This window comes from Lepus europaeus, chromosome 2 (assembly GCF_033115175.1).
Source record: "Lepus europaeus isolate LE1 chromosome 2, mLepTim1.pri, whole genome shotgun sequence".
In the NCBI taxonomy this organism is placed as follows: Eukaryota; Metazoa; Chordata; class Mammalia; order Lagomorpha; family Leporidae; genus Lepus; species Lepus europaeus.
Window position 1 is genome coordinate 2,221,561 of NC_084828.1, and position 64,029 is coordinate 2,285,589.

The 64,029-nt window shown below is 62.3% G+C and overlaps 4 protein-coding genes and 1 long non-coding RNA gene across 5 annotated transcripts; 4 read left to right on the top strand and 1 right to left on the bottom strand.

Moving 5' to 3' along the window:
* Positions 1-11,720: 11,720 nt before the first annotated feature.
* AIRE (autoimmune regulator) lies at positions 11,721-20,436 on the bottom strand. Its single transcript, XM_062216931.1, has 14 exons — positions 20,287-20,436; positions 19,925-20,099; positions 19,660-19,815; positions 19,229-19,303; positions 18,081-18,173; positions 16,867-17,009; positions 16,668-16,748; positions 15,878-15,993; positions 14,765-14,864; positions 13,931-14,110; positions 13,475-13,596; positions 13,252-13,354; positions 12,545-12,613; positions 11,721-11,905 (listed from the first exon to the last, which is right to left on the bottom strand). The coding sequence occupies exons 1-14, from the start codon at positions 20,434-20,436 to the stop codon at positions 11,825-11,827; spliced, it is 1,644 nt and encodes a 547-aa protein (XP_062072915.1). The 3' UTR covers positions 11,721-11,824.
* Positions 20,437-21,675: 1,239 nt separating this feature from the next.
* On the top strand, positions 21,676-23,127 carry LOC133777386 (uncharacterized). The gene has a single exon (XM_062216944.1). It carries the CDS (start codon positions 21,676-21,678, stop codon positions 23,125-23,127), a length of 1,452 nt encoding a protein of 483 aa, XP_062072928.1.
* Positions 23,128-34,210: 11,083 nt separating this feature from the next.
* Positions 34,211-47,222, top strand: DNMT3L (DNA methyltransferase 3 like). Its single transcript, XM_062216958.1, has 12 exons — positions 34,211-34,316; positions 34,694-34,807; positions 35,417-35,461; positions 36,265-36,344; positions 36,428-36,540; positions 37,010-37,181; positions 37,697-37,784; positions 38,640-38,728; positions 39,718-39,793; positions 40,176-40,315; positions 44,974-45,059; positions 47,054-47,222. Exons 1-12 carry the CDS (start codon positions 34,211-34,213, stop codon positions 47,220-47,222), a joined length of 1,278 nt encoding a protein of 425 aa, XP_062072942.1.
* A 3,304-nt stretch (positions 47,223-50,526) lies between these two features.
* On the top strand, positions 50,527-55,562 carry ICOSLG (inducible T cell costimulator ligand). Its single transcript, XM_062174747.1, is given in 6 exon segments — positions 50,527-50,646; positions 53,264-53,304; positions 53,884-54,231; positions 54,705-54,916; positions 54,918-54,998; positions 55,449-55,562. Coding segments are annotated over 6 exon segments (810 nt in total). The 5' UTR covers positions 50,527-50,632.
* Positions 55,563-56,137: 575 nt separating this feature from the next.
* On the top strand, positions 56,138-58,520 carry LOC133769372 (uncharacterized). The gene is made up of 3 exons (XR_009867201.1): positions 56,138-56,293; positions 56,875-56,910; positions 57,307-58,520. It is a non-coding gene; the product is annotated as an uncharacterized LOC133769372 (long non-coding RNA).
* Positions 58,521-64,029: the final 5,509 nt, after the last annotated feature.

Consider the following 64,029-nt stretch of genomic DNA (forward strand, 5'->3'; position numbering starts at 1 on the left):
CTTACCAAGCACACACTTCTATACTTGATGTTTTCCATAGAGCCTGGTTGGCTCTTCTTACCTTACCAGAAGACTGAGGTCTCCATGCAGAGTGAAGATGCCTTACAAATCCCTTGTGTGATCTAGAGCTCTGGTTTAAGGCAATTAGTTCTGCTAGCTGAGCAAAAGTTCCTGGGGGCAGAGCACGTTTCAATAACGTGCCATGCTGTAACTGTTGCATACCCTGAGAAGCAGGTCCTGTCTGACAAAACTGTTTCTGTCTGTGAACCAAACCTCATCTGCATTAGTCAGGGGGCTTTTAGGTCCCTTCTGCTGGCATAGATCAAGACTATAGACTTGATCTATAGTCTCAGTACAGGAGTGGAGGGGACCACTTTCCCCCGGAACTGGCATTAAAGTAGCTGGGTTTAGAGTAGAGCAATGCCTTATTTTTACCTGAGGGTTTTCTAGAAGGAGGACCTGATATTTTAGTATTCTACTATCTGTGAGCCAGTGAGAGCCCTTTTGCTCTAATAGAGAATTTATTTGATGTGAGGTATAAAGGGCGATATCTTGCCCCAGTGTAATTCTAGATACCTCCTGTCAGCAAGGCAGCTGCTGCCATTGTCTTTAGGCAGTGAGGCCATCCTTGTGCAGCCATGTCTAGGTTTTAGAAAAGTAGCCCACAGGTCGCATAACAGGTCCCAGATCCTGAGTTAACCCTCCTAAGGTGACTCCCTGCCTCCCAGTGATGTACAGATGGGAGGGTTTCTCTGGGCTTGGCAGTCCTAGCACAGGGGCTTTATCATAGCATCCTTTAGCTGAGCAAAGGCTGTGGTTTGCTCTTTCTCCCAGAGGAGGGGGCTCTGCTTTGGCTGCCTGTCGAGAGCCTGGTTTAGGAACTGTGCCATTTCCCTGTATCAGGAACCTGTAACCTGATAGAGAAAAGCTGGGACTACCTGAAGTTTGCAGAATTTGCTGCATGGCCCATATCCTCTCTGGGGCTGGTTTTCTCTCCCCAGGGGAGAGGATAAGGGTTAAATAATTAACACTCTAATGGACTAGCAATGCTTTGTTTTCCTCCAGATACCTAGTAGCTAGTTTTGCTAGGAAGTTAAGCCAATGTACAAGACTAGAGTCTCAGGCTGGGAAAGGAGACAGACTAACAAATCATTTACATTTAATCATCTACATTATGGATTATTGTGCACCCCCCTCAAGAGATAGGCCCTTCAAGTCCTCAGTGAGGACCTGTCCAAATAGGTGCAGGACTACCTGAGTTAGCTGTTACTGAAAGCCCTGTTTTTAGGAACAGGCAGGGAGGGCTTTCTCTAAGCTTAATACTATTGGATAGATGTCTAAGGCCTGGCTGGGTCTCCTTGATAGCGGATCACCGTGCAGAAAGCCATAGATTGGCCTGTTGCCTATCCTCTGCTAGCTTGCTCCTTGTTCTCCTGGTCTCTAATAAAGTAGACCAAGGAGGCAGCCTCTATGATGTCAGTCAAGGGGGTGCTCAACCCAACCCTGATTTCTTTAATATCAGGGTGAGCTAAAAAAACTATGGTCATGGGCAAATTCTGACACTTAATATTTTCTTGTTAAGACCGTGCCCATGAGGAGAACTATGACCTTTTAGGTACGATCAACTGTGGTGACCTGCTTGCATACTTTGAGGTTATCAGTACAACTTCCTATCTATCCCTCAATTTGGTTTAAAAGGGGAGTTAAAAGGTGCAGGACTATCTGAGTTAGCTGTTACTGAAAGCCCTGTTTTTAGAACAGGCAGGGAGGGCTTTCTCTAAGCTTAATACTATTGGATAGACGTTTAAGGCCTGGCTGGGTGTGTGAGGCCCAGACCTATCCAGGGGGTGCTGGAAGAGAATTGCAAGAGATGTGAATCTCCTTTAAGGGAGGCACCCTGTAGCTGTCACATTATTTCATAGTTTAACCTCTTATTCTGGCTATGCTGTTTGGCCAGGCATTATTACAGAAAAGGTCAACCATTCCTTACATAAGGTCTGGGGATCAAACCGTACATCACAGTGGAGAGTCCTGCAGAACTGTAGTGACTTCCCTTCTGGAAGAGAAAAGAGGAGAAGTGAGACATCGAGTCGGGTCTCTAGACTGACTTCCTGGGCTTTCAGATTTAACTGGCGGTTTAACCAGTGCTTACTGCGTAGCCTGACTTAGAGGAGAAATTGTGGCAGACGTCTCTGCCATCCTTTGGCTTCCGGATTATTTACCGTGTAGCCAGTGGGTTATGGGCCTGGGTTTCCGGGTTTAACTAGTCTTACCATGTAACCCATAAGTTTAAGTTTTTTTGGCTTCCGGGCTTTCACCGTGTAGCCTGTGGACACTAGAGTTTTCTTGGGCTCCTGGAACCCAGTTCTCTAGCATCTGCCGCATAACCATCTCCCGTTGTCTCTAAGTCTCTTCTGGAGCACTTTCTCCCTTTTGGCTAGACCTCCTGTTTGATCCACATTTGAACTAGCAATGCCTGGTTGTTCAGCGTTAGCTGGACGGAGACTTCGTCGGTCCCTCTTTAAAGGATCTGGCTTCTGAGCCAGAGACTGGAGCAGCTAGAAAGAAACACGTTTATAGCTGAAGTTTAGCATCATTTCACATCTCGGCACCACTTTTAATCTAAACAGCCGATTGATTATTATCTCTGCAAGATGAGAGAGATCTCTTTTGACATCTCCAGGGGCCCTCTGGGGATGTCAAAAGTCCGGATAATTTAGAACTTTGATTTTCAGAAAGTCTGTTAAAGGTGCCAAGAGAACTTAGAGTATCTGGTCAAAATAGAATTCCTTAACATCCTGAAATGACAGCCATTCATTTAGGGTGATTTTAACACTTTTAAACCAGATCTAATCATAATATTTAACAATGCTTTTCATCAATCTGAACTTAACAGAGACAGTAGAGCACACAATAGATTACTTGGGCAGAACATGAATTCTATATCTCTTGTTGTCGAATAAACCAGAAATAAAAAACCTTGCACATAAGAGTTCACATAATTCAGAACTATTTAACAGAGTCAAAAAGAGCTTACACGACCTAACTCTAGAAATGGCAGAGCAACCGATTAAGCAGACACTGTTGATTTACGACTTAGACCATTTCCAGATATTTACTAACATTAGTGCACATTTTTTAAAAACCTCATTGTTGTAACAGAAGATCAGACTTCAACTTTAGGCCAATGTAATTTTGGCATTAGCACTCAACTTAAAGAAAACTCTGTAGACAATTTAAAGTTGTAAACCTTTTAAAACTTTTCATGACTTGCTCACACCTTCTGAAACTTTATACCCGTAGTTACTTTTACATAGTCTTGAATTGTCATGTATGGACAATCTATGAGAATACATGCTAACAAACTCAAACAGTCTCTCTTATCGAATTTAAGATGTGAAAAGTACACAATACATTTTCCCACATTTTGCTTAGCATTGATGCCTAGATGGCTTAAGACACTGAGTTATTACTGAATACCACACCATTATCTGAATAGAAAGTCAAAATTACATTGCCATGCTTTTAAGTAACATAAGAATAACTCCTCCTGGACAGCAAACATGGACACTAGTACATGTTTACAACTTTGAAAAGCTCTTCATGGTTAAGAGAAACAAGTTGAAAGCATATCAAAGACATGTAAAACCGAGCAAGTGAGCTACCAAGCAAACCGAAGGGCTTTGGCATTAACTTAATTCTCTGAACCAATCTGCATTGGCTTACTTTAGTTAACAACATAAAGGCTTGTATACACAGAATTTACTCATTTTCGTAAGGCCACTCTAGCTGGAAAGCAAGAACATGAATACAACATAGGTCTGACACCATTTACATATTAATACATTTCACATAACCTGAATTGACTCAAACAGCTGTTACTTTAACAAATTTTAGAGTCTCATCCTTTGAGAGTTCCAGGGATCCGACTGGAAGCCCAAAGTTGGAAGACTCGGTTTAGAATTTAAGCTGTCAGAGTCAAGCGGTTTAGCCAACAATTAGTACATTCCTGATCAGTTGGGTAATCACTCAAACACTGAAAACAGATAAACAACATAAATAACTTTGCGTTGCAGTTTTCCCAATCAAGACTCATAATGGCAACAGAAAAACGCGAAACCTTCAAGGCACGTGAAGGAACACTCTCATCAGATAAGTCAGGGACAGCAGCACAGAAAAGAACTAGACATCAGCATATGACCCATTGCTTAGGCTTCCATTAACTGCAAAGAGAAAAACCCATCAGGTTGGAAAGGGTTAATGGCTTAAGGTTCTGGCTCCCTTAGGTAAGGCCCGCAGTAGTAAGTATTGAATTGGAAATTCGTCCAGGGGAGGGAAAAAAAGCAGCCCTGGAGGGGGGGCGTGCTCTTCCTAGATATCTGGCTATGCCTGCCTGGGTGCGGCAGGCCACGTGGACTGGAATGGAGTGCAGAGAAAGGCTGTGGTCCCCCATTTACAGGGAGGACTGCGCACACCGGGGCCTGGAGGACTGGCCGTGGGGTTGGGTAGGTGCGCCATTTCACCAAGAGTGCTGGGAACCTCCTATAATTCAGCCAAAGCCAGATCAATCAGGACTACTGCAAACAGTCAATTAACACAGATAGTTAACTTGAGCTCCTTTCCAGATTCAGTCCTCAGACAATCAAAGCTTAGCAACAGTAATAGCTCACAAAAACTTCAAGACTCACCAAAGCTACCATAAGCTGCAAAGACGGAAAGCCTTCTGCCAGGTTGGAAAGGGTTAACTGGTAACAGCTTTTCCCTAGGTGGAATTCCCTCTTACTTTCTCCTGGCCAGCGTATAGGAATGGAGATGAAGAGAGCAAAGAGTGGGGGAGGGAGCCCCGGGAGAAGGGCGGAAAGTGACAGAGGACAAGATGTGAGCGACTGCCCTCACCTTCCACTACGAATCTCAGCTGGAGGAGAGCAAAGGGAAAAGGCCCTGGTGTCTGGGGGCTGAGTGGGGTTCGAAATCTCCTATCGCTCAAGAGTGCCCACTACCTAGTTGTCTGAGTTTACCTGGAGGGCCAATATTAGCCTCGACCGAAGCTAAGCCCTGCTCGCGTAGCAGTAGGCAGCGTGACCAGGCGTCCCTCCAAGAGAGAGACCTGGTCCTCGGGTCGCAGTCCGGCCGCCGGGAAGCCAAAGCGAGCTCAGGGGGTCTCCAGGCTCTCAGGCAACTGCCCTTCCTAATCGCCCTCCCGTTCCTTATAATCCCTCTGGAGTTTCGGCCGTAGCTAAGCCGTGGCTGGGGGGACTCCGCGTTCTCGGAGAGCTGTGGGGTGCCGAACACTCAACGGTCACTTCCACAGATCCGGTCCCGCTTGAGGGAAGGAATACTGACCTCCGATGTCTTCTCAAAGTCCCTTCGTGGTTGCCAAAAATGTTACCGGAGAAATTGCAGGGTTCTTGTCTCCACGCAAGAAAGAATTCAGGCGTGAGACAGAGAGTAGTGGGAGGTAAAACAGCAAGGTTTATTAAGAAGGAACATCTGTAAGGACGGATGGGCACCTCTCCAGACAGAGCCTGAGAGACTGGGGAGGAGGAAGGAGTGGAGAGGTTACACCTGACCAGGCCAGGCGGGCGGCTCAGCAAAGATGCAGAGAGCTGAGCGCGCAGTCCAGTTGAGGCTGGGGGTTTTTAAGGAGATGGGTCTTGCTTCCCCACCTCTGCTCCTCTTGGAACAAAGGGCTTTTTGGATGTAAATAGAAAAACTTCTCTTGAAGGTCTGAAACAAAGGACTTTATGGATGCAAATGTTATCAGACAGGAGGAAGGGAGCAGGGTGTTTGAGATGCAGATACTGGGCTGCACCTGGGAGATTGTGGAAGATTGTCAGGCAGAAGGGGGCAGGGCAGGGCAGGATGCAAGGGCCAGGCTGCCCCTGAAACATTATCGGGATGACTTTGAGATGCAGATGCAGATGCTGGACATGGATGTCTTCTCTTTAGGCCTGTCACACACACATAAGCTCATAACTGACTTCCTACCTAACAGTCACAGTGGACGAAAGGCTGGACCCCAGGTCCCGGTGCTGGGTGCCTGCGGGCCAGGAACCTGGCTGCAGGGGAAGCAGGTCCCCATGTCCTGCCCGACTCAGGGAGTGGAAGGAGCCCCAGCTTAAAGCCACGGGTATCCGGGCATCTGGGTGGGGCAGGAGTGGGCTGTGTACTTCCCACTTCCAGTGGCCTGGACACCGTCAGAGCAGGGTGGGGGGAGGAGTCCCGGCCGTCCCTGGCTGGGACAAATCAGGCTAAGACTGGGGCCATGGCAACCTCGTGGCCTCAGGTTAGAGCTGGAGGACAGGAGGGACCCGGAGCACGGCGGCCCTCACCCCACCTGTGTGTCCGTGCCTCCGTGTGGGATGTGGCCCCACCACCAGGTGCACGGCTCCTCTGGAGACCGCCAGTCATCCGTGGATCTCACTGCCACCTGCTCCCTAACTTCCTCCTCGTGTCCTCCACCTGCCTCTGGTGGGGCAGACGTGTGGACGTTGCTCAGGACGCCTGCAGTCCCAGGGGCAGTGCCTGGGCTCAAGTCCCAGCTCCGCCTCCAGTTCCCACTGGTGCGCACTCTGGGAAGCAGGGTGATGGCCGCAGTGCTGGGGTTCCTGCCACAGCAGGAGGGCCACGTGCAGTTCCCACGTCCCAGCTCCAGCCTGGCTCAGCCCCTGTGGGCATGTGGGAAGCGGACAGTGGACGCCAGACCTTTCCATGTCTCTGCCTCTCAAATACGATGAAAATAAATCATTTTTTAAGAAAAAGAAAGTACTTGTGGAAGGGCACTTTTCGAAAGATTTAATTAATCAATTAATTGAAAGGCAGAGAGAGATCTTCTACCCACTGGTTCACGTCCCAACTGGCTGTAAGAACCAGGGCTGCGTCAGGCTGAAGCCAGGAGCCTGGAGCTCCATCCGGGGTTCCCACTTGGGTGACAGGGACCAAGGCACTGGGGCCGTCTTCTGCTGCTTTCCCAGGTGCATTAGCAGGGAGCTGGATCAGAAGTGGAGCAGCCGGGATTTGGAACTGGCGCTCTGATACGGAATGTCGGTGCTACAATAGGTGGCTTAACCCACTGTGCCCCAGCGCAGGCCCCGAGAGCCCGCACTCCCCCACCCTGGTCCTTGATTGACAGGGGGCTGTGCAGACTGTGAGGGTCTAGTCCTTGTTCTCTTGCTCCCAGCACTGCACGGAGAAGCCAGAATGATTCCACGTCTCCGTGGCCGGGTGTTTTCTTCCAGAAGCTGTGGGACCACGTCCTCCCAGGCGGGCTGAAGCCCCTCACAGAAGTGCACTTTGGGAGGGTCTGCCACCACGGCACCAGGCACATGGGTCCCCCACCCCCACGGCTCCTGTCTCTGGGGTCCTGAGCCCCTTCATTCATGGCCCCCTCCCTCCTGGGCCAACACTGTTCACGTCCCAGCCCGCCCAGCCCGGCTGCTCCTGTGTCTCCTGAGGCCCCAGCCTGGGGAGGGGCTTCGTCTCTGCCGCTGTTCTCTGAGCCCCTCGTGGCGTCCCGTCGTGTCCCCCCCCCCCCCCCGTCACAGGAACACGGGGTTTCTCCTCCTGTAGATGGCGCTGGTTTTATCTCCTTTCTTCCAAGTCCACTATGTTCCTTTTTGACTGGTCTCTTCCATGTTAGTGACTCTTTTTTTTTTTTTTTTTTTTTAAGGATTTTTAAATTTATTTGAAAGAGTTACACAGAGAGAGAGGGAGGGAGGGATGGACAGGGACAGAGAGAGAGATCTTCCATCTCTGGTTCACTCCCCAGAGGGGCCAAGCTGGAGCCAGGAGCCAGAAGCTTCTTCCAGGTTTCGCTGCAGGTGCAGGGGCCCAAGCACTTGGCCCATCCTCCTCCGCTTTCCCAGGCCATAGCAGAGAGCTGGGTCAGAAGTGGAGCAGCCAGGACTCGAACCAGCACCCGTATGGGATGCCAGCCCTGCAGGCGGCCGCTTCACCCTGTTAGGGGCTCTTTCAGTCCTCAGGCCGTGGGCAGCAGCAGACCATCTGCATGGACGGGGCCCTCGTGGTGACCTTGCTGGGGACCCCAGGACTGGGGCCCTTCTCCAGGGTCCGGCTCAGGACATCTTCCCGCCTCTTGCTGGCGCGATCAGGACCCTGTGACCTGAGCTGTGTGAGTGGCTGCCCACGCCCAGCACTGTGCTCCCGGTAGCCCTCAGCCTCATGAATTCCTCAGGGGGCCCAGCCCACCCCTTGTAGCCCCTCCCCTGCCTCGGGTGCCTCAGGGTGAGGGCCCCTCCAGGCCCCTGTGCCGAGGCCTGCGGCTATCCAGTGGTGGCCCCAGGCGGCCTAGGTTTCTGTCTGGGCTCCTTCCGGGAGCCCGGAGCAGGCAGGACAGCTGTGGGCCGTCTCTGCTGCCCGGCCCTGACCTGACCCTCTGGGGCCCGGGTGCCTGCGAATCAACACCAACCCCTTGCAGGCTCCCACAAGTCGTGTCCACCACTCCTGGCTTGTGGCCTGGCGGGGGTCACCTCGAGGCACAGGGGCCACGGAACAGAGGGAGGACCCAGGGAAGGGCAGGGCGAGGCTGGCAGGGCGGGGCCGGAGGTTTTGGTTTCTGCTCATGGGCCTGTTCATTTTGTTCAGAGAATTTTACATAGATTATACATTTACGTATATTATATATATACGCGTTTTCTCATTTGTATCTGTGGGGACTTCAGCAGGTTCGTGGAAAGTGAAACGAAAAGGGCAAAATAAAAAACGTGCACTGTTTTTCTGGACACAAACGTCGACTTGGTGAGACCCTTGGCCGGCCCCCGCCCGCCGCCGGGCCCCAGAGGGCGGCCGCACCTGCGCTGTTCTTGTTCCCCTGCTCAGTGTGGAGGAACACGAAAGTGAAGCCCAGGAGACAAGGGGCGAAGGAGCCCACCCGCCGCGGGCGAGGGGGTGCCTAGCGACGCCCCCAGGACCCCCCAGAGAACTGCCAGGCCTGGGGGCGGTGTCGGGGAGGGGCTCTCTGGGAGTCACTCCGGGGGCGGGGGTTCCCTCGTGGGGTGGGGTCCCCCCAGCGGCACAGATACCCTCCAAGGGGCGGGGTCCCGCTGAACCTTTGGCCCTCTGCCTCGGAGCCCCGTCCTGGGAGCAGGTCGTCTTCCGTGTCTGTCCCCCAAGGAAGTCCCCACGGAAACGCCGTGGGCGTCCCCCAACACCTGCTGCGCGACCCTGGCTCTGCCCACCTGCTTGTGCTGCGCGGTGCTGGCGGCACCTTTGCCAGTCTGGGTGGCGGCTGTTGCTTCTGCCGCCAGTCGTCTTTCCTTGTCAACCAGGGGTCGGACAGGTGCACCCAGCCTCCGGGCTGGACGGGGGTGTCTGCCCGGTGCGCGGCGTCCTCGGCCCGGCTCATGGTCTCCTGGACACGGCGTCCGTCGGCGGGACGCTGACCCCTCGGGGGACCCCGTCGTCCGCGTCAGGCCTCCGTGAGTCCCCATTCTCCTGCCCAAGCTCCCCCACAAATCTGAGGTCTGCGCTTGCCTCACGTCCATGAACCCACGTTGCTCTGACGCGGGCTCCCTTCAAATGGTCACTTACCCTCCCGTTGCCCCACGCTGCTTCCTGTCCTGACACGGCCATGAGAGTTTACTTTGGGCAAAAACATTTTAAAATCCATTTCATAATGTGCACTTTCTGAAGAGCCCGTGTGTGCATGTCTGTGTTTGTGTGTTTGTGTGCGTTTTATTTTTTTGAAGATTTACATGAAACACAGAGCGGGGGGGGGGGGGGCGGAGACACGGAGTGGAGAGAGATCTCCCATCCACTGTCCACTGGTTCACTACTCAAATGGCCACCATGGCCAGGGCTGGGCCAGGCTGAAGCCAGGAGCCAGGAGCTTCATCTGGGTCTCCCCTGTTGGTAGCAGGGGCCCCAGCACTTGGTCCATCTTCTACTGCTTTCCCAGGCCATTAGCAGGGAGCTGGATCAGAAGTGGAGCAGCTGTCAAACCAGTGCTCATATGGGATGCTGGTGTTAGAGGCAGTGGCTTAACCTGCTGAGCCACAGCGCCAGCCCCTGGATACCTTTGGGGTTTTTGTTTTGTTTTTTAAGATGTATTTATTTATTTGAAAGGCAGAGTTACGGGGGTGGGTCCTCCCACTTGTCCACTCCCCAGATGGTCACAATGGCTAGAACTGAGCCGATCCGAAGCCAGAACCAGGAGCTTCTTCCAGGTCTCCCATGTGGGTGCAGGGGCCCAAGTACTGGGGCCATCTTCCACTGCTTTCCCAGGCCACAGCAGAGAGCTGGACTGGAAGTGGAGCAGCCGGGACTAGAACCGGCACCCATGTGGGATGCCGGCACCGCAGGCAACGGCTTTACTATGCTACAGCACCAGCCCCTGGATACCTTTTCAAAAATTTAATGCTTTTTGTTTGCCCACCATGCTCATTCTTGTTTTGTTTTTATTGTCTATATAACAAATTATTTGTAACTATAACATGATTTCTCAAAACATTCTCTTAATGCCAAGCATTTAGCTTTTCTTTTAAAAGAATTGTTTGTTTGTTTGTTTGTTTGAAAGGCAGAGTTACAGAGAGAGAAGGAGAGAAAGAGAGAGGTCTTCCATCTGCTGGTTCACTCCCCTCAAATGACCACAATGGCCACGGCTGGGCCGGGCCAAAGCCAGGAGCTTCCTCTGGGTCTCCCACACGGGTGCAGGGACCCAGGCACTTGGGCCATCTTCCTCTGCTTTCCCAGCTGCATTAGCAGGGAGCTGGATCAGAAGTGGAGCAGCCGGGACTCGAACCAGCGCCCATTTGGAATGCCAGCATCGCAGGCCTGGGCCCCTTAGCTTCTTGTCAAAGTGTCATTCCCTACTCAGCAAAGCTTTGCCGACAGCCCCGGTGCCTGCCCTGGAGGCCCTGGGCTCCCATGTTGAGCAGGACAGGCCCGGGCTGTCCTGTGGGGCGTGGGGGCCTGGAGGGGAGACCACAGGCAGCAAGGGGACAGACAAGCAGAAGGGGCTGGCGAGGGCCGGGCCAGAGCCCGTGTGGAGCTGAGACCCCCGTCCTCTGCGAGTGCTTCCCCTGCTGCTGGAACAGAGCCCAGGCTGGTGTGTAAGGGGGTTTCCTGGGCTCAGCGAAGGCCCACGCCGGGCACCTGCCCCTGCAAACTCACCCTCCAGGCCTGGGGGAAGAGTTCACTCACCCCGCCCCCACCCCTGGTGCCAGCAGGACCATCCCGGGGGACTCCTGCAAAGTCCTGAGACCCCCTGCGAAGCCTGCAGCACGGGGGCTGGGAGACAGCCACCCCCTGCCGCCTGCCCTCACCTCTCCCACACAGCAGCCATGCCTCCGTGCTGGGACCACAAGTCTGTCCTGAGACTAGCACATACCACACCCTCTGCTCAGACCCTCCCCACAGCGCCTTCCTCCTCCCAGTGGCCTCAGCCCTGACCCCACCCCACCCCGCACACTTGGGGTCGTCACCTTGCTCCTCCGCGCAGTGAGCCTGTAACAGGCTCAGCAAGCGGAAGATGCGCAGTGCAAGCTCCCGAGTGAATGAACGGAAGAACGAGCGAGTGAGCGAGCGAGCGACGCGGGCCTGAGAGCCGGGCACAAGAAGCAGACCCGACCTGGCAGGCTCCAGCGGAGGGACGGTGGTGCCAGGCCCTGGGGCGGCACCCAGCTCGCTGTCCTCGGCCTAGGGCGTGGGGGGGCACAGGTGCATCGGGCAGACCCCAAAGCACAGCGACGCGAAGCCCACGGTGGGGGCAGGGGATTTTATTTCACAGCACTGGGGACTTCCCGGTCCCCATCCTGGCGTGTGTGCAGGCTGGCCGAGTCCACCGCCGCGGGCACGGCCCTCCCGGTCAGGAGGGGAAGGGCGGAGCCTCAGCCAGCGGGCGGGACAAGCTCTGGATGGCCCAGTGCAGGATGCCGTCGAAGGAGTGCTGCGGGACAGGGCGGTGGGCAGAGCCGGGTGACCCCTCGCCCCAGGTGGGGCCGTGCCCATCAGGGGAGCGCCCTGTCCAAGGCAGCTCAGCCCCAGCGGTTCTGCTGCTGGGGCCAGCTCTGTCCCCGGCAGGGTCAGGGCACTCATGGGGGATTAAGTGACCCTGGCAGCACGAGGCTGCCGCCTTGGGGGGCTCGTGAGCCCACCCCCCAGCTCTCCCACTCATCCAGTGACTGTCCACCTCCCGCCTCTCAGCCCCCAGGGTCCCCAGCACAGGGCAGTCAGGGTGTCCTCCTGACAACAATGCAGCTGGGAAAACCTCGTTCCCTTCCCAGGGAGCCCACCTGTTCCCCTTCCGGGCCTGAGCCGAGGGCAGTGCCAGAGACCCTCCTAGGACCAGGTGCGGGGACCACCTCCCACCCCCAGGGGGAAAGCACCAGGCATTGCGCTGGATCCCGCAGAAAAGGGGAGGGGCTCCTGCATGGGCGTGGCCACCCAGCACATCCCCAGGGGCAGGGAGGGTGGGGTTTGCTGCCTCCACAGCAGCAGGTGCACCCAGAGTCTGGTGGGCCCAGATCCTGGGGTGGTAGCTATGGGGGCCAGGCAACAGGTGCAGCTGGGCCGGGCAGTGCCGTACCTCATTCAGCAGGGACTCCAGGTCATCCCTGTGCAGGGCGGCCTCAGGGCCCACAGACTCATCCGGGACCTGGTGCCCAGGGAAGGGGAGAGGTCACTTTAGCCACCAGGCCGCTGGGGACATCAGCACAGAAGCCCACAGGGCCTGGGGCAGCGGGGGTGCCACGGTGCTGTCCCCAGTGCCTGCTGCCAGGGTGTGAGGGAGACCCACTCAGTATTGGGGTCGCTGGGAAGGGGCCTGGGGTCTGCAACTCATCACCCAACATTAAACAGCACCCTAAGGAGCAAGGGTCCCAGCAGCTGAGCACAGAGACCCCAGGAGGCCACAGGGAAGTGGCTGGGGGTGAGGGCCCCAGGAAAGCTGCCTGGAGGTAGTGGCAGTTGGCCCACTGGGGGCAGCAGATGGGGGCAGGGGGTGTCCATAGCGTGGGCCCAATGGGGGGTGGAGCCTGCACACTGGGTTCTGCCATGTCACCACCCCGGAGGCTCCAGCACAGGGACACAGGACACACATGACACCTCATCCGACCAAGGAGAGCGGGGCCAGGACAAGGAGCCTGGGGCCCAGCCCTCTGCAGGGGCCCTAGCTGCCCTGAGCTCCCTGCAGCCCCACCCCGCTCGGGGCAGCACTGACCTTGGCCGGTCCCACCCCGCTCGGGGGCAGCACTGACCTTGGCGGGTCCCACCCCGCTCGGGGGCAGCACTGACCTTGGCGGGCCCGGGAGTTGGACAGGCGGGGCTCGGGTTGGGCGCCGCCGGCCCCGGAACCGGCGTGGGGTCTCGGGTGCAGGACATGCAGTGTGCGCGGGTTCTGCGGCAGAGGGGCGCGGAGCCGTGGGCTGGGCGGGGGCGCCGCGGGGGTGGGGGGAGGCTGACCCCCGGCCCCGCCCGCTCTCCCACTCCATCCCCCCTCCCGCACGCAGGCACTCACCCCGGCCGCGGCGCGCTCCCCGGAAAGTGGCATCGCCAGTGGAAAGCGGCGGCGCAGTGCGCGCACCGCAGCGCACCGGCGCCGTCCCCACACACCCCGCACCGCGCTCCAGGCGTCGGGCCCTGCGGGAGGGCGTCAGCGCGTTGACGCGGGGGTGGGGGCGGGAGACCTAACCCTAGCTCCCCGCACGGTCTGCCTGGGTCCAGCCAGAGACAGACCAGGGTGCATGCGCCCTGCGCCCCCCAAAGGAGGGGACTGGGGCTCCTAGCCGTGCAGAGCCAATGCCCGCCTCGTTGTCTTGGCTGGAGCCCCGGGCGGGATTTCGGGAGCAAGCAGGAAAAGCCCCGGGAGCCTCCCCTCCCACCCGGTCCCCAGCAGCAGCGGCCAGCCCCGCCCCCTCCCCTTACTCTGCACTTCCCAGTTCCTCCAACTGCCCCTTGGTCCGGAGCCCCTCACCTGCTGCCCCTCAGGGCCGCCGCTCAGTAGGGGGCACAGGGCCACCGGGTCCATCATGGGTAGGGGAGGTGCTGATGGTGGGGCCAGCAAGTGTGTGCGGGTGAGGGCAGTGTCCATGCCGGCCGCGGGCTCCCTGGGCAGGCCCCTTCCTTCCTCTCCAGCCGGCAGCCCCAGGGGGACCTGGAATCCAAGGGTCAGCTCTTGGAGGGGCTGCAGGGGCCCCGCCCAGCACCACCAGGAGGCAGGGTGGGCAGGGAGGGAGCCACACTGGGCCAGCAGGGTCTAGGGCCCTTTCCCATCTGAAAATGGGATGCCCAGTGGCCTCGGGCTGTCAGCTTGTGTCACACCCCGGTGTGGGACGAGCCCAGGCCCCCGGCCAGAGCCGTGAGACACAGAGGAAGGACCCAGTGCAGAAGCTCAGTCCACCAGGCTGGGGATGGGCTTGGGAGTAGCCGGGGGGGGGGGCAGGAGGGGCTGACACCCCCCCCCCGCCCCCGCAGCGGGCCAGTGCATACCAGGGCCTCTGCAGGCAGCTCCCAGAGCCATGAGACACAGAGGAAGGACCCAGTGCAGAAGCTCAGCCCACCAGGCTGGGGATGGGCTTGGGAGTAGCCGGGGGGGGGGGGGGGGCAGGAGGGGCTGACACCCCCCCCCGCCCCCGCAGCGGGCCAGTGCATACCGGGGCCTCTGCAGGCAGCTCCCAGAGCCATGAGACACAGAGGAAGGACCCAGTGCAGAAGCTCAGTCCACCAGGCTGGGGATGGGCTTGGGAGTAGCCGGGCGGGGGGCAGGAGGGGCTGACACCACCACCACCCCCAGCGGGCCAGTGCATACCGGGGCCTCTGCGGGCAGCTCCTGCGGCCGCAGCTCCTCAGCCTGGGGCGGGCCCCGCTGGACTCTGCCCTGGAGGCAGCCGGAGCACCTCCAGGTACCGCTGCACGTGTGGTCACCGGTCAGATGCATGCAGGACAAAGCAGAGGGGCCAAGGACTCCACCCGCAGGGCAGGGAGGCCGGAGGGTGAGCCAGCCCCGCGACACTGACCCCCCGGCGGGGTGGTCCCTGCCAGCGCCGTCAGCGTCCCCTTGGAGTGCTTCTGATGCCCACTCATCAGCAAGGCCTGTGCCCCCCCCCAGGGTCAGGCCCTGGCTCAGCTGTCCCGTTTACATCCTGGGACCACCCATGCTCCCTCAGGGAGGGGTGCCCAGCAGAGAGGGAGCGGGTCACGGGCAGGCCGGGGGCGGGGGAGGAAGAAGCCGCCATCGCTGGCAGGAGCCCAGTGAAGACCCCGGTCCACTGGCTCAGCTACGCGGAACTGAACTCAGATCCGGCCAAGATCAGGCGGCGAGCGAGCCGCAGACAGAGCCCAGGGCTGGGACAGGGGTCTCTGGACCCCAGCCAGGGCCTCTCTCTTGACGGTCCCACGCACTGGTGGGCGACACCACCAGCCTGTAGGGGGTGCAGCTCCGGGGCCCCTGTGCTCCCAGATGGGACTGGAGTGGGGCTTCTAGAAAGAGCAGCTGCCCACGGGGGTTCAGGCAGCTGGGGGAGATGGACGGCACAGCCGTTCTGCCTTGCTGCTCTCAGGGCCCAGTGTGAGGCATGGAGGGAGAACCCCAAGAACCCAAATCAAAGGCCCCTCCGAGTGGGTGTCACCTCCCTGCTCCAGGAAGCTGGCAGCCTGGTGGTGCTGGGGAGGGGGTGGCCACAGACTCACTGGGTGTGTCCCGCAGCTTGGGGGGGGGGGCACAGGCAGGCCAGGTGGCAGGCCCGGGGGCTCACCTGGGCATGTCCCACAGCGGGGGGCACAGGCAGGCCAGGTGGAAGGCCCGGGGGCTCACCTGGGCACATCCCGCAGTGTGGGGGGGCACAGGTGGCAGGCCCGAGGGCTCACCTGGGCATGTCCCGCTGTGGGGGGGGGGGCACAGGTGGAAGGCCCAGGGGCTCACCTGGGCACGTCCCGCAGCGGGGGGCACAGGCAGGCCAGGTGGAAGGCCCGGGGGCAGCCGTCACAGCAGATGAGCTCCCCGCCGTCCCGGCACACGGCACACTCATCCTCGTTCTTCTGACGCCGGGCAGTCACCCATGCAGACCCGGGGGGCGTGGAGCAGCGCTGCCCAAGGAGCCCCTGCGTCCCCTCGCCACCCCCCTGCCGCTGGCTGGCCTGAAGTCCCGCCCCGCCTGCCCCAGACGCCACCTCTCCCATCCAACCCAGGCCCCAGCTGTCCCCTCGCCTGCCCCCTTGCCCGGTGCTGCCCACCACCCCCGCAGAGGTCCGCCCGGTGGCCCTGCACAGCGGCGGCCACACTCTTGCTAGCTCTTCCCCAGACCCCTGTGCTCAGGATGGGCCTGTCCAGGCCCAGGGCGGGGGCCAGCAGAGGGTGTGGCGCCAGGGTGTGTGGATCTGTAACTGACCCCGGCAGACACGGCCACATAGTTCCGCCTCGGTAAGAACCGGCGCTGGGAGCACAGGACGAGCTTTGCGCTCCGGGTGGACGCTCCCTGCTCATACCAGGGCCCCGCCCCCCGCCACTCAGAGATGTTCCCTGCAGCCAGGCCAGACCCCAGGACTCAGGAGCCTGGGACGCCCGCCTTCCTCGCCTTCCTCTGACGTCTCACATCTCAGCACTTGTGTCATCAGAAAAGACCTCCCGTCCACTGCAGGGGCCCAGGACCGGGGACAAAGGCCACCTGCGAGGACCCGGGGAGGAGGGGCTTGTTCCGGGGTCTCGGTGTTACCTGGTGGGGCTGGGGCTCGCTGGGGAGGTCCGGAGGGGCGGGGGCCCTGCCCTGCTGGCCTGCCCTCGGCTCGCCTCCGCCCTGGGAGGGGGAAGAGGGTCACTGGCTGGGCAGGGCCTGGGCAGCGAGTGGCCGCTGTGGCGGGCGAGTGTGGCACCATGGGAGCCCCGCCCCCAGGCACAGGTGGGCCAGCACTCACGGGGCCAGTGGCTGCGGCTCCCTTGGCTCGGACGGGGGGCTTCGGGCCACTGCCACTGCGGGTCTTGTTCTTCCCACCGCCGGGGTCTTCAAACTTGGGAGTGTAAAACTCACCCCCAACCTGGACGCACTTCTTGGAGCCCCCTGGGAGGAGACGCCCACTGGTCCCGGGCAAAGAGCTCGCCCTTCCCCACGGCTGTTCCAGCAGCCACCACAGCCCAGCCACGAATGGGGCCAGGTGCTGAGTGCAGGAGGAGACTCCTCTGGGGGCTGCACTGAGCCGCTTGGCATCCCCAGAAGTCCCGCGCCCAGAACCTCGGCACAGGACCCTGTTTACACGTGAGTTCTTTGTGGCTGCAACCAGCAAGGACGGGGTCGTGTTGGACCCTACATCCAATGATGGGTGAGAGGAGGGGACACAGCGCCACGGGGGAGGGGACACAGGGACACGGAGGAGAGGCCACAGAGACACAGAGGAAGGGACACGGGGACACGGAGGAGGGGCCACAGGGACACGGGGGAGGGGCCACGGGGACATGGGGAGGGGCCACAGGGACATAGAAGAGGGGCCACAGGGACACGGAGGAGGGGACACGGAGGCAGACTGGCTGAGGCTGCTACAACCAAGGAGCAGGGGTCACCCACAGCCACCAGAGCTGGGGGCAGGGGGTCCTCCCAGAGCCGGGGACAGGGGGTCCCCCAGAGCCTTCAGAGGGAGCCTGGCTTGGCCACCTCCTTGATTCTGGGGTTCCTGCCATCACAAGCCTCCTGGCGTGTGGCAAGCTGTCCCCACAGCCTTTGGATCTCATGGCCCAGCCCTAGTGCCATGAGACTATGGCACAGAGGGGACACTGTGACCGTGACTGTAGACAGAGGGACAGGATGGCCACGGTGGCACCCTGCTGACAGTGCTGGGTGGCTGTGTGCTGCCTTCGCCATAGTCAGCCTCCGGGGGCATTGCGGGGAGCCCGGTGTGAGGCCCTAGTCAACAGAGGGCTCACGCAGGAAGTGACCTGGACCCCTGGGCTCCAGGCCCACAGACGGACACTCCAGCCCCTCCCACTTCAGAGGAGCCCCCAGGCGCTGCTCCTCTCCTCCCAAGCTGGCAGGCGGGATGCTGGGGGCAGCTCCATCTTCTCTGGGGCCCCAGGGACCAAAGGGCGGGCCAGCACCCACCCTGGAGCCCTGGAAGCCTCCCCCTCCCCTCCCCCCTACCTGACTCAAACACCTGCTGGATGAGGACCCCCTCAACGTCGCCAGCGGACACAGCCACAGCTCTCTGCACCGAGGCCGACATGGTGTGAATTCCTGGGGAGGGCCGCCCACACAGGGTGGTCAGTCAGCAGGGAACGCGGTTCCCCTGCGGACCCACTACATGTGTGTGCAGTGCTGTGTGCACGTGTGTACACGTGTGTGGTGGTGTGTTCACGTGTGGTGCTGTGTGCACGTGTGTACACGTGTGTGGTGGTGTGTTCACGTGTGTGGTGCTGTGTGCACATGTGTACGTGCTGTGTGCACGTGTGTACACGTGTGTGGTGGTGTGTTCACGTGTGTGGTGCTGTGTGTACATGTGTACACATGTGTGGTGGTATGTTCATGTGTGAGGTGCTGTGTGCACATGTGTACACGTGTGTGGTTGTGTGTTCATGTGTGTGGTGCTGTGTGCACGTGTGTACACATGTGTGGTGGTGTGTTCACGTGTGTGGTGGTGTGTTCATGTGCGTGGTGCTATGTGCACGTGTGTACACGTGTGTGGTGGTGTGTTCACGTGTGTGGTGGTGTGTGCACATGTGTACACGTGTGTGGTGTTGTGTTCACGTGTGTGGTGCTGTGTGCACGTGTACACGTGTGTGGTGGTGTGTGCACGTGTGTGCGGTGCGGTGTACACTTGTGTACACGTGTGTGGTGGTGTGTTCACGCGTGTGTGGACAGCCGTGTCAGCAGAGCAGAAGGCACTGGGTGGGAGTGACCAGGGAGGGCCCCTGACAAGGCCCTGCATTGTGCTGGAAGCGACACCAGGGTCCCAGGTGTCCTCAGGGTGAGCTCTGGGCTCTTGGGCACTGGGGAGGGGAGGTCCAGGGACAGCAGGGACAGGAAGGCTCCTGGCTATGTCCAGGCCCTGGGGTGGGGGCTGGGGAGGCGGGGACTGGATTGGGCACATGGGGAGGTGCAGGGCGCATGGGGGTGACTGACTGGGCCACGCTGGACCCAAAGCGTCCCCTCTTTCCTGGGTCTGGACACACAGCTGAGGCGGCCGGGATGAGGCGCCAGGCCTGCATGGCCCTGGTCCCAGCACAAGACCCCGAAGGGCCACGTCCAGCCCCAGACTCCACCCTGGCCCCAGGAGCAGAGGCTCCACCCACCGTTCCCCAGCAGGGGGCGCTGTGGCTCTGCGTGGCTCTCTGGCTTCTTGGGGGGCCTGGCCTTGGACTGGGAACCTGCAAGGGGGAATTGTGGCAGCCTAGGTGGGCTGGCAGGGCTGGGGGCACAGCCACAGGGTGGGGCTGGGGGCTGGGTCTCCCTGACTCCCCTGGGTCCCTGGCCTCTACCAGGCTTGGGTTCCCTTCCGGCTAAGAAGATGAACCTCCTGGCTGCCACCCAGGAACGCTGTGCTCAGGACGTGGCTCGGGGGGGAGGGGGTCTCCCAGGCCCCTCGGTGTGGCTCTCAGTGCCCAAGGTAAAACCCTGAGCCCAGGGGGCGGCCAGCAGGGGACAGGGCGTGGCAGGGTTGTCAGGCTGGGTGGTGGTGGTGAGGGGAGATCCGTGACCCGAACAGGCTCCCCCTGCCGGCTACCTGGGCTGGAGATAGCCCTGGGGGTCAGGGCTGCTGGCACCACGGCTCCAGGCTCCTCCAGCGCCCTCCTCTTGGCGGGCAGTCTGGGCGGCAGGACTGAGACCTTGGGCACGGCTGGGGGCTTCCTCCCCTTCCGCGGCTGGCTGAGGTCCAGGTCTGTGGCCCACCGGCAGGAGCAGGGTTCCAGCCTCAGAGCCTTTCCCCAGGGGGCAGCCCCCAGCACCGGCCCCACCCCGGGGGCCAACGGAGGACGGCCCAGGCCCACCTCGGGGGAAGCTGTCCAGGACAGCCTGCAGCCGGGCGTATCTCTCCAGGTTGTAGTCCTTAAAGAGAACCTTCCAGAAGTCCAGGATGGCCGCGGCGTCCTGGGTCAGGAGCCAGGACAGCAGGGCGTGGAAGGCCTGGGGGCAGCCCTCCTTCTCCTTCAGGCGCAACGTCTCCTGCAGCGAGGGGGTCCCCATGCCACCAGCATCCTGCTGCCACACCCCACGGGGCGGGAGGGCCAGCTAGCTGGGTGTGGGCGGGAGGGGCGCTGAGGGTGAGGCCCAGCCCCTGGAGGTCCTGAGGAAGGGGCTCTGGGGCCAGGGGAGCCTCCTTGGCTTGTGGGTGGGGGATGCAGGGGCCCACCTGGAACTTGTCCTCCGGGACCACGTCGTGGTCGGCCAGCGCGTGCAGCAGCGGGAAGGCGCTGTCCACGGCCACGGCGATCTCCGTGCGGTGCAGTTTCAGGAGGCGGCGCAGCGCCGCGTCCCCGCCCGCCCGGGCCTCGCTGGCCATCGAGTCCCGGGACCCCGAGCTGGGGCGGGCAGCGCGGGGCGCGGTGCTTCCTGGGCGCGCTGGGGCGGGCAGCGCCGGGCGCGGTGCTTCCTGGGCGCGCTCTCACGCTCGCTGGGCCCTCTCCCGGCCTCGGGTGCTTCCCCAGGGTCCCGCTCAGTGGTGTCCGGGCCGAGCGCCCCGCGCTCCCCGTGCCAGGTGAGCACCCGCGCGGACGTGCACCTGCGCGCCGGCCCTGTTATACTCGCCGCGACCCCGACCCGGAAAGCGCAAAGCTCGCACAGGAGCCAGGCAGGGCGGGAACCTGGAGGGTGGCCCCGCCCCCGCCTCTTTCCTCCGCACATGGAGCTCCTGGACCCAGGGCTGTGGCTCTGAGACCTGGGAGCAGGGAACCCGCTGAGGGGAGGGCTCAGAGACCCCTCACCCCGGCTTCCCTATCTGGGGTCCTGCCTTTCTGGCCAAGGGAATCAGGAGAGGAGCCCCAAGCCGCACGGGGGCTGCCCAGCTAAGCGGGCCTCTGAGTGGACACAAGAAGCCTCCGCGGGGCTGGGGGGGGCACCTGACAAGGAGAGGTCAAGGTCACAGCCTCCTCGCAGGTGCACCCATGGCCTTGGCTGGACTCCGACGGCATGGGCCGGCGTCCACAGCCTCCTGCTGGAGATTAGCAGAGGCTGGGGGAGTTTCGGACTTTCCAGCCTGCCAAGGGGCTTCCCACAACAGCCCCTCCCAGCAGGTGGGCCGGAGCCGCCCAGGCTGTGCGGAGGGGCCTGCACCCCAGCTCTGCAGAGTGGGCTCAGGCTCCGTGACTAAGTCCACTGCACTGCGTCACACAGCCGGGGAGGGCAGAGCCAAGGTTTGGATCACAGAGGACAGACGGACAGATGGACAGACCATCTGCAGACGGCCCTTGGCATGCCCAGGTCACACAGGGCTCATCAGCCTGCCGAGAGGCGAGAGGGCAGGGCCGAGGGGAGGTGGGGGCTGCCCCTCACCCAAGCCGAGAGCCAGGGCCTCCCCCACACAGCAGGGGGAGGCTCCATGCTGTGTGGCCCCAGCAGGGGGTGGCCTCAGGGACACAAGGCACCAGTCGGGAAGGCCCCGGGCCCTGCGGGTGCCCTGACGCCAGTTGTCACGCTCTGCCACCCGCGCCACCCTGTGCCTCTTTCCCCATTGTGAAGACGACGTCGGCTTCCCTGCTGGCGTGGGACGGTCACTGCGCTGGGCGTCCAGTTCAGGAAGGGCATGCAAGTCCCCAGCCAGCCTGCTGTCCCCACCGAGTGCCCCAGTGGGTGGGTGCCAAGCCCTCCCAGACACGGCCGAGAGCCCCGGACATGGCTGAGCTCCCTCCTGGACACGGCCGAGACCCCTCCTCAACACGGCCGAGCCCCCTCCTCAACACGGCCGAGCTCCCTCCTCGACACGGCCGAGCCCCCTCCCGGACACGGCCGAGCTCCCCCGGACACGGCCGAGCCCCCTCCCGGACACGGCCGAGCCCCCTCCTCGACACGGCCGAGCCCCCTCCCGGACACGGCCGAGCCCCCTCCTGGACACGGCCGAGCCCCCTCCTCAATACGGCCGAGCCCCCTCCCGGACACGGCCGAGCCCCCTCCTCGACACGGCCGAGCCCCCTCCTCAATACGGCCGAGCCCCCTCCCGGACACGGCCGAGCCCCCTCCCGGACACGGCCGAGCCCCCTCCTGGACACGGCCGAGCCCCCTCCTCGACACGGCCGAGCCCCCTCCTGGACACGGCCGAGCCCCCCGGACACGGCCGAGCCCCCTCCTCGACACGGCCGAGCCCCCTCCTGGACACGGCCGAGCCCCCTCCTCGACACGGCCGAGCCCCCTCCCGGACACGGCCGAGCCCCCTCCTCGACACGACCGAGCCCCCTCCTCGACACGGCCGAGCCCCCTCCTGGACACGGCCGAGCCCCCTCCTGGACACGGCCGAGCCCCCTCCTCGACACGGCCGAGCCCCCTCCTCAATACGGCCGAGCCCCCTCCTCAATACGGCCGAGCCCCCTCCCAAACACGGCCGAGCCCCCTCCTCAACACGGCCGAGCCCCCTCCTGGACACGGCCGAGCCCCCTCCTCGACACGGCCGAGCCCCCTCCTGGACACGGCCGAGCCCCCTCCTGGACACGGCCGAGCCCCCTCCCGGACACGGCCGAGCCCCCTCCTCGACACGGCCGAGCCCCCTCCTGGACACGGCCGAGCCCCCTCCTCAATACGGCCGAGCCCCCTCCCGGACACGGCCGAGCCCCCCGGGACATGGCCGAGCCCCCTCCCGGACACGGCCAAGCTCCCCCGGACATGGCTGAGCTCCCTCCCGGACACGGCCGAGCCCCCTCCCGGACACGGCCAAGCTCCCCGGGACATGGCCGAGCCCCCTCCCGGACACGGCCGAGCTCCCCGGGACATGGCCGAGCCCCCTCCCGGACACGGCCGAGCCCCCCGGGACATGGCCGAGCCCCCTCCCGGACACGGCCAAGCTCCCCCGGACATGGCTGAGCTCCCTCCCGGACACGGCCGAGCCCCCTCCCGGACACGGCCAAGCTCCCCGGGACATGGCCGAGCCCCCTCCCGGACACGGCCAAGCTCCCCCGGACACGGCCGAGCCCCCTCCCGGACACGGCCAAGCTCCCCCGGACACGGCCGAGCCCCCTCCCGGACACGGCGGGGGTCACTGCCTTAGCCCCTGCTCCTCCTCCTCAGCGCGCCCCGGCCGCCTGAGAGCCCGGATGGAAGCCGTGTTCTCAGAAAACCAGGGGCGGGCTCACGATGCGTCCTCCTTACAGACCTGGCCACCTGCCCAGCAGGCCGACCCCATGCCCAGCTGCCGGGCCCTTCTCTGGGCATCGGCCACCTCTGTGGTGGGAACCTTTGTGCGACCCCCACGGGCGGTGGGGGCTTCAGCGGTGACCAAGTCTGTGAGTGGCAACAGTGCCCCATAGGAGAGGCGAGAGGCGGCCACCCGTGGGGAGAGGGCGCCCGACACCGCGGCCCGGAGCGCTGGTCCTGCACCTGCACCTGAGTTGTGAGACACCAGTGACCGTCTGTCCAAGTTGCCCAGGCTGAGGCACTCCGTTACAGCAGGGCGATGCGCGGCACCTGCTGTCTCAGGTTCACCCTCGCCCAGCCTCCCTCCCCCTCCTGCCCGGCGCGTGCTGCACAGACCACAGCTCCCACAGACGCAAAGGTGGCTTCTGGGGGCAGGTGTCTCTCGGCACAGGTTGGGCCCTCACCCAGAGGGCAGCATGCCTGGCCGGGATCCCCGAGAGCCCTGGGTAGTGCTGGGTGTGGTGGGGACCCCCGTCCCTGCCCCCAGGACGGCACCGGGCACCGTCAGCTGCCCGTGCTGTAGGCTCACGAGCAGCCCAGAGCCTACACTCCGGGGTGCACTGCCAGGAGGCTCCGCCCTCGGTGGGGTCCAAGATGGCCCACGGAGGCAACAGGTCAGAAACCCCGACACGCGGAATCGAGGGGCTGGGGGTGCTGCTCGGCTCACGGCCAGGTCCCTGGCTGGGCGGGGGGCCCGTGGCCTGCCTCTGACTGGCCGGTGGTAGGGACTGGTGAGCACAGCCCGTGGGCTGCCTGCAGGTGGTGCACACCTGTTTCCTGGGCCCGGAGCTCCTGGCAAAGCAGAGCCCAGGACCAACAGGCCGTTAGGCCCCAGGGGTCGCAGTGATCTGGTGGGCCATGGCCCCCCGCCCACAGTGACCTCAGTCCCGGCCCTGGGCTCAGTGAGTTGTTCACCGAGTGGCGGATTTGCTGCAGCTCAGGGACCAGCGCCCTGCCTGGGGGCTCAGCTCACGCCGCGTCTGGGGAGGGGACCGGTGCCCCTGTGCCAGGTGAAGCCCCGCCCCCGACCTCTCCACGGGCGGCAGCTGCAGCTCCGTTGACTTCGTGTTGTTTGTGTGCAGTTTGGGGATTACCTGCCCGGCCCCAGATCCTGCAGCTTCTCCCAGAACCTTCTGGAAGCTTTGTGATTTCCTGCGTGCACTGAAACCCCGTGGCCGTTTGCAGTCAGCGTTTATGTGGGCGCGAGGCTGGGGTCCAGGCTCCGACCCCCGTGGCCGTTTGCAGTCAGCGTTTATGTGGGCGCGAGGCTGGGGTCCAGGCTCCGACCCCCGTGGCCGTTTGCAGTCAGTGTTTATGTGGGCGCGAGGCTGGGGTCCAGGCTCCGACCCCCGTGGCCGTTTGCAGTCAGCGTTTATGTGGGCGCGAGGCTGGGGTCCAGGCTCCGAGCCCCGGGGCCCTTTGCAGTCAGCGTTTATGTGGGCGCGAGGCTGGGGTCCAGGCTCCGAGCCCCGGGGCCGTTTGCAGTCAGCGTTTATGTGGGCGCGAGGCTGGGGTCCAGGCTCCGAGCCCCGGGGGCTGCGCGTGCTGAAAGCCGCCCTTTCTCGTTCTTTGTCAAAAGATGCACAGTGGGTCACAGACTCAAGGGAAGAACCAAAGCTGTTTCCCTGGGAGGAAAGAGACTATCTCCACCACCAAGGATTCACCCGGGTTTTGGTTTTTATTTAAGATTTATTTATTTTGCAAGGCAGAGTTAGAGAGAGGGAGAGAGGTCTTCTGTCTGCTGGTTCACGCCCCACATGGCCGAGACAGTTGGGGCTGGGCCAGGCCAAAGCCAGGGGCCAGGAGCTCCATCCGGGTCTCCCACGGGGGTGCGGGGGCCCAAGCACTTGAGCCATTGCCCACTTCCTTCCCAGGTGCTCTAGCAGGGGGCTGCGTTGGAAGAGGTGCCCCGGCCCGCGGGGTAATCAACTAGGACACAAGGAGGGCAGACCTGAATGGAGAGACAAACCAGACACGAGAAGGGAGACCAAGACAGTATTCTGATCAAGGTCTCACTTTATTGGAGAAGGAAGCAGCTTATATAATACAAGGCAAGGATTGTAACAGTCGAGGGCAAGCAGGTGTCATCTCACAACATAGTTCAAAGGAATAATTTCACAGGAATCAGTATCAATTTGAGAAAGGGAGTTACAGCGAGGTTTCACAGCTAGCAGACATGCTTATCAAGGTACAAGAAAGAGAGCACTGAAACCAGATGGCCAGGCGCTAACCATATCAGTGAGCTGTACAAATGGACTTTTCTAGTGACTCCTCCTTACAGGAACACAGTTGAAGGTTAGTCTAAACAAAGGCCTACACAGGGAACCCAGCGCAGTGGCTCCCAACATCTCCCCCTTCTTTGTATATAGCAAGATGAGGTTACATGTCATCAGTGCTATACTGCTGCGTTTTTGTGAGCAGTGCTGTTTTTATTTTATAATGAAGCCAACGATGGTGCCTGTCTTAGGTTGTGGGTTCCACCTGCACATTCTTACCCGTCATCAGAATCCATCGTCATCGATGAATTCCTGTCTTAGGTTGATATGTGTGGCAACCCATCTTACCCGTCATTGACTACCCACCGTCTTATCTTCGGGGGGACTTCCAAGGCCTAGTTAGAAAATACACGAAACACCTGCCGACAAGATAGGCAGTAAGGAGGCTAACCCACTACCATCGGACCAGCCTGACATTAGGCGAGAGATGAAACATATAGCCAAATATCAATTATTTTTGATTACAAAAGAGGTTTGGTACAAAGTTTCAAATGATGAATGTCAGTCCATACAGACTGTAGTGAGGTTAGCACAAATTGCAGAACACACGGAAAACATCCCATACAAAGTAGGAAAAGCAGTAGCGGTCCAGCCAGCATTAATAACCAATGAATCCATTGAAATCCTCCAAATGTTAAGGGGTTAGTAATAAACATGTGTTGCATTTTACTTTTAAGTTTATCAGTAACAGACTCTATGTGGCATATTGTTAGTAATGTTAAAACAACACCCCCTGGTACAGATTTACAACTTATATGATCTTTTAACAGCAAATAATCGATAGCTGCTCGGTTTAAGAGTACTCCTGAATGAACTTGATCCAATTCTTCAGCTATATTGGATAGCGCAGTAGCAGTAAGATTGATGGTTCTGGTCACCAAACATGCAAGCCTTCGAAGTCCATGGTTATTTCCATAAGCCAATCCAGGAACTCCCACTAGCTATACAGCCATGGTAAAGGCAGGTCTCCAATTAAGATGACATCATCATCACAGTTCTCAGGTAATGAGTGTTGCTGTCGTGTCTTTGGAAATACAGATGTTAGCATCGAGGCCACACGGCCCAATGAGCAGTTGTGAAAATCATCAGGGGCTAAGGAAGTAAAAGCAAATTGGTTGCATAAAAATACCCATCCCTTAGGAGCCGCGTCCCACACCAGGACGGATCAGGTCCATTTGAGTGATTGGGGAAGGATCCCTGCATTCACCATTGCTCTTTTCGCAGCTGTTTGTGGGTGCCAGTGTTGATCAGCTGCAAAACGACCATCTTTATCCAAGGTGAAAAAATTTAAAGTGAATAAAGCATGTGAGAGCCATTTGTTAGAAGGCAGAAACCCCAAACTCCCCCTTTTTTATTTTATTAAAATATTGCTTTAAAGTATTATGTGTACATTTAACAATGCCTTGACCCTGAGGATTATAAGGAATGTCAGTAACATGAGATATAAAAAAAGTTACACAAAAAGTTTTAAAAGAGGCGGAAATATAAGCAGGTCCATTATCCATTTTAATTTGTTTTTTGGAGTTCCTAGGGAAGCAAAAGCTTGTAAGCAGTGGGCAATAACATGTCTTGTAGCTTCACCTGTATGTAAGGGAGCAAAAATAAATTTAGAACAAGTATCAATAGACACATGTATATATTTTTGTTTACCAAATTCCAGGAAATGGGTGATATCCATCTGCCACAGTTGATTGGGAAACAGACCACGAGGGTTAATGCCATAATGAGGTACTGGTAACAGGATGGAGCAAGTAGAACAAGATTTTACAATTTGTCGAGCCTGTTCTCGAGTAATTTTGTGTTTCAAACGCAGTGTATGAGCATTTAAATGATGTAAAGCATGATCTTTTGTAGCTGTCTCAATAGAATATACGCGCAAAGCAGCATCCGCTAAGCGATTACCTTCTACTAAAGGCCCAGGGAGGTTAGAATGTGCTCGGATATGACCTATAAAAAAAGGGCAGGTACGTTGTCGAATGATAGTGCATATGCGAGAAAACAAAGGAGAAGCAGCAGAGGACTCAGGAACAAATGAACACGTTTCTAATTGAGGTACTGATATGAACACATATTTGCTATCGGTGTATATGTTAACCGCTACATTCAAGGTAGACTGTAATGCAAACACAACAGCAGCTAATTCCACTAGCTGTGGAGAAGAAAAAGGGGTGTTAATAACTGTACGGTGACCGTCACGAATTACAGAAGCTTGACCAGTGTTGGAACTGTCGGTAAATATCAAGGCAGCTTTTTCTAAAGGCTGAAAGCTGGTATTTTGCGGGAACACACAGGGATGTTGTCGTAAAAACTGCAATACTTTATCTGCTGGATAATTATTATGAACTTGTCCTGAAAAAGAAGCTAATGCAAGAGGCCAGTCTTCAGTGAAAGACAGGAGCCATATTAGCTGTTTGTTAGTATATGGTTGACATATACATGTTAGCTTTATTTTAAATATTTTTTACATTTTAGTCTTTCTTTAGCTATAATCTTAGCTATTGCATTATAATGTGGTACAACATTCTTTTTAGGGGTAGCCTATAAATTTATCCAAAGTAAAGGGGCCTCTTGCCACAACAGAGCGGTGGGTAAATAAACTGTAATCAAAATAATAAGAATTAAAGGTTGGTTATAATCAATGTAAGAAACAAAGCTCTGAGATAAGGCTTGTTGTACCTTTTCCAAGGGTAGTCATGCAGCGGGAGTAAGCACTCATTGGGAGGTAGGGAAACTATTTCCCTTTAGGATATCGAATAAAGGTTTAGGCCTCCTGTTGTGAGGTGGAGATGTGGACGAAGCCAATTAATATCCCCTAGAAGTTTTTTGAAAATCATTTAAAGTCTGTAAAGAATCCATTTGTAAGGTGACTTTCTGTGGAAGTATTTTTCGTGGGTACAATTGGAAGCCTAGATATTGATAAGGATATTGAAGTTGCATTTTCTCAGGGGCTACGATAAGACCAAAACCAGATAACTGCTCTTTTATTACCATCAGACATTGCATCACCAAAAATTTCTAGGGTCCAGTTATTAAAATATCATTCATATATTGTATAATATATAGATTGCTATATTTTTTGCGAATTTTTTGAAGAGCAGCATCAACGAATTGTTGGCACAAAGTAGGGCTATTAGCCATTCCTTGAGGTAAGACCCTCCACTGGTATCTTTGCATAGGTTCTTTAAAATTTACTGATGGAGCACTGAAAGCAAATCGGGGACAATCTTCTGGATGTAAAGGTATAGTATAAAAACAATCTTTTAAATCTATTATTGCAATATAAGAGTCCTTTGGAATTGCAGTAGGCAATGGTAAACCTGGTTGTAAAGCCCCCATAATTTCCACAGTAGCATTAACAGCCCTAAGGTCCTGAAGTAAACGTCATCTTTCAGATTTTTTTCTGATAACAAAAATATGACTATTTATTCCAAGGAGAATTAGGGGAAACTATATGTCCTGCTGTTAATTGTTCTTCCACCAATATCTGTGCAGCATTTATCTTTTTCTGTTGTAAAGGCCACTGATCCACACACATGGGATCATTTGATTTTCATTTTATTTTTTTCGCATGGGGCACAGTTTGATCAGCAGCCATCAAGGGAAACCTAAGCCCTTCCAGTCATGATTGACAGTTAAAGTAACTGGAGATGTGATGCCTTGTTGTTGTTTGCCTAAACCCTTACCTGGCAAATGACCTTGTTGAAGCATATTAGCAGTAACAACTTCATTTGGACTACACATTAAAGCCCCCATTTTGTGTTAAAACATCCTGCCCCATAGGTTAATGGGCAGTCCTCCTAGAATATATGATTAAAATGTGTTTGTATTGTTTGTTTTATCTCCCATTGTAACAACTCTGAACTTGGTTTTAGTCCCTGACTCTGACCAATACCTCATAATTGAGCTATGGGAATTTTCTTTTTCCAATTTGTAGGCCAGTTTGTTGCTGAAATAACAGAGACATCAGCTCCAGTATCTAAAAGACTCTTGAATAACTTTTTATTTAATTTTAAGGAAAATTTGGGTCAGTTCTTAGTTATGGGTTGTATCCAACAAGCATCAGAAGATCCAAAACCTTTATTTCCTCTTTTATTTGAGAAGGACTTACCAATTGAAGATAAGGGGAGCAGAATTAATTGAGCAATATGCTGTCCTGGAGTTAAGGTTACAATTACATTATTGGCTTGAGCCATACTTTTTATTTTATCAGTAAAGTCAGCATCTATAACCTGTAACCCTTTCATAGTTGTACTACATCTGCCCAGTAGGAGGCCAAAAAACCCAGTTGGCAAAGGACCAAAAATCCCAGCAGGGAGGGCTTATGGGCCCATCTCAGGAGTCAATACTGTATAGGAAGTGGCACTGAGGTCCAGTCCTACACTACCCTCTGTGGCTCTGTGGAGAGAATTGATGGATTTAGGGTGATCCACTGAGGAACAAATGTCATGGCCCCAAAAATGTACTGGTTTTGTTGGGATGGGGCCTGTGGCCAGCCCTGCTTTTAGTTTTTTAAACTTTATTTTTTTAATGAATTACCTTTTTTATCAGTTTTGGAGTAACATTTATTGGCCCAATGCCTTTCCCTTTTGCACCATGGGCAAATCCCAGGAGGAGTCTTATTTTGATCTTTAACTTTTGGACATTTTTTTTTGCACATGTTCCTGCTGTTCACATTTATAGCACCCTCATTTCTTGGGCATAGCCCTCCTTGTTGATTTTTGTAATGAATACCAAGTAGAGTGGCAGGTCCTGAATGTCCTGTTTTTAAATTAATCCATTTTGCTAATCTCTCAAAGGGACTGTCACAGAACACCTCAGCCACAATCGCCAATCAATCCATGTTCACATTGTACTTATGTTTTGTAGCATTTACAGTACTGTGGTCATCACTAGGCAATCTTCACACAGCACCGGAAAAGGATCCATACTGAGAATTAAACGTCATCAGTAATCATCACGGGCACGTTTAACGTTCAGCTTGACTGCGTGTTCCCCCGGGATGAAACAGCAGCAGCAGAGGCTTGCTCCGGCTCCCTCTTAAAGCCCCCAAGGACAAGGTGGCTCATTGCTGAGATTTTAGGCAAGCAGTGCGTCCGGTCCCGGATCTTGGCCAGAGAGCCGAGACATGAAGCATGCCCACCTGTTTATTAGAAACATTCCTTTATCCCCCTCCTCGGGAACTGGCCAGGCTCCCAAGGAGCAGGAGAAGGTCATCTGGCAGCAAAGTTACTTGTCTACCAGAGCCGAACCTAGATACAAGCCTCTCCATCCCAAAAATCTGTCCTTACATTTGGCCCTAGGGTTGCATCGAGGTATAGACGTACTTAACACATCATCATAAGAATATAATACAAATTTCTCATACAAGTATACATCCAACAAACACAATAATATTTAAGGCATTTTAAGGATAAATTGAAACATATCTGAGGAGGAATTAGCTTCTTGGGCACCCATGTCAGGGACATAAAAAACAGTACCGTTCCAATACAACAACTCAAGCTGCTGCAGACAGCCTGAGAACTGGCTAGACAATCCCATGGCATGGAGATCTGAGGCATTGTTACTTGTTAAACAGACGTGTTGAGGTGCACACAGTCCAATTAACAAATGCGCTAACATTTTGCATTACTCTAAAATTAGTGATTTGGGTTTCATTAAATATTTGTAACATCTCTTTTTGATAAGACAACAAATTTTTCAGCGGATGGAACACGGTGGGTAACCATTTAGCCATAATGATAGTCGCCTCTTACTATCTGTAATCGTTACATTCTTGTAGGTTTGTGCAATCTTAACTATTTGCGGCATATTTTGATTTACATTTTTTTTTTTGTAAAGCAAACCACACATAATCTGCCCAAGCATTCCTATCAATAATAAGGGTAGAGTTAGTACATAATACAAAAAAGAATGGGTAGTCTGGACACTTTGTCACCACAATTTCTCATTTCACATAGTAATATTAATTTCACAACAGGTAACATTTACTTCAAGTGAAATATTTAAATGCAGGGTGAGGGCTGTCCAGTGTACACTGATCTATATTTTTTTACTCCCAATGTTTCTTATCCACAGCACCCTCTTCAGTAAACCAAGGACTAATTTTTTTAACAGCAATGATAAATTGCTCTACGGTTTGTTTCTTTAACCCTATTCTCTACATCTGCAATAAAGTTTTCACAGCCTTTGTCACAGCTTGCTTTGTTTCTTTAAATGCACATTTAAATCTTTTCCGAGCAAATCCCAATGTTGCTCATCCAGGACTCCTTCTTCTTTGAACCAAGGACTGACTATTCCTATAACATTAATGAACTGTTTTATGGCTCGCCTTTTTTAACCCTTGCTTCTTGTGCCTTGAGTGAGGCTTCTAGCCCTTTTACAAACATTTCTTGCTTAGTGTTTGTCCCATAGTTTCGTCGCTCCACTTACCCTCGTAGCCTGTATCGCGGACGGGTCAGGACGCGGTGGCCACTATGCAGGTCTTCACTCGCCTTCTCCGGGCCTGTATCACAGATGAATTGTCTGCGGTGGCTCTTATGAGATGAGGCGGCGACCTAAATGAAACAGCCGGCTTTTCCAGCGACGTTCAGCTCAATTCCCGTTCCTCATGCCCCACGTTGGGCGCCACTTGCCCCGGCCCGCGGGGTAATCAACTAGGACACAAGGAGGGCAGACCTGAATGGAGAGGCAAACCAGACACGAGAAGGGAGACCAAGACAGTATTCTGATCAAGGTCTCACTTTATTGGAGAAGGAAGCAGCTTATATAATACAAGGCAAGGATTGTAACAGTCGAGGGCAAGCAGGTGTCATCTCACAACATAGTTCAAAGGAATAATTTCACAGGAATCAGTATCAATTTGAGAAAGGGAGTTACAGCGAGGTTTCACAGCTAGCAGACATGCTTATCAAGGTACAAGAAAGAGAGCACTGAAACCAGATGGCCAGGCGCTAACCATATCAGTGAGCTGTACAAATGGACTTTTCTAGTGACTCCTCCTTACAGGAACACAGTTGAAGGTTAGTCTAAACAAAGGCCTACACAGGGAACCCAGCGCAGTGGCTCCCAACAAGAGGAGCGGCTGGGACTGGAACCCCGATGTGGGATTCTTGCCTTACAAGTGGCGGCTTGAGCCCCTTACCACAGGAAGGCTTGTGAGTGGCAGGTGGGAGCCGTGAGGGGAGAGGCCAGGCCCGCGCGGCACCTGCCGTTTGTGCTGGGACGATGTAGGATCCAGGCCCAGCAGCAACACTGTGCTCCCAGAGTTGATCCAGGTTCCAGCAAGGGGCTGCCTCCTCCTCTCCGTGGGCGTGACGGGCAGCTGGGCCCCTCTGCAGGTGCAGCAGGCCCGGCTCTGCAGGATTCTCCACGGAGGTGGCGTGGCCCCTGGAGCAGCCAGGCTGCCAGCTGCCCGGGCATGGGTGTGCAGTTCCCACTCTGGCCAGCAGAGGGGGGTGTGCGGTCACGTCTGGGGGCACCTGCCCTTGTGGCCGGAGGCACCCTTCGGTGGTCTTGCTTCTCTCACTCACGTTGTCACCGTCACCAGGTTTTTTCAGATTTCCCGGTTTCTTCCCTGCCCCCCGCCAGGGTCCTATATGGAAAGCCACGGGACACGAATCACCCCTCTGCTGAGACCCCTTGTGTCTGGGGCAGTCTCAGGGTCCTGACAGTGCAGGGAGGGGCACTGCCCAGGTGTGGGGGGAGGGGCACTGTCCAAGTGTGGGGGGGAGGGGCACTGCCCAGGTGTGTGTGGGGAGAGGCACTGCCCAGGTGGGGGGAGGGGCACTGTCCAGGTGTGGAGTGGGGGAAGGGCACTGCCCAGGTGTGGAGTGGGGGAGGGGCACTCCCAGGTGTGGAGTGGGGGAGGGGCACTCCCAGGTGTGGGCTGGGGGAGTGGCACTGCCCAGGTGTGGGTGGGGGAGGGGCACTCCCAGGTGTGGAGTGGGGGAGGGGCACTGCCCAGGTGTGGGTGGGGGAGGGGCGCTCCCAGGTGTGTGTGGGGGCACTGCCCAGGTGTGGGGGCACTGCCCAGATGTGTGTGGGGAACTGCCCAGGTATAGGGGGGAACTGCCCAGGTGGGGGGAGGAGGAGAACTGCCCAGGTGTGGGGGGAGGGGCACTGTCCAAGTGTGGGGGGGGAGGGGCACTGCCCAGGTGTGGGTGGGGGAGGGGCACTGTCCAGGTGTAGGGGGGAGGGGCACTGCCCAGGTGTGAGGTGGGGGGAGGGGCGTGCACTGGGCAGCTACTGGTGCTCTCCCGGGCGGGCAGCTGGCTGTGGTTGCTGGGAGGATGCTCCCACAGGTGCACCCCACCAAGGGCAGGGCCCCTCTCGGAGGTGCTGACTTTGGTCCGGGCCCCTCTCGGAGGTGCTGACCTTGGTCCGGGCCCCTCTTGGAGGTGCTGACCTTGGTCCAGGCCCCAGTGACCTCCCGACACTCACTGTGGAAGTCGCCAGGCCAGCCCACAGCTTGACCCCTCACTGAGCCAGCACTGCCCCCAAGCTATGCACCTCGCTGCCCTAAGCCGGTAACCCCCTCACCTGCGGGCTCCCCTCCCCTCCCCCAGCCTGGGGTCCTCCCCGGCCGCCCCCGCAGGTCACGCCCACACCCCCGCACCCGGGAGACCTGGACCTCCCGGAAGTTTCTCCTGGCCCCGCTCCATGGCGGTCTCCTCCTCTGGGACCCCGAGCCCACAGAGCCTGGACAGCCCAGACCCTGACTCCGCCCACCACCTGGACAAGCAGTGGTGGCCACTCTGTGAGACCCGTGAGCCCTTTCTTCCCCCAGCCACCCTACCTTTGAGGGTACGGGCTGCGCTGTGCCCAGGGGTCCCTGCCTGGGGCCTGGGGCCGCTGTGGGAGGTGGGAGCGTGGGGTCCCTGCAGGGCCCCAGGTGGTGCTCAGAGGGAGGGGGGCCCTCATGACGCTGGCTTTGTGGAGGGGCTGAGCAGGCGAGGGGCCCACCACAGGGACACAGCCCCTCTCTCAGGGGCCCTTGCCGGTCCTCCCCCCTTCTCCCACTCCAACGGGTGGGTGTCACCATGGGGGCAGGTCTGGCCGGCCCTGCGCCGGGCGTTGGGGCTGGGGGCAGGGGGTGATGCTTTGTCTGCCTCTGCCTGCCCTGTCCTGGCCCGGCACGGCGCCCTCCCGCCGTGGCAGCCGATCCCGCCCTGGACCTGGAGGCGGAGAGCAGCATGGACGTGATCCTGGTGGGCTCCAGCGAGCTGGCGTCCCCCTCTGCAGCCCCGGCGGGCCGAGGTGAGGGCCGAGCACGCCACAGAGCTCGGGCCTGTGCGATGTCCAGGAGGCCGCTCCCAGTGCCGCCTGGGCTCAGATGTCTAAGACAGCTGGGCGGTCGGCCACACTCCCAGGACGTGGAGGAGGAGGGGCCCTCCTTAGTTAGGGGAGACGGCGGGACAGAGCCTGGGGTCTTCACTCAGGCGTGAGCCGGGCAGGGGCGGCCAGGCGGCCCTCAGGATGGATCCGAGACAGTGCCCAGCACCCAGGAGGGGGAGCACAGTTTAGTGGAGAGAGCGCACCTGCCGGGCAGACGTGGGCTCAGCTCAGGGCGCGGTCAGCCTGGGGCTCCTACGGAGAGGGGTCCAGCTCTTCCCGCCCCGCCCCTTCCCCTGGACAGTGTCTGCTGGGTGTGGAATGGGGAACCCCACCCCCAGTGTCGCCAGGCTGGAGTCCACCTGGCACAGCCTGAGGGAGTCTCCTGGGCGCCTGCCTGGGGGAGGCTGGGACCCTGTGAGCTGGTCGGGGTCGGCAGAGGCCGCTAAGTCATCGGCTCCGCCCCCGGTGCCCTGTCCCCCCCGGGCCCCCTCTCACGGGCTTTCCTCCTGTCGTTCTCCTCCTCTTTCCCAGACCACATCGCACACGAGGTCAAGGTGAACCAGAGAAGCATCGAAGGTGGGTGCAGCCGTGCCCACGAGCAGCCCAGGGCAGTCTCAGCCGGCTGGGACAGGCCCCGGTGTGAAGACGCCACTGGGGAGCTGACACTGCCCCCCATGCCCCCACCTCCTCTCGGGGGGCCCTGTGGCTTCCCTCGGGCAGCAGCAGCCAGGCAGCCATCACCACTGTAGAACCTTAAACAAAAAGATTTTATGTCTTTATTTGAAAGGCAGAGTGACAGAAAGGGAGAAACACACACACACACACGCAGAAATGTCCACTGGTTCACTCTCCAAACACCTGCAACAGCCATGGCTGGGCCAGGCCAAAGCCAGGAGCCAGGAGTTCCATCCAGGTCTCCCCCGTGGGTGCAGGGGCCCCAGCACCTGGGCCGTCGTCCACTGCTTTCCCAGGCCATTAGCAGGGAGCTGGATCGGAAGAGGAGCAGCCATATGGGATGGAGCAGTGGCTTAACCTGCTGCACAAAGCCAGCCCCATCATTCTCAGACATTTTGACCACCTGCTGGCCGTGGCTCTGCCCCCTCCCTCGCCCGCCGCGGCCACTGCTGAGCTGCCGCCTCTCCCAGGCCCCTCTCTCCCACGTGGATCTGAGGATCTGTTATCAGCTCCCGCAGCAAGTGGGATCCGCCGGCCCTCACCTCCGGTGTGACTCCTGGTCCATGAACACGGGCTGTGTCCCCACCTAGTTAGGTCTGGAATGTCCGTCGTGGGTGAGGGGTGGCGCCCGGCTGGAGGTGCCCCCCCGGCCGCCGCTCCATCTGATGGGAGCGTCCGACTCTGCTCTCGATCGCTTGGTGCAGACATCTGCCTCTGCTGTGGGAGCTCCCGGGTCCACACGCAGCACCCCCTGTTTGAGGGAGGCATATGCGCCCCGTGTAAGGTGAGCTGCGTGGGTGGGGGGCGCGGTGGCTTCCCGGCGGCCTGGCGCGGGGGAGGCACAGCCACCCCTCTGCTGTGGGCCAGGACAACTTCCTGGGTGCCCTCTTCCTGTATGACGATGACGGCTACCAGTCCTACTGCTCCATCTGCGCCTCCGGGGAGACCCTGCTCATCTGTGAGAACCCCGACTGCACCAGGTGAGGCTCTGGGCAAGCCACACCCCTCGGCCACGCCCCCTCAGTCCGCATTGGGGGGCCCCCTCCAGCGCTGTCCCCTGCCTGTCTCCAATGCCTCCTGGGCGCAGGGCCTCGCGTGGGAGGTGGGTGTCCAGAGCTGGCTCTTTTCTGTGCGGTCAGCAACAGGAAGCTGCCCTCAGTCAGGACCCCGTGCACCACCCCTGGTGGGGGTGCACAGGGCTCACCCCCAATCTCTGCTCTGGTTCCCTCCCCGAGGACCTCAGGGCCCTCCTTGTAGTTACAGCTCCAGCCCCCAGCCCCTTACCCCCCACCCCGGCAGGCTGCTCCTGCAGGCTCCACAGTCGGGGTGGGGGGAGAGAGAGGGACCCCCTCTCCAGCTACAGCCTCCCCCTGGCAGGGACGGGCAGGGCCTGGGCCTTGAGGAAGGAGCAGAGGTGCCCCTGGGTCACGTGGCTCTGTCTGACCCCAGGGGCTACTGTTTCGGCTGCTTCGACGCCCTGGTGGGCCCCGGGAGCTCGGGGCGCGTGCAGGCCATGAGCAACTGGCTGTGCCCCCTGTGCGCGCCGATCTCCCGCAGCGGCCTCCTGCGGCGGCGGAGGAAGTGGCGCGCCCGGCTGAAGGCCTTCTACCAGCAGGAGGCGGTGAGGCCTGCGCGGCTCGGCCCAGCTGCGTCCACCCGGCCTGGGCGCTGGACAGCCCTGGAGAGGGCGCTCCTTCCCCACCCCTCCCGTGGTGGTGTTTCTTCCAAGTCTGGGCAGAGTGGGGGGGGGTGCAGGGGGTGCGGGGGGCGGGGCAGGAGCCTGTGCAAAGCTCCGGCGTCGCCAGCGTCCTAGGCGCAGCAGGGCCAGACCCATGACCTCCTGAGGGCCAAGACCAGGAGCCAGGGGGCCAGGCAGGGTTCATCGGGGTGTGGTGGTGGGCCGTGTCCCCCAAGAGAGCACGCGAGCCCTAGACCCAGGCCCAGAGATGGCAGATGGGTCGGGGCAGGGGGCAGGTCCCCGGGGAGCCAGCACAGCCAGCGTGTACGGTGGGGGACGGAACAGGCGAGGACAGGGCCAGCCTGCGTCTCAGTCAAGCCGCAGGTGTTCCGTGCTCACCCCGGGCGGAGGCTGGGTTGGCGGGAGCCAGCAGCGCCTCCTCTCTCTCTAAAACGCAGGAGAGTCCCCTGGAGATGTACCAGACCGTGCCCGTGTGGAGGAGAGAGCCAGTGAGGGTGCTGTCCCTTTTCGGGGACATCAAGAAAGGTGACTGCGAGGAGGCCCCAAAGACCGCCAGGAAGCAGGGAAGACGGGGAGCCCAGGGCAGTAGCCGGGGTCAGGGAGGGGAGGGAGGCGCAGGACGTTCTCCGAGTGTCCGAGGCCAAGGGGCCAGGGTCGGGGGAGCGCCCGCGCCCCGGTGTGCACTGGGAGGCCTGGGCAGGGGCAGGGGGCTTGCAGGGAGCAGCAAGACGCACCTGTAACCAGGCACCCGAGGGAGGCAGCGCCCCCTGGGGAGGAGGCAGAGCAGGCAGGGCTGGAGCTCAGGGGTCAGGATGAAATGGAAAGTACTGGAAGCCAGCGAGGCAGGGGTTGGGCCCAGCCACCTGCCCCAGGGCACCCTTCCGCTCAGCCTAAGCCCACCCCGCCCCGCCTGGAGTCCCGCCCCTCTGGGCGGTGCTGACCCCACCTGGGGGTGCTGTGGGAAATCCCGCCAGGCGTTGGGGGCCCCTGCGGACACTTCCTGCTCTCCTGCTGACCCCACCTGGACTGGTGGGACCTTCGCATCGTCACAGTGGCCCCCATGCGGGGGCAGAGAGGGGGCAGAGCTGGCCCAAGCCTGCGTGTGGACCCACTGCCCCCGGGGGTTTCCAGGGCCCATGGGCCCACGAGTGCCACGGCCACCAGAGGGGGCTGCTTTGGCATCCAGCTGTGTGACCGCTAAGTCAGTGTCTGGAGTGTGCGGGTTCAGCTCGCTGTGAAGTAAACGCGGGCCCTCTGTGCTGTCGCTAGGGACGGAGCTGGCCCTGGGGGCAGGGTCCCCCCCCCCCCGTCCCCCTGCGGGCTGGTGCAGGCTGGAAGGCAGGCCCGCAGCAGCCTCTGTGCCCTGCTGTGTCCCTCCAGAGCTGAGCAGCTTGGGCTTCGTGGAGCAGGGCTCTGACGCTGACCCACTGATGCACCTGGATGACGTCACAGACGTAGTGAGGAGGGATGTGAGTACCGGGCCGGGGCGCCCAGGGGCCAGGCTGAGAGGGGGAGGGGCTGGGGCTCCGGGCAGCCCCGACACTGGCTGCAGCCTGCACCCGAGGCCCCAGCTCTGCCCTCAGCCCGAAGCTGGCCAGGCGGCAAACTTGTCCACCATCCTGAATCCAAGTGGCCAGCTTCCACTGAGCGGGAGAGAGGGCTGGCCGGCGGCCACTGGCTTAGAAAACGCCCAGGACGCTGCCCAGAGATGGGCAGAGCCAGCAGCGCCTCCTTCCCACCGCACTGCTCACAGCGTCGGCCGGCGGGGCCCACGGGCAGTGCAGACTCCTGCCCGCATCGCTGCCCATGCAAGCCAGGGACCCTCCTCTGCCCTCCCACCCAGCCCAGTGCCCACAGACCCCTGGGAACACGGCTGCACTGGGGGTTCCGCAGTGACACAGGAGAAGACACTAGAGGGGCCTCAGGGACTTAACACAGCACCCTGGGCTGTCGTCAGAGATTTGGGGGTGCAAGGAAGCAAAGTTTTCATCTGGACTGGGAGCTGTCGGGAACGGGGGTGTCGGGTAGTGGGCATCCTGTTGGTTTCGTTTAGGAAGAGCGACTCTGGGCCGGCGTCACCGTGGATAACGAAGCCCGCGGCCCTGGTGCCGCCCGGGAGAAGTGCGTGCTTGCCCGCCTTCATCCAGCGGGCTGGCCGTGCTGGCCGGGCTCATCTTTCGGCTCGGCCATGCGTGGCTGCATGGTCGCAGGTCTCCCATAGCTCTCTCTGCTGCCCACTTGGGCCTGTCTTGTCCTGGAGGACACTGGGCGAGGCCAGAGGGAGCCGGTGTGGACCCCAGGCCTGGTCTTGAGGGAAGTCTCAGACTGGGCTGTTCTCAGAGGCCGAGGGGCCAGCGGGGGCTGGGAACAGCCCTGCCGTGCGGCGTCCGCCAGGCGTTGGCCCAGTCTTGGGGCAGCCGGCCCCCAGGGCTCACGCACCTCTGCGCTGTGTCTGCAGGTGGAAGCCTGGGGCCCCTTCGACCTGGTGTTCGGCTCCACCCCTCCCCTCGGCCAGGCCTGCGACCGGTCGCCCGGTAAGGACTTCCAGGGGAGGGCGGTGGTCAGGTCTGTTCCTCCACGTCGGCCCCAACCCCGCGGGCAGGGAAAAAGGCAATCGGTCCGCATATTTAGAAAGTAGCCGTGTGGAGATTTACCCGACGCCTGTTCAGGGCGACGGCCGCAGAGGCGAGGCTGCCACTGCCCGGAGTCCGTCCCCGGCCTCCCGCGCTGGCCCTGCCCACTGCCTGGCCCCGTCCCTCCTGCCTGGGCCACTGGGGCCTGGTGGGCAGGCCGGGGTCTCTGCGCACCCAGGCCCCCCCCCCCCCCCCGGCTGGGGGCGGGCCAGGGCAGAGCCGAGGTGGGGACAGGTGGGCGTTCCGGACCCGCCCCGCCCCCAGCTGGACGCCCCGCCCCCAGGCTGGTACTTGTTCCAGTTCCACCGCGTGCTGCAGTACGCGCGGCCCTCGCCGGGCGACCCGCGGCCCTTCTTCTGGATGTTCCTGGACAATCTGCGGCTGACCAGCGACGACCAGGCCACCGCGGCCCGCTTCCTGGAGGTGCGTGCCCGGCAGAGGGGCCTCCCCAGGGGACACGCGGGCAGTTTCCAGGTGCGCTGAGGCACGGACTGCAGCCCGTGGGGACCTGGGGACCCTGGAGGACAGCCACGAGGGCCACCCCAGCTGCACCCCACCCCCGCGTCCTCAGAGCCCTCTCTAGGCACACGCACAGTACACCTGCACTCACACGTATACCTGTGTTCACACACACACCTGCACTCACACACACACGTACACCTGCACTCACACACAGTATACCTGTGCTCACACACACACACACCTGTGCTCACACGCACACCTGCACTCACACACACACCTGTGCTCACACACACATGCACACCTGTGCTTACACACACACGTACACCTTCACTCACACACACACGCACACCTGCACTCACAGTACACCTGTGCTCACACACACACGCACACCTGTGCTCACACACATGCACACCTGTGCTTACACACACACGTACACCTGCACTCACACACACACCTGTGCTCACACGCACACCTGCACTCACACGCACACCTGTGCTTACACACACACGTACACCTGCACTCACACACACACGCACACCTGTGCTCACACGCACACCTGTGCTCACACGCACACGCACACCTGTGCTCACACACATGCACACCTGTGCTTACACGCACACAGTACACCTGCACTCACACACACACCTGTGCTCACACACACATGCATACCTGTGCTTACACGCACACCTGTGCTCACACACATGCACACCTGTGCTTACACGCACACAGTACACCTGCACTCACACACACACGTACACCTGTGCTTACACGCACACAGTACACCTGCACTCACACACACATGCACACCTGCACTCACAGTACACCTGTGCTCACACACATGCACACCTGTGCTTACACGCACACAGTACACCTGCACTCACACACACACGTACACCTGCACTCACACACACACACCTGTGCTCACACACACATGCACACCTGCACTCACAGTACACCTGTGCTCACACACATGCACACCTGTGCTCACACGCACACCTGCGCTCACACACACACCCAGTGGGCACTTTTGATTCTGCCCAGGACTGACCTGGACCAGGCACCCCAGCCACATCTCTGCCAGGTGAGGGGGTGACGTCGTGGGCCCAGGACACAGGGAGGATGAGGATAGGGAAGAGGTGAGGGGGGACGTCGTGGGCCCAGGACACAGGGAGGATGAGGCTGAGGGAAGAGGTGAGGGGGGACGTCGTGGGCCCAGGACACAGGGAGGATGAGGATAGGGAAGAGGTGAGGGGGGACGTCGTGGGCCCAGGACACAGGGAGGATGAGGATAGGGAAGAGGTGAGGGGGGACGTCGTGGGCCCAGGACACAGGGAGGATGAGGATAGGGAAGAGGTGAGGGGGGACGTCGTGGGCCCAGGACACAGGGAGGATGAGGATAGGGAAGAGGTGAGGGGGGACGTCGTGGGCCCAGGATACAGGGAGGATGAGGATAGGGAAGAGGTGAGGGGGGACGTCGTGGGCCCAGGATACAGGGAGGATGAGGATAGGGAAGAGGTGAGGGGGGACGTCGTGGGCCCAGGACACAGGGAGGATGAGGATAGGGAAGAGGTGAGGGGGGACGTCGTGGGCCCAGGACACAGGGAGGATGAGGCTGAGGGGAGAGGTGAGGGGGGACGTCGTGGGCCCAGGACACAGGGAGGATGAGGATAGGGAAGAGGTGAGGGGGGACGTCGTGGGCCCAGGACACAGGGAGGAGGAGGCTGAGGGAAGAGGTGAGGGGGGACGTCGTGGGCCCAGGACACAGGGAGGATGAGGCTGAGGGGGGACGTCGTGGGCCCAGGACACAGGGAGGATGAGGATAGGGAAGAGGTGAGGGGGGACGTCGTGGGCCCAGGACACAGGGAGGATGAGGCTGAGGGAAGAGGTGAGGGGGGACGTCGTGGGCCCAGGACACAGGGAGGATGAGGTTGAGGGGAGAGGCCGGTCGGGCTCAGGGCACTGGACTCCCCTGGGGAGCACAGAGAGTGCTCCGGGCGCTGGGCGGGGTCTATCCTGGGAGCACAGAGAGCACTCTGGGCGCTGGGTGGGGTCTATCCTGGGAGCATAGAGAGCGCTCTGGGCGCTGGGCGGGGTCTATCCTGGGAGCACAGAGAGCGCTCTGGGCGCTGGGCGGGGTCTATCCTGGGAGCACAGAGAGCGCTCTGGGCGCTGGGCGGGGTCTATCCTGGGAGCACAGAGAGCGCTCCGGGCGCTGGGCAGGGTCTGTCCTGGGAGCACAGAGAGCGCTCTGGGCGCTGGGCGGGGTCTATCCTGGGAGCACAGAGAGGGCTCTGGGCGCTGGGCGGGGTCTATCCTGGGAGCACAGAGAGGGCTCTGGGCGCTGGGCGGGGTCTGTCCTGCCAGGATTTCAGGAAGTCGCACAAAAGCAGACAGGCCAGGGCGGGGGGAGGCGGGGGGGGGGGGAGGACTCTCATTGGCGCCGTGTGGGCTCCGGACTGGGCCAGGAGGAGGGTGTGGAACCAGCCCAGCAGAGGGGGTGCGGTACCGGACTCCCACTTCTCCCAGCATGCCTCCCCGCGCGTGCAGGTGGGACTCAGCCCGGGCTCTCGTGCCTGGCAGACGTCCCCTCCCCGCGAGAGCCGCACACTGCCGTGGAAACCCCACCCCGGGAAGCAGCGCCTCGCCGTGCGTCTGCCGCACCTGGGCTCAGGTGCCTGCTTCTCCTCTGGGTCCTGGAAGGAACCCCGGCTGTCCCCAGCCCTCGCTGTGGTGTGCGGTGCTCCACCGGGGCGCCACGTGTCGGGGACCTACCTGTGGCATACATTCTGGGAGTGGAGCATCTGGGTCCGGCATGAGCAAACTTGTTCCCAGCCGCCCGCCCGCGTGGTGCCCGCTCTTGTCCCTTTCTTGCGGCGTTTGTGTCGCCTTCCTGGTTTCCTGCTTGAGGTTGCATTTCACGGGCAGTCTCATCCACGAAAACCTGTGGGTTTCTATACTTTGAGTTTGTTTCTGCGGCTGAGTGTGGGACCCCCGGGGCGCGGTGACCCCTGCCTGGCTCCCGATCCCCTCGCTCCTGCAGTTCCCCAGTCAGCGGTACTCTGCGGCCCAGGTGGCCGCCATAGGAAGTGACCGTCGGTTCCTGCTCTCCTGAGCGTCCTAAGGGCAAGCGCAGTGGCTGAGCTCTGAGCTGGGGGGAGGGGGGGAGGGCTCCCTCCAGCTGCAGTGAGCGGAGCGGGAGAAAGCTTCCAGCCCGGAGCCCTCCTTGCACCCCTGGGAGGGCGCACCGCCGTGTGTCCTCCTAACGTGGGGCTGAGCACTGTGGGTGGGGCTTTTTAAAAATATTTATTTATTTATTTATTTGAAAGGCAGAGTCACAGAGAGGCAGAGGCACAGAGAGAGAGAGAGAGAGAGAGAGAGGTCTTCCATCTGCTGGTTCACTCCCCAAATGGCCACAACGGCCGGAGCTGCGCTGATCCAAAGCCAGGAGCCAGGAGCTTCTTCCAGGTCTCCCAGGCAGGTGCAGGGGCCCAAGGTCCTGGGCCATCTTCTACTGCTTTCCCAGGCCACAGCAGAGAGCTGGATCGGAAGAGAAGCAGCCGGGACTTGAACCAGCGCCCATGTGGGATGCTGGCCCTGCAGGCAGTGGCTTCACCCGCTATGCCACAACCCCAGCGCCGGCCGCAGTGGGATGGGATTTTGCTCAGGGCCTTTCAGCGCTGGCCCAAAGGGTCTGGGGCGTGGTTCGCTCGTGCTGGTCGCTGGATTTTCGGGAGCAATGTCAAGTCGGCTTCATAAAAGCCTTTGAGGAAGGTGTGCAGCCCTCCCTGGAGGCACTGGTCCTTGCCTGCTTGAAGCCGAAAGTGGCTCTGCCGGCGGCGGCCCGGAGGTTTCTCGAGGCCCCTGTGGCTGGCTCTGCTTTCCCAGTGTGGTCCACTTAATGAAGGCCTTAGAGTGACCAACGATTGCTTTCCTTTCTTCCACCTCTGTGGTCATTTCTCCTTGTGAGGAAATCCGGAAATTCTTAGAACGCCGGCGTAACGCCCACGAGCAAGGCCGTGGGTGGCCTGTGACAGCTGCAGCCGTGTGGGCGACAGGCAGGCGCGGCCACCTGCCAGGAGGGCGGCGTGGACGCTGGCCTGCTCCTGTCTGGGCGCGGTGGCGGCCGGAATTCAGAGGTGGCGGGAAAGGGTGCTGCCCACATTTCCTGTGACCCCCTCCTTCCAGCCGGGGGGAGCAGTCTGCCGTTTGCTCTCCAGGCCACCAGACCTCTGGCCTCTCCCACCCAGGCGTCCAGAGCAGGAGGGGCCAGCACATCTGGGGAGGCGGAGTCAGGGCCTGGCCCTGCCCTCCTGCCTTGGTTTCCTTTGCTGTCTGTCTCTGGGCTCTCTGAGCTGTCGAACTCCCATTGGGGGAGGGTCCACCTCCCTCCTCCTTCCAGGCCTGGGAGGGGCTGACCAGCAGAGTGCGGCTCTCGCTCTCGGCTCTTGGCTCTCGTCTCCCTGGGAGCCCCTTGACCGTGGTGGGACCCTCCCCAGGCCAGAGCAGCGTTGCTGGGCGCTGGCCCCACCTGAGCGCTGTGGGGAGGGGTGGGTGAAGCTGCAGGGGAGGGGGCGTGGGCGGGGGCCGCTGACGCACCGGCGTCTCCCTCCCGCCCACAGATGGAGCCTGCCACCCTGCAGGACGTCCGGGGCAGAGCGCTCCAGGGTGCCGTGCGCGTGTGGAGCAACATCCCGGCCGTGAGCAGGTATCCCCCCGGGCAGCAGGCGCTTTTCGGGGGGGCTCTGGGGGTGCAGCGGGCTCGCCAAGGTCAGAGAAAGAAGCTCTTTTCTGGCCCAGCCGAGGCCAGAGCAGCCACTGTGTCCGAGGTTGACCTCTGGGGTGGGCTCAAGGTCGAAATGCCCCGCCCTCTGGGGACCCCTTCCATGTCCACCCCACGGGCGCCTCAGGGTCTGTCCGCACGGCTTCACCAACCTTCCCTGGCCCTGAAAGTCCAAACTCCTGGACCCCGGGGGCTGTGGGGGCCTCGTGTCCCCACTGCGTTCTCCATGGGGCCTCCTCAGTCGCCTCCTGCACACACCCGCGTGTTCTGGGTGCCCACTCACACACATGCACACCCACACACTCACATGTGCTCACAAGTATCTCACACGCACGCACCCCGACACACTCTGTGGTCACACATACATACATGCTCACACACACACACATGCTCACACACACACATGCTCACACACGCACACACCTGGCTCACACACACTTGCTCACAGGTGCACATATTGAACAAGTGTTGGCTGCACTTCTGGGGCAGCTAAGTCATGTCTTTTCCTGCCCCAATGAGTTTCCAGAAACGTCTTCCCACACCCTCCCAGCTCCAGCGTTTTCCCAGCTCATGGCCATGTTGAAATCCCAGGGCCTGGTGCCTCCCAGGCCCCGCTCACCCCGCCCCTCCCAGGGTTCCTAATGAGCTGGTGCCAGCGACAGGAAGGCTGCTGCTCCCCCCGCAGGCCTGGTCCCCACGCACACCCTGTGGCCCCCTCCCCATTCTGCTCCCTGGCCCTGGCCAGCGGGTGGCCCTTTAACCCAGGGCGGGGCCGAGCTGGCCCTGTGTCCAGCAGCAGAGTGAGAACACCTTTGGAAGGCCTCTCCCGCTCCTGTCCCCAGCTGTCGCACCTGGGGCCACCTGCCAGGTTCCTGCTCAGAGTGCCCCAGAGCCCCTGGGGCGGCCAAGGGCCGGGTGCACCTGCAGGTAATCCTGGGTCACCTGGGCCCAGGAGGAAGCTGGGAGCTGCCTTCTCCTTGGGCCTCCCCTCCCAGGCTTGGGGTCTTAACATGAGCCAGGCGCACCTGCCTGGAAGGCAGAAGTCACGGTGCGACGTCACCTCCAGTCGGCCACCGTGAGCCTTGAGAGCATCGGGGACAGTCCCCACGCTGCCCTGGGAACAGGTGCGGGGGGGCACCCTGAGCCCCATTCCTGGCGGGGAGCAGCAGGAGGGCCCGGCTGTGCCTTCAGATGGCTGCTTGGTTGGTTTTGCTTTGTTTGAAAGACAAAGAGGCGGGATTTTCCTTCTGCCAGTTCACCCCCTCCCCTCAATGCCGGACCAAGTCCAAGGCAGGAGCCTGGAACTCCGTCCTGGTGTCCTGTGTGGGTGACAGGGACCCCAGTGCTTCACCCGCAGCTACCTCCCAGGGTGCGCATTCGCAAGAAACACCTGCAGTGGAGCTGGGACCAGCACTGGGCACTCCGACGTGGGAAGCACGTGTCCCAGTGGTGCCTTAGCCACTGACCACGTGCCCACCCACACACAAGTCACGAAGCCCCGGCCAGGTCCCCGTCCTCCCCTTGCCCTTGTCCTCTGCCCAGGGCAGGGGCCCCCAACCCACCTGATGACCCAAGTGCTGGGGGTGTCTTGGTTGTATCAGAATTCCTCAGGAACACTCGAGAACGCTGGGAGGGCCTGGCCATTCTCCCCCAAGTCCTCCCTCTCCTCGGTGCGGGCTCAGTGCCCGAGCGGCCACGTCCACTCATGGTGGCTCTGGTCTCGATGTCCACTCTGAAAGGGGGCCTGCTTCTGGCAGGATGAGCTGCTCCCTGGGAGGCGGGAAGTGTGGGCCCCTCTGGCCCTTGCTCGGGGACTCCCCCACAGCTGCGAGGGAAGCTCACAGAAGCCGGTGCCCCCCCAGCGCCCCCCTTGCCTGCCTGGCAGGTGCACCCCTGACGGAAGTGCTCTCTTGCGGCAGCAGGCACGCGGCCTTGGCTCCTGAAGAGGAATTGTCCCTGCTGGCTCAGGGCTGGCAGAGAGCGAGGCTCCCCAGCGAGGGGCCGGCCAGGCTGGCGAAGAGCTGCTTCCTCCCGCTGAGAGAATATTTCAAGTATTTTCCTCCGAGCTCACTTCCTCTTCATGAATGAGTCACGGCGCCCCCGGGAGCACCCTTTCCTAGAACAAACCGTCCTCCCTGCTGCCCTGCTCGCCGGCCGAGTCCTCGCCTGCCCAGCTCTCTCCTGGGCACCCCACACCCATCTTCAGCTGGCCCTGGAGGTGGGTCCCTCCCAGGTGCCCTGGACGGCGCAGGTTGTATCTCCAGGAGCCTCTGTGCCTTCCCTTTGAAGTTAAAAACACTCTTCTGCTAAGACGGCTGTGGGTCGTGTTTTCACCGCCTGTCCTGTCTTCCGTGGAGCACGGCAGGGTGTGGGAGAGAGGTGAGTGGGACACGTGTGCACTCGCGTGGCCGGCGCCCCCACACACGCCTGCGTCTGCCTGCCTGGTTGAAGCCCCTCGCTCTGATCACAGCTTCTCAGACCTCCAAGCCCTGCAAGGGAAGCGGGGGCGGCCGTGGAGACGGTGCAGGGGCCGAGGCCAGATCTGCCGGGCCCGTGTGCAGCTGTCCGGCTGCCGACCGCAGGGCTCCAGCCGGCCCTGGCATCCGTGCTCACCCGGAGCTCGCATCCCAAAGAAGAGAGACTCCCAGCTCACGTGTGACAGCCCCTGCATTCGCCTTGGTCGGAAATCGTCCCCGAGGGTCTCTGCTCACAGCACCCGGAGCACTGACCAGGGGTACACACAGGGCTCCAAGCCACCTCCCGTGTCCTGGGAGGCCGGTGCTGGGCTCTGGCAGCACAGGTCGTGTCCAGGGCCGATGTAGCAATTTCTGTAGTGAAACCGGTGCTGCAGAAGCCACAAAGGCACGGCGGGGGCGGGCAGAGCAGAGACAAGCAAGTGACCTTCTTGGTGAGGCCGACCCACGGAGAGGCCGGAGCAGGCACCGATCGCCTGCAGCCAGCCCTGACCAGCCGCAGCAGGGGGGGCTCTGTCCCGGGCGTGCTGAGCCCAGGCTGTTTCCCGCCCAAGCTGAGGGTGCCCACGCTCCCCGCCGGCTCCACGGTGAGGCCACCCAGCCACGCCCTGCAGCCCCACCAAACGTGGGGTACCTGGTTACAGCACCCAGAGAAGCTGATGTGGAGTACTTGGTTACAGCACTCACAGGAGGCTGTTGTGGGGTGCTGGCGCAGGGTACTCGGTTCTAGCACTCAGGGTGCTGGGGTGGGGTACTCGGTTCCAGCACTCATGGCCTGCAGAGCACAGGTCCGGTTCCCGGTCCTGCCGCACGGCGCTCCGCCGGGTTGGCCCGGGAGCTCTGCCCCGCGCCCCCAGCCCGGATGGCCCCGGGGAAGACCCCGACCCCCGGGTGCGAGATCGACTGGGCGTCTCTGCTCCAGCCCCGCCGCAGCGGAGTCCACCCGGCTCGTCCAGCGCCTCTTCCTGCCCGCGGCGGGAGCGCCAGCCAATCAGCGCGGCGCACGGCCCTGCGGCGCCGTGATAGGCCCGGAGGTGGGCGCCGCCGCTGGGGCTGTCCAATCAGAGGGCGCCTCGGGGTTCGCGCCTGGTCCCACAGAGCGAGGCGCCGCCCCGAGCGCTCCCAGAGCGGAGCCCGGTGGAGACCCTGCTGGACGTGCCCGCGCCCCCCGGGACCCCGCGACCCCACGGCGCGTGCCCTCCCTTCCCCGCCCTCCAGGGCCGGCGCCCGCCCCTGCAGCCCTGGCCTCTGTCCGCGGCAGCACTGGTCACTTGTCTGCCCCACGGGGGGACTTGGCTGGCTGACATTTTTATTTATGCACTTATGGGGGGGGTCTTCTAGGCGCTGGGTCACCTTGAGGCCCGCAGCTGCCAGGGCTGGGCCAGGAGGAAGCCAGGAGCCCGCAGCTCCGTCGTGGGTGCGGGGACCCCAGTACGTGGGACAGGGCTGCGCCTCCCGGGGGCGCATCAGCAGAGAGCTGGAACGGCGGCCGATGAGCGTGGTGTCCACACCGCAGAGTGCGGTCCTCGGTGTCCGCACTGGGCCCGGTCAGCGCCCGGTGACCCCTGCACAGGTTCCCGCGGGGGGCGAGCCCCTCCCCCGCCCTCGCCGGCCTCCCCAGTAGCCTGGGCGGTGGGATTGGGGGAGCCCCCAACCCATGCCTGCTCCGTGGGACCAGCCAGGCTGGGCCGGGGTCCCTGGAGAGGACTGACCCCGGCCCTCTCCATCAGCCCCGCCCCGCCTCCGGCAGGTGCGGGAGCCCTGGCCCCTGGCCCCACGCTCACGTCACTGGCCCCGCCCACGGAGTGGAGAGGAGTGCGGGTGGGGCGGGAGAGGGAGTAGCCGCCCCGGCCAAGGCTGGACCGGGCTCAGCAGGGTGCACAGTGCCCGGTAGGCGCGCAGGGGCAGCGCTGGGCCGGTGACCAGGGCACCCAGGCGGAGTTCCAGCCCCGGCCCGGCCGCGGGCCACGTGGGCAGGACCTGTGCATAACCCCGCCTTTCAGACGAATAAACACGCGTGCCAAGGAGCCCCTCTCGCCCCGAAGCGCAGGGGAGCAGAGCCCGCGAGCCAGTGGGTGGGCGCTCCGGCGGCCCCCTCCTTCCGTGTCACAGGGTCTGAAGGCCCCAGGACCCTTCACCCCACACCCGGAGACCCCCGCAGACGCAGGGAGCCGGGACCCGGTCCGCACCCGGCCCACGCGCCCTGGAGTCACCCCCAGGGGAGGCCGCAGCGCCCGGCGGGCGCGGGGACGGGGCTAGGTCTCCCCAGCGCCCCAGCCGCGCCTGCGCCCCCAAAGCGCCCTGGCCGCCACCCCACAACCTCCCCACCCCAGCGCCCACGTCGGAGACCCGCAGACAGGAAAACTGCGGCCCGGCAGTGTGGGAAAGGCTCGGCTCCCCAGGCCAGCGGCCGAGCGCGGGCGGGGGCGGGGCGCGGGCGGCCCACGGGGGACGGGGGAGGGGAGGAAGGGGCGGGGCGGGGCGGGGCGCGGGCGGCCCACGGGGGACGGGAGAAGGGAGGAGGGGAGGAGGGGGCGGGGCGGGACGCGGGCGGCCCACGGTGGGGGCGGGACGGAGGGCGCGGGCCGACTCTAGGGGGCGGGGCGGGGCTGGCTTTCGGGGGGGAGGGGCGGGGCGAGGGCGCGGGGGGGGGCTCGCTGGGGGCTGGAGGAGGAGGAGGGGGCGGGGCGGGGCTGGCTCTCGGGTGGGGGCGGGTCGGGACGGAGGGCGCGGGGCGACTCTTGGGCGGGTCGGGGTTGGGGCTGGTTTTCGGGGGGCGGGCGTGGCGGGGCGCGGGAGGTCCACGGGGGACGGGGAAGGGAGGAGGGGACGGGGGCGGGGCGGGGCTGGCTCTCGGTGGGGCGGGGCGGGGCGGGCCCGGCCGCTCCGGGGTTCTTAGGCTCAGAGGCCGGCTGGAGCGCAGTCTCCACGGCCCCAGTGCCCCGCACGCCGAGGTCCCGGAGCCCCGGCACGCGGAGGTCTCGGCGGCGGAGGACCCCGCGGGCGGAGGTCTCGGCCCCCACCATGCTTCTGGGGAGGTGAGGCGACCTGCGGGCCTGCGGTGCGGTCGTGCGGAGCAGGGCAGGCGGAGAGCGCCCCGATGGCGGCGCCGCGGTCCGGGCCGCCCGTGCCCAGCTCGCCGGGCTCACCGGGCGGTGCCGCGGCGGGAAGCGCGCGAGAGGGCGGTGGCGCGGGCGTGGAGGCCGCCGCCGAGCGCGGTCACCTGTCGGCAGGGGGCGCGCAGGGCAGGGGCTGGGACACACGGACTCGCGGCCTCGCGTGGGCGTGCTTGGGGCGGGGTCCCCAAGGGCGAGGGGAGGGCTTCGGGCGCGCGCGGCGGTGGGGAGAGCGCACCCACGCCCGGGCCGGCTTTCCGCGCCCTGCGCCCCGACCCGCAGATACCCAGCCGGGCCACTTCAAGTCCGCTGGCGCCCACCGCTTGGGGGACGCCCCCTCCCCACGGCCACCCCCGTCGGGGGCTGCCCGGCGCGTGGGGGAGGTGACAGCCTGGCCCCCTTGCTTTTTGTCAAAATGGCCTTTCGGGGGTCCCCAGGCGTCCACTCGCACACTTGGTGGCCCTGGCCGGCGGCCCGGTTAGAAACGTGGGCAGTGAAGAGCATGCCTGGGAAGATAAAAGTGGCAACGTCTCAGCCGCCCACGCCCGGGAGCAGTGGCCCTGCCCTGCTGCGGCTGACCCAGGGCCAGGGCCTGGGGCGGTGGGGCCTGGGGCAGGAGGCCTGGTGGGGGGTGACAGACTGCCCCGTCCACCGCCAAGACACCAGCCCGGCGCTGCCCTTGCATGCTTACCGGGCGCTGGACGCCGGGCTGAGTGCAGTCTAGCGTTGGCCAGGGGTGGTTGAGACAGTGGGAGGAGGCAGGGCCCAGGCCCCGGGCCCCCAGGCCCTCATGCCATGCCCTGGGCGCGAGTTGTGTGTGGCTCCTGGGTGGCCCCCGGCGTTTCCCAGGCAGAGGCTAAGAGAGGAAGGGCGGGAGGGTCCCTCAGAGAAGTTGGGCGACCCCAGGGGCTCCCACCTCCTGGGGAGCTGGCCCCAGAGACATGGTCGGGGGTGAGGCCCAGGCCACTGGACAGCGGTGAGAGGCCTCCGCCTGCAGCGCCAGCGTCCCTAGAGTCCTGGCTGCTCCACTTCCCATCCAGCTCCCAGCTGACGAGCCTGGGAGAGCAGCTGGGGGTGGCCCAAGTGCTGGGGCCCCTGCACCCACAAGGGAGTCCCGGACGGAGCTCCTGGCTCCTGGCTTCGGCCTGGCCATTGTAGCCAACTGGGCAGTGAACCAGCAGATGCAAGAGTTTCTCTCTCTCTGGAACTCCGACTTTCAAATAAATAAATAAATCTTTGAAACAAAGCAAAGCTGAGGCGTCCTGGGGGACTGTGGAGGAGGCGCCCGTGGGAAGGATCCCAGGCAGAAGGTGCCAGAGCCTTGGGGTCACGAGGGGCCGAGCCGTGGAGGATGTGAGAGGCGAGGCGCCGCCTCGTGGGTTTCAGATCGGCCGCGCTGCTCCAGGGGCTGCCCGCAGCTCACCGCACTTGCTCCCTCCTGCCCCACCCAGCCTGGAATCCCTCCCCAGGGAGCTGGGCCTGGCCCTTTCTCCCCGCTCCTCGCCGCCAGTCCCTGGGGACCTGTGGTGTGGGGGGGGGGGGTGTCCTGGCTCCTCTCCCAGAATCCCTGGGGTTCACATTTCTGTGATGGCTGCCACTACCTCCTGCCTCTGGGAGCCAGCCTGCTCCTGGTTGGAAGAAGCAGGTGACTTGCCTGGGCCGTGTCTCACCTGGGGCCTGTCTATCTGCGGTCTGTCTTGCCTGGGGCCTGTCTCACCTGTCACAGTCTCACCTAGGGCCCAATTCACCTGGGGCCTGTCTATCTGCTGTCTGTCTTGCCTGGGGCCTGTCTCACCTGTCACAGTCTCACCTAGGGCCCAATTCACCTGGGGCCTGTCTCACCTGGGGCCTGTCTCACCTGGGGCCTGACTCACCTGGGGCCCCTCTCACCTGCCGCCCCCCTCACCTGCCATCTGTCTCACCTGCCATCTGTCTCACCTGGGGCCCCTCTCACCTGCCATCTGTCTCACCTGCCATCTGTCTCACCTGCCGCCCCTCTCACCTGCCATCTGTCTCACCTGCCGCCCCTCTCACCTGCCATCTGTCTCACCTGCTGCCCGTCTCACCTGCCGCCCGTCTCACCTGCTGCCCGTCTCACCTGCCGCCCGTCTCGCCTGCCATCTGTCTCACTTGCCGCCCCCCCCCCCCCCGCCGCCCCCCTCACCTGCCATCTGTCTCACCTGCCGCCCGTCTCACCTGGGGCCCCTCTCACCTAGGGCCCCTCTCACCTGCCACCCCTCTCAGCTGCCACCCCTCTCATCTGCCGCCCGTCTCACCTGGGGCCCCTCTCACCTGGGGCCCCTCTCACCTGCCATCTGTCTCACCTGGGGCCTGTCTCACCTAGGGCCCCTCTCACCTGCCGCCCCTCTCAGCTGCCACCCCTCTCACCTGCTGCCCCCCTCACCTGCCGCCCCCCTCACCTGCCGCCCCTCTCACCTGCCATCTGTCTCACCTGCCACCCGTCTCACCTGGGGCCCCTCTCACCTGCCGCCCGTCTCACCTGCCTTTCTCACCTGCCTTTCTCGTGTTTGTTTTGCAGCGCTGGACTGCTCTTGCTGCTGGTCAGCGGCCTGCAGGCTGGTAAGTGCAGCAGCACCCCACACGGGGGAGCACCCCCCCCCCCGAGTGTCCAGCCTGCGCCCCGGCCAGCGCAGGGCATGGGCCATGTTTGGGTTTAATTCCGCACCCTGGCTGGGGCAGGAGGCCGCGCCTCTCTGCAGTGGACTCCCCGGGTCTTTAAGCAGGAGCTGCCCGCAGAGCTGAGAGGGCCGAGGCGGCGTGGCCCTTCTCACGCAGGCATTAAGTGGTCACAAGCGAGCAAACCCCCTGCTGCACTGAGTTCTGGCCCTGGCGATGTGTCCTGAACTGTTTCCACATTCACTCTTGACACAGTTCCAAGAAGCAGCAAAAGAGGGTGTGGTGGGCGTGGCACCCACCCTTGCTTCTCCCTGCTGCCTGATCCCGCTCTGCGCTGTCAGGGCAGGAAATCCCGGGTCTGGCCGCACACGTGTGTGCACTGTGGCAGTGCCACCGCAGCCCTGCACGTGTCTCGCCCAACTCCCTTCTGCTCGGATGAGGTTCAGGCCTGCCTGACGGCACGGCCTCAGCTGCTGGGAGTCAGCTCCGGAGAATGAGCTCCGTGCACGTCTGTGCCTGCAGGAGCCGCGGAGCAGGAGGTGAGGGCGATGGTGGGCAGCGACGTGCGGCTCGGCTGTGTGCACCCCAGAGGGGGCAGCTTCGACCTCAGCGACCTCATGGTCTACTGGCAAGTCGGCGGCTCGCAGACCGTGGTGGCCTACTACTTCCCCGAGAACAGCTCCGCCAGCCACCAGGACGGCCAGTACCGGAACCGGGCCTCGCTGTCGCCAGCCGCCATGAGGCGGGGCGACTTCTCGCTGCACCTGCGCAACATCACCCCGCACGACGGGCAGACGTTCGACTGCCTGGTGTTCCGCAAGTCCGTGCTGGAGAAGATGCTGGAAGCCGTGGTCACGCTGCACGTGGCAGGTGAGGCGGGGGCCTCGGCTCTGCGGGGGGCTTCTGCCCACCCCGGACGCTGAAGGGAGGGGTCGTGGGGAAAGCCCTGGGCCTGCGGCACTCCCAGGTCCGCTCTCTCGGCCGCCCCCTGGCAGCTTGGGCGAGATCAGAATTCAAGAAGGGCACACGCGCAGCAGCGGGGAGCCCGGGGCACGGCCCAGCAGGGAGGTGGCTATGCCCACTGCCGGGCCGTCCACGCGGCCCGTGGGAGGTGCAGAGCTCAGCAGGGGCCCTGTTGCCACCCACCAGGCTCAGCTGCCGCCCTCCTGGGGGTGGTTGGGGGAACCAGTCCGGGGCAGAACTTTCCTGTGCCACTGTTCAGTCCACAGCCCCGTCCTGCAGCCACCCAGGGTCAGGGGCTGGGCAGCCCCTCCCCTGCAGCCTGGCCCGTTCTCATCCGGCGGGTCCCCGCCCTCGCCGACCACCTGCCTCGCTCCCCCCAGCCAACTACAGCCTGCCCGTGGTCAGCACGGCCAGCGGCGCCTCCCCGGACGGGGCCCTGACCTTCACCTGCACGTCCAGCGACGGCTACCCGCGGCCCAACGTGTACTGGATCAACAGGACGGACAACAGCCTGCTGGATGAGGCTCTGCACAACAGCACGGTGTCCCGGAACGCGCGGGGCCTCTACGACGTGCTCAGCGTCCTGAGGGTCCCTCAGGCCCCCAGCCGTGGACGTCGGCTGCTGGATAGAAAACGTGGTGCTGCAGCAGAACCTCACCGGCGCAGCCGCATGGGTACGGCTGGCCGGGCCACGGGCCCTTCCACGGGCTGAGCAGAGCCGTGGAAGGGGAGGGGCGTGGGTCGGGCCGTGGTGAGGGTGGGGGTGGGGCCGGGTCGTCAGCTTGACCCTCACCTGCGGGGGCCCACAGAGGCTGTCCCATCTCTCAGTCGCAGGTCCAGGGTGGGAGCCCTCCCGGGCAGCCCGCACCCCATAGGGGGCTGTGTCTCCATCGGCAGCAGAAGACGGGGCGCTGATGCCCCTGCCAGCTGTGGGGCGGGGTCCTGTGGGGCCCAGCAGGAACACGGGGCCCCCCCGTTCACGAGCTCAGGACGTGCTGGCCCCTCCTGGACGTGACTGGGCACTGGCCCTGCTTTCTCTCTGCGCCTGAAGGTGCCCCAGGGCCGCCGTCTCCGCCCCAGCACACGGCGGCCTCTCTCAGAGCCTGTGCAGCCCCCGTGCCCAGGCCCAGCAGCTGCGAGCCTCGGGCCGGGTTTTCCAGGGTGCCGCAGGGCCGAGCCGAAGCAGCTTCCCCGTGTGTCTGCCGCCCCCAGGGCTGCCAAGGCTCATTTGCCCATGAGCAGGCTCTGAGGGGCAGAGCTGGCAGAGGGCAGGAGCCCCACGCACCCTGGGGTGGAGGCCATGGCCGAGGAAATGTCCCTCCCCCGGGACCCCCCCGGGAGGCTCCAAAGCAGGGCCCCAGATGGCTGCACACGTGCTCACAGCACCCAGCGTGGTGGATCAACGCAGCAGGGTCCAGGCTAGGACAAGGGACACGTGGGGCAGAAGCCCGGGGGCCACGCCACACATGAGCCCCCGCATGTGCCGTGTGGCACACAGCAGCTCCACGGAGCGGGGAGAGAGGGGCCGTGGCTGCTGGGAGGCACGGGGCTTTCTCTGGGGTGAGGAAAGTTCTGGAATGAGCAGACGTTCTGGCCACGCCACGCCTGGAGGCAACAGGTGTCAGTGGTGCTTTTGAGACGGTTCATGAATGTCCCCGTGATGACAAGAGATCCAGCAGAACCTGCCGTGGGCCCCCCGGGGCTGCGTGGGGCAGGGGGGCCAGGGCCGCCATGGGGGTGCCCCCGAGGGGTAGAGAGAGCCCCTCTCTCTCCGAGGCCCTGAGCGAATTGTTTCCCCATTCTTGCAGAAACGTTCATTGGGACCACAGACAGGATCACAGAGCACCCGGCCGGTCCCCCGGAGGAGAAGGGTGCGGCCGCACTCATCATCCTAGCCGTGCTGTGCGTGGCAGGGGTCGGGGCCGGGCCTGGGTGTGCAGAAGCAGGTGTCCCCGGGGCGGCTACGCAGGTACGGCCGACGCCGAGGTGGTGGGGGGAGGGGCGGTGTCAGCGTTTGGACTTCCGGGACGTCCTCGCCCCGTGGTCCGTGGCTTCCATTGGAAATCGGCGGGCTGAGCAGCTCGGACGCGCTGGGCTGTGGGTCCTGGGCCGGCTGAGCCATGGGGGTGCCGTGAGAATCCCAGAGTCCCAGTCCCCGGGAGTGATGGATTCTAAACTAGAGGTGGCATCTGGCGGCTCCATCTCTGGGGTTCGGCCACCAAGCACGGGGACGAAGGCTGCGTCCCGCCCAGGGAGGTGGGGGCTCTTCCTGGGGAGCCTGGGAGGGCAGGGGCAGGTGTGGGGGTTATGGGGGCGCAGAGTCCACTGGGTGGAGGGCTCCGCTCCCAACGGAAGTTGATTTGTGGCTCCCGTGCGTTTCCACCGGTTGTCCCAGCACTGTCCACCCGGCTCGGCTGGGTCGGGACCCCTGAGCCTAGGTCATAGGCAGCGGCCCCTCCCCCTGGAGGCCTGGCACGGTGGGGGCAGGGCTGCCCTGAGCGCAGAGCCCCTCCCCTGCTGCCTCCTTGAACCCCTTGGTTTGTCCCGCAGGTGCCCAGACTGTGGGGCCCACGCTGGAGTTCACAGGTGAGTTGGCAGTGGGCGTCCTCCCTGTGCTCGGAACAGAGACAGTGTGCACCCTGGGTGGCACGCCAGACCCCCCTGGGTCGCCGGTGCCCCGGTTCCTCCCTGCGCTGGGACAGGCGCTGCCCCCCCATCCTCAGGACTGGGGCAGGGGCGGGGTGTCACACACACACTCACACACACCCTCACCCCGTCTGGGACGTATCCACACACGGTCACCGGCCACCTACGTGGGCAGTGGGCCTGGCAGCCAGGCCGACCTGGGCTCACTGCCTGTTTGCCGGCTGACCCTCCCCAGAGGCCAGGCTCCCCGGCTGCATCCTCCCCGGCCCCCCCCACCCCCCCTGCAGAGCCCCAGGAAGCCCTCTCACGTTCCTCTCTCCTCTCTTTCCGCCCAAGACCGTGCCTGATTGGAACTCACCGCCTGGGACACAGAGGCGTCGGTGAGAGGGCGTCGGCCACTTGAGAAGGGACAGGCGCAGGCCAGGTGGCAAAGGGGACCGGAGCCCCTGCCCCAGGAGTGCTGTTGGCGAGCGCCCAGCGCTGACCCCAGGGCCCTGAGGGAGGCCCTCCCGGAGGGTCAGCAGCCCCGCAGCCGAGGCCCCAGATGAGTGGGCCTCACCTGGCCACATGCTCTCCCGCCCAGAGCCCAGGAGCAGCCGCGGCCGGCACAGGCCCTGCTCAGCATGCCGAGCAGGCGAGGACACGGGCCGTTCTGAGATGCGACGGGGGACTTTGGATTCCCGGGAAGAGGGCATTGCTGCTCCACTAGGACGTTTGCAGCACCTGTCATAGGCGCTCCCGCGTGTGCACACGTGTGTGTGTGGGAGTGCAGGAAACGCCGGACACGGGAGCTTCCTTCTCCTCTGGGACATTTGCTGGGAGGACGCCGTTCCCCCGAGGCCAAGAATGGCTTTGGCCCAGGGAAGCCGCTCCATAGCCTGCAGGGTGGGCGGCCCACGGCCGCAGACTCCGGAGGCGGCTGCAGGTGACATGGGCACTGGACCAAGGCAGGACACGGTGGGCAGCTTGGCCTCTGTTTAAGATGCAGCATTGGCCCCAGGGCTGTGTCCCTGCCCATCCCAGGACCAGTCGAGCTCAGGCCACTTGGTCCATCGCCGCCGGACGCCTGTGCTGTGCAGCCCACGCCCCGGAGCTCCGAGGGACAGCGTCTCTGGAGGATACCTCCCGTGGGCTCGGGCGTGTGGCGAGGGATAGCAAAGCAGTAGGAGGTGGCCGTGCGCCGTGCCAGAGCTCCACGGTTGTCATGAGCCGCAGTGGGCGCCACCCAGGGCCTCCACACTAGGACTGAGCGCTCGCTCCCCCTCAGCCTGAGTGTCCCCTGGAGAGGCTGGGGCTGCGGATCTCGGGGCTGGGCGGTGGTGGCCACCAGCTTTGCCCGCCCCAGCTCTCCCCCACTGCTCCCCTGCGGGCGCCGCGGGCACCCTGGACTGCAGTGACCGCCCCAGCCCTGTCTCCCTGGGGTCCTAGCGGCCCCTGGGACCTGGGGCCGGGGAAGAGCCGCGCTTGTGCGTTCTGAGGCTTGCCCGGGTCCCGGCCCCTCGGCTGTGGCTCTCAGAACTGTGTGCGGAGAATACAAGCCGTGATCCACACCTGTGTCGGAGCTGTGCTCGGCCCCACGTCCAGGCGGCAGCAGGGCCACGTGTCCCCAGCGCTGCTGTCCATGATGCCCAGAGGCTGCGCCAGGGCTGACCGTGGCACACTCCGGCGTGACGGGCACCTCCAGCACCCAGTGTGGCCTGCTGCAGCCCGGGGCCAGCATCCCCGCCCCCGCCTCCCTTCGGCTCCCGCTGTCTCGGTGGGCCGGGCCCGGGCCCCTCCTCCACCACACTTGGAGTCCCAGGCATCAGCACCGGGACAGAGGCTCAGCCGTCAGGGTGTCCGTGGCTCTGGCAAGCACCAGCCAGGGCGGTGGGCAGGCTGTGACCAGCGCAGGGGACGGGAGGGCAGCCACTGACCAATAACCCCGAGCTCCTCGCTGTGCTGTGCCTTGGTTTCCCCTCCTGGGAAGTGAGGAGGCAGTGCCGCTGTCCAGGCCTGGGCACTGCCTCCACCCCCACCGCCAGCCTGGCCAGGCCTGGGTCCTGGGCGGGGGCAGAGGCAGCGGGCTGCCACAGGTCTCTGCCTGCCGAGAGCCCCAGGGGGCCGTCTGGGGTGGACTTGTGACCCCAGCATGGTCGACCCCACCAGCACTCAGGAATGCCTGGCGCCCGGCCACCAGCCTCGCGCAGCTGTCCCTACCCCCTCCCCGCTGCCCCCCTCCAGCCTCCAGCTGGGGAGGAGGGGCTGGCCCCAGGCTCTGAGGTCGGAGTCCCTGTCAGCTTTGCTCTGGCCTGGGGCCCTGCCCCCATCTGGCGGTTGAGAGCAGCGTCAGGAGCCCCGCCTGCCGCGGCCGGGCCGCCCGGCTTCCTAAGGGTCCTGGTTGTTAAGCAGCTGGGGCCAGAGGGGCGGCCTTGACCCAGGGCCCTGGCCTTGGCCTTAGGCCTGCCTGTGGAGCGTCCAAGCCGGCAGCCGGCAGCCGCCCGGGGCCTGCCTGTCCTCCTGCGCCGCTGGCCCGCGCCTCTGTGCAGCCAAGGCAGCCGCCGGCGAGACTGGAAACTCGGGAAATCTGTAGACAGCTAAGTTTTTTTTAAAACAACACTCTTCTGTTTTTTAAAGATTTATTATTTGAAAGAGAAGGAAAGACAGAGAAAAGAATCTTCCGTCTGTTGGTTCACTCCCTAAATGGCTGCAGTGGCCAGGGCTGGGCCAGCCAGGAGCCAGGAGCTCCATCCGGGTCTCCCACACAGGTGCAGGGGACCAAGCACTTTGGGCCATCTTTGCTGCTTACCCAGGCCGTTAGGAGAGAGCTGGAAGGGAAGTGGAGCAGCCAGGACTCGATCCAGTGCCCATGTGGGGTGCCGGCACCGCAGGCGGTGGTTTTACCCACTATGCCACGGCGCCAGCCCTGGCAGGTTCATTTTTCAGGAGACAATTTTGAGTGGTCCTGGACTGATAGAAAAATCCAGATGGCCTTGGCAGCACAAAGGTCCCCACCCCCGTGACAAGGCGGTGCCTGCTTGTCCCCTCCTCCCGGGCAGCGCAGGCCCTCGGTGCCCGTGCAGGACGCCACTGTCCGCAGTTACGCAGTCCGTCCGTGTCCTCCACGATCCTGGTCGCCTCTCCCTAGTGAGCACAGCTCATGGCCAAGCCTGCCAGGGCAGCAGAGGGCCTGGGCCACTCTGGGCTCCCCCACCTTCCTCTGGGCCATGGGTGAGGCCTGCGCTCCCGCCCCACTGCTCAGACCTTCTGGGTCCACCCCAGGACGGGCACAGCGTGCGTAGGGGTCTTGTCAGGGAGCTCAGGCGGAGGCTGGGGGGCCATGGGGTGCAGGAGGGAGCTGGACAGCAGGGCCAGTGGACGGCGGGGCAGCTGGAGTCAGGCCCAGGATCCCCTGACACACAGGCACTGCACAACCCACGGAGGCGCAGCCGTGACCCAGGCCCGCACGGGAGCGGCTCACACACGGGGGCTTCAGTGCAGACCCCAAGGTCAGGAGACGGCTGAGACGCTCGTGGCCATCCCGGACGGCCGTGCGGCAGAGCCGGCTGTGCCACCCCCCACTCACACACCCGGGACTCCATCCCGGCTCCCAGCAGACGTGGACCGGGGGCTGCTGGCTCCCGAGGTCAGAGGGGCCGCGATCGTCACAGTGAACGTTTGTTCTGAGACAGAGAGCTCGCTCTCGAGAGGGTGCATGGGGCAGTGGAAGGACCGCGGGGGCACAGGGCACCAGGCTCCGGGTGAGGGGCCCTTGATGAGGCTGGGGACCTGGCTGGCGTCACCCCTGCACACCGGCTTCCGGGTGGAGGCTTTTCCAGACTGGCGTCTGACCGTCAGCCTAGCACTCGGAGCCACGGGCTTCTTAGCTCCCGCCCCGCCCGTCTCCCGCCTCGACTTCCCCAGGGAGCCCCGTCCGACTCCCGCCTCGACTTCGCCTCAGAGTGCCGGGTTCAAGTCCCAGCTCGGCCACTTCAGACCCCGCTCCCTGCTGATCCCCTGGGGGCAGCAGGTGGTGGCTCAGAGTTGGGGGACCCGGCTGTTGTGGGCATTTGGGGAGTGAGCCAGCGGATGGGAGAGCTCTCTCTGCCTTTCAAATGCAAATAAAATCAATAAAAATAATTTAGAAATGCATCAAACCCCGGGGTCCCCTGTCCGCACTCCGCAGTGACGCCTTGGGCAGCGGCAAACGGCAGGCAGCGCAGGCGGCCGTGGTCACAGCGCAGGGCGGCCGGGCCGGGCGCGGGGTCCGCGGGGCGGCGTGGTCCGGGGGGCGGCGTGAAGAATCCTGACGGGGACCCAGAACCAGAGAGCCTGGCGCCGCAGAGGGGCCGACCCCGCCACAGCTGCTCCTGGCCCCGGCTGCCCGAGGTCCCTGCGGACCGGAGCAGGCCGATGGCTCAGCGGAAAAAGACGAAAGCCCCACCGACAGAGGAAGCAGCAGCTCCCGCTTCCTGTCTGCTGGTGCCCCTGCCTCCGGGGAGAGCCACGGGAGACCCCGTGCCCACAGGCTCCGCAAGAAGCAGTGTCCGCAGCCCCCTCCCCCACTCAGCCCCTCTGTGGCCGCTGGCCAGCTCGGAGGGTCAGTGCAGGACGGCAGGTTCACACTGCGGTATTTCCAGCCCCCTCCTGGCCCAGGCAGGCCCCGGTTGCAGGCTGGGATCCGCTCCACCCCGGCGGCTCGAGGCACACTTGGACTCCAACGCTGAGTTCCCGGGTGCGGCTTGCGCTAAGCAAGGGTTCCCAGCATCCTCTAGGCCAGCCACCTGGGTCCCCACATGGGGGTCAACACCGTGAGGCCAAGGGCAGAACACTCATCCCTCCTGGACCCTCACTGAGGTCCTGCGGGGGACCCATGACCACCCGTCCGGGGCCAGCGGCGGCCGGCGCGTCCAGCCGCCCTCGGGAGTTTATCTGCGTAGGCCAGCGGGGGAGGGGGCAGCCCGAGGGGCAGATGCACACTGCCCGGCCTCTCCTTGTTCCTGTCCAGCAGCCCCGCGCTCTGGTCAGCTACTAAGAAGAGGGCGGGGCCGGCAGAGGCGCAGGTGCATCCGAGAGCCAAAGCCCACGTCCCCAGGCCTCGCATCCTGCGCGTGGTCCACGGGGCGCCACGTCCGGTCGGCCTCTGCTGGTGCGGAAGCGGGGAGGGGGAGTGAGCGCCAGGGTCCCTGTCCGTCTGCAGGTGGCGGCCCCTCTCCCCTGGGCCCCATCCGCTCTGCTCCGCTGCCCCGCGCCGGGCCAGGCTTCCTGATTTAGCTGGCCCAGCAGGCAGCACGTGCGTGGAGGCTCAGCTCACAACAACAGTGTCACCTGGGCGGGAGGAGCGTGGCCGCCGCTTCCACAGGCCTGGGGTCGACCGCGGGATTCCTCGCCCAGCCCCTCTGCTGCGTCAGCAGCCCTGCTGGAGGTCCCTGGGGCCCTCCGGCGAAGTCCCTTCCCTGGTCAGTGGCTCGAGCACCGGGACGGGGCCATCAGGCAGGCTAGAGTCACTAGGCTCCCATGCCACCCCACCTGGGCACCCGTGGCTGCCGGGAGCAGGTGCATGGGGGTGCAACAGGGCCTCACCCCTGCAGCCCAGGCGGTGCCAGGCGAGGGTGAGGTAAGGGGCGCCAGCAGCGATCCCATCTCTGACTGGCAGACGGGCAGAGCCCACGGCGGGCCCCACAGACGTGTGAGGGCCAGCCCCTCCCTGCTGTTCCCCTGCTCTCTGCTTTGCCATCAAAAAGCCTCACTTGGGGCGTAGTGGGTAAAGCCACTGCCTCTAATGCCAGCATCCCATATGGGTGCCAGTTCAAGACCCGGCTGCTCCACTTCCTATCCAGCTCTCTGCTGTGGCCTGGGAAAGCAGTAGAAGATGGCCCAAGTCCTTGGCCCTGCACCCGCGTGGGAGACCCGGAAGAAGCTCCTGGCTTCAGCCTGGCCCAGCTCCGGCTATTGTGGCCAATTAGGGAGTGAACCAGCAGATGGAAGACCTCTCGCTCTCTCTCTCTCTGCTTCTCCTTCTCTCTGTGTGTAACTCTGACTTTCAAGTAAAATAAATAAATCTAAAAAAAAGCCTCACCTGTGAAGTGCTGACCTACCCAGAACCCTGAGTGACCAGGACTGGGCACAGCCCCTGGGGCGAGCTCTCCCGGCCCCACCCACTCCCAGGCCCCGGCTCCCGGGCCGCCTGCAGCAGCCTGACAGTGGCTCTGCTGGTAAAGGGAGTTTCCGCCCGCTCGTTAACGGTCTTTATTTTTAACGGTCTCATGAGGCCCCCCCATCGAGGCCATGTGTGAGGTCAGAGGCCAGAAGGACCCCGCCCGACACCGCCGGTGCCTGCTGGCTGCTGGCCATCCACCCTTGTCCATTCCGTCCGGTGACCTCCCAGGAACACCAGGCATGCGGAGGCCAAGGAATGATCAGTGCTAAGGGATAGAGTGGACAGTGGGACCATGGGGGCCATGCGCAGGGGTCCAGGAGGTGGCCTTGTCCAGGCCTGCGACCCTGGGTCTCCTCGCTCATCCATTCTCTCGCTGTCCTGCACCCGGACACTGAGCCTGCAGGGAGGTGTGGAGAGCTGAGTGTGACAGGTCCCCAGGACAGAGGAGGGGGCGCGTCGTCAGTGGCTTGCTGCCCCTCCGGGCGCAGCCTCTCCCATGTGCCCTGGGCTGCCAGGGGCAGGGGGCCGACCCTGAGCAGGCCGGAGGGTGGCCACCCCACCGACCTCAACACACCGTGTGTTGGGAAGCTAGAATCCCAGGCTCTGCTTGGTCCATGGCCTGCCCACCCAAGTGCCAGCCCGCCCAAGGGACGGGTTAAACTGGGTGGTGGCTCAGCAGCCCTGGGTCCCAGTGGGCACCACTGTGGATGGTGCTCAGTGGAAGTTGCAGCAGGGTGGGTGGCCTGAGCCGCTCACTCAAGTGAAAGGAGCCTGGGGTGGCTCTGCCAGGACCAGGTTCGCCAGAGATGGACAGGTCCCAGAAACGATGGGCCAGGGCACCCTGGTTCCAGAGCACCTGACACGCCAGACCCCGCCTCCACATGCGGGCTGCTGTCAGTCACCCAGGACCCCACGTCACT

Coding starts and splice junctions, on each gene's coding strand:
- AIRE (XM_062216931.1), bottom strand. CDS start 20,436: ATGGCCAGCGAGGCCCGGGCGGGCGGGGACGCGGCGCTGCGCCGCCTC. Junction 20,100..20,286: donor TCCCGGAGGACAAGTTCCAG/GTGGGCCCCTGC, acceptor CCCTCGCTGCAG/GAGACGTTGCGCCTGAAGGA. Junction 18,174..19,228: donor GCGCCCCCTGCTGGGGAACG/GTGGGTGGAGCC, acceptor GGCCCTCCCCAG/GAATTCACACCATGTCGGCC.
- LOC133777386 (XM_062216944.1), top strand. CDS start 21,676: ATGCAAGTCCCCAGCCAGCCTGCTGTCCCCACCGAGTGCCCCAGTGGG.
- DNMT3L (XM_062216958.1), top strand. CDS start 34,211: ATGGCGGTCTCCTCCTCTGGGACCCCGAGCCCACAGAGCCTGGACAGC. Junction 36,541..37,009: donor GAGAACCCCGACTGCACCAG/GTGAGGCTCTGG, acceptor GTCTGACCCCAG/GGGCTACTGTTTCGGCTGCT. Junction 40,316..44,973: donor CCGCGGCCCGCTTCCTGGAG/GTGCGTGCCCGG, acceptor TCCCGCCCACAG/ATGGAGCCTGCCACCCTGCA.